Source organism: Eublepharis macularius, chromosome 12, assembly GCF_028583425.1.
Source record: "Eublepharis macularius isolate TG4126 chromosome 12, MPM_Emac_v1.0, whole genome shotgun sequence".
NCBI classification, from domain to species: domain Eukaryota; kingdom Metazoa; phylum Chordata; class Lepidosauria; order Squamata; family Eublepharidae; genus Eublepharis; species Eublepharis macularius.
The window spans coordinates 52,173,943-52,244,896 of NC_072801.1; the positions used below are offsets into that span (position 1 = coordinate 52,173,943).

The following is a 70,954-nucleotide window of genomic DNA, read 5'->3' on the forward strand; positions in this document are numbered from 1 at the left end:
ATCCAGATGCAAGAGGCTTGGACTGACACCTAACCTAGGAGTCCAGTTCATAGCACAAAATAGGTTGTAAGTGGCAGGTGTACTTCCACCAGCACACACAGAACAGTCACAAAGTTCAGCTTAAAATAGAATGAAGACCCTTTCTATATGCCAGGCTGCCTTCTGTATAGCCAAATTCTGTTTGACCAATCAATGGGAGTTGTTAGGACATATGACCACATTCCTCTGAAGCTGGAGTGCATTTACAATCAGAGCAACACCCTCATCATCCAGGGATCTTTGTGCTAATGAGATGGAATGCAAATGCAAAACTCCCTCCTGGTCTTTGGCCTTGAAACTCTCTGATCCCATGATCTGATCTGTACCTGAGTGCTTTAGTTCTATCCTATACCTTATCTCTCTGGGAACTGCAACTTCATAGTGACTATAATTTTCCAGAGATGGGCCTTCTATAGCGTAACCGGGCCCGAAAGTTTTGAAACAAAGTTTTGAAAAGCCAAGAACATGACTAAGAGAGGCCAATTTCTTGACACAATTTAGGTTCTCTGAAGCTCACCAAGGTTACTGTGTCATGCTGGTGTCATCTCAGGTACTAGTCTGAGTAACTGGGTAACAATTTGGAGTGTTCATGAATTGGTATGATTTGGATTGGATCTTGATTAGTAAACTTTCAATGGTACATCTCTATTTTTAATCCAAGATATCATTGCAGACATAACTAGTTATTGTTTTAACCCCAATGGACTCATTACTGTGATACTATCATGGGCTTTCCTTAATTATAGATGCATACAATGTGGGGAGAAGTATATATATATATATATATTTAAAAACCCTTTGTTTATACATTGGTGAACTGCTTTGAAACAAGTAACAGCGTTTGAGCATCCTGCCAAGTAAGGATTTGTGTCAGAGGGTCTGTCTTTTGCCTTTAAATCAAAAGGATTCCATCTGATTTTTTTCCTTAGAACAAAATTGGAGTGATTTTGCTTGATTGTCACTAAATGAAATAATAGCATGATATAGTTGACAGAGGGTTGTATCCATTCAGCTTTTTCACTCACTTTTGTCCAATATCTGTCTTTACTATGGACTCATCACATGTTTTTTGTCCATGAAGGTCTAGTGACCACCGGTGTATCCTTTTTTGTTAATCAAAGGGGACCCTGCCAATAGAAAAGCTGGTTGGATCTAACCCAACACCAACATTTGCTTGCTTCTATGGTTTCGATTTGTTTTTAATGAAAAAGAGGGAGGTACCCTGGTGGTGTTAGTTGGATTCCATTGTTAGGATTGGAACACTTCACGTGTGACTGTGTGTGCTCTATCTGTTCAACTTTTCCTTTTCAATGGGAATTTTTAAGATGGCTAGTTCAGAGAGTATACAATGCAAATGGAACTAAGCCAGCTGGTAGAAAGGTCTTTCTTTCTGCCAACTATGGAGTGGGAAACCTCTAACAGAGTCTGACAGGCCTGGTTTACACATGTACACAAACTAGGCTTTAATATTCAGATGTGGGGGGGGGAGCTCGTCATCTTAATGTTCCCCTCGCAAAAATTGATTGCACCCCGGGAAAGGCATGATCCATGGGTCTCCCCCTTTCATGTCATTTTCTCTTCACAGTGGCAAAAACTGGACTGTCTGCTGGAAGCTACTTTGAGGAATTACAAGCCAGAAAGAAAGCCAGAAGGAGGTCAGACAGAGTTCAGACAGTCCATGCCTATATTGCCAGGGGAATTGATTGAAAGGTGCCAGACTGTCTGGCTTTATGAATGGCTGGTGAATGCCACAAAGAGGGCTTGGAATGAACACATGTTCGCTGGGAACAGGGCCTCACAAACAGCTTGCTCATGAACCGCGGATTGGACTGTTCGTGGCTTTTTTTTGTTCATATTGCTGTTTGTACCCATCTCTACTCTGGACATCAGCTTTCAATATCAAATTCCAAGAATGTATAAATAAAGGAGAATATCAATAAGGAAACCATTCTACTTACTGAAACATTTATTTGAGGGACATGGAGTAGGAACAGAGCCTCCCCCCTTTTTTGTATTTATCAATTACAGTTTTGCAGTATAATCATGATCAGAATTACTCCCTTCAAAATCCATTGTAGACAATGGACTCTGAAAAGTGTAACTCTTCTTAAGATTGCATGGTTAATTCATTTTCAATATCTGTCTTTTTCTTATTCATAGAGATTACTCATTCCATGGAAGAAGCTGGAGAGAATCAGACCAGTCTCAATGAGTTCATCTTAGTGGGATTTTCATACCTTGCTGAGCTGCAGATTTTGCTGTTCTTGCTGTTTCTGGTGACATATCTGGTCACCATAATAGGGAATATGCTCATTATCCTGCTGATCAAATGCAATCCTTCCCTTCAAACTCCTATGTACTTCTTCCTAGTGAACCTCTCATTCTTAGAGATTTGTTACACTACCAGCGTGGTCCCACAGATGCTGATCCATTTGGTAACAGAGCATAAAACCATTTCCAAAGCTGGCTGTGCTGCCCAAATGTATGTCTTCACTATCCTGGGACTGACAGAATGCTTCCTCCTTGCAGCCATGGCATATGACCGCTATGTTGCCATATGCTATCCCTTGCATTATACAGTCATCATGAGCCACCAGGTCTGTTCTCAGTTGGCAGTAGCATCGTGGGTTACTGGCATCTCAGTGGAAGCAGCTCAGACCGCATGGATCTTTAGCTTACCTTTTTGTGGTTCTAACCTCATCCAACATTTCTTCTGTGATATTCCACCTCTGATGAAAATGGCATGCACAGACACCTCTAAAAATGAAAATGCACTTTTGGCAGTTTCAGTACTTTTCATCATGGGTCCATTCTTGCTGATCATACTTTCTTATATCAGAATTATTTACACTATTCTTAAACTTCCTTCTGCAGCTGGAAGGAGGAAGGCTTTCTCCACTTGTTCCTCACACCTCATGGTGGTGACATTATTCTATGGGACAGCCATTTTCACATACTTGAGGCCCAAGTCCAGCCATACTCCAGGGAGTGACAAAATGATTGCTCTGATGTATACTGTGGTTACTCCAGTTCTAAATCCCATAATATATACTTTACGGAATAAGGAAGTCAAGGCAGCTTTTAAGAAGACATTTATAAAAGTCTTATTTGCATAGTTCTCAACAATTTGGACCTTTGAAAAAATGGAGAAAGTACCAGGCAAGGAATGGCTTCTAAGAATACCATTGCTGGGGAGAAGCCCATAGCCATGCTGTGAAGCTCTTGCTCTTAACTCAGTTGTTGTAGAAAAACAGCTTGGTGCTAAGACGCTGAGAGAAAATGCCCATCAAGCGATGTAACTGGACTGGGGGCAATGTTAAGGATCATTGGTTAATAAAATAAAAATATCATTGAGCAAGTTTTCACAAACCACAGCTGAGAAGATAAAGCTCCAAATCAGACTGTAGACAGTGGCTTGTGTAACCCCTATGAGGTAATTGGTTTAGCCCAGTACGGTGGAGTCAGTAGCTAGAGCCAGGCTGCTGAGGAGGAGATTGGTTGCTGGGGAGATTAATAATAATGTATATGCTCTTATCACCTCGAATAAGGTAATCAAATCTTGTATGTGATCAATATGACTTAAAGTGGTTTATGTATATTGTGTTTAGTTGGTGTTGCTGGGATTGTATTATTTTTGCAGGGCTGTAAATCCCCAACAAGAGGACAGAAGCCTGGGCTACAGTTGCTTCGAATTAGTGAAAAAGGACTCATCACTTGGTGGAATCAGACAAGTTGAACTGTTTTACCTTTTCAAAGACATTGTTGGTTTAAAGTTTCTGTATGGTTGCACTTATGAGTTTAGTTAAAAAAATAGTTGTATTTTATTAATTGTTAAAAGGTTTTTAAAAAAATTCTTAACATAAATTTGTGTGAAAGTTTGCTTCCTAAACCTCATAGAACCCATACGAAGAGAAGTTACACTTACAACAATAGATACTCTTCTATCCAAAAATACTTGCATATAACTACCTTTAACTGCTTTTATAAAAATGAGGTGTCTTGGGGAAGGGTTCTGGCCTATCCCAGCCATTTCCTGATGTCTTAGTTTTTCTTTGTGAAGGAGTTTTATTTTAACAGAAGCATACTTATGGGAGTCTGGAGCTGCAGTCTCTCATGGTACAGTACTGAGGAAGGTTTCTTCCTTATCCACTGTTTATGGGAATTAGGCCATCATTTCTGATGCATTCTTTCTGCATTGGTGTCATTTTGCATTACTGTTTTTCTTAGGAAATTTACTTTTTCTGATGAAAAACATACACCTGGGATATAGCATTGGAATGATTAGAGAAAGAACTTACTCAGCTTACCTATACATTGTTCCTGTTCTGTATTCACAGTGAAGATCCTCAGAAGATGGAAGCCTACTAGAAGCAAATTTGGGTCAGCCCCCAAAGATCTTTTGGTCTGATCTCTGGGCCTGCCTTCCATCTCATTACTGGCCTAAAGGAATCCATGGGGTTGTGACTGTGGTTTCCTTTATCTCCTGTGCTTTGGACAGGTTACACACGTCAATGTGTCTGGATCCCCCTGACTAGCTGATTTGCAAGCCATGTGGTTATCTTATCAGCAGGGCAAAGAGAGACTTTGGTTTCCATAGCATCATCTTCTGGAGGTCAAAGATCACCCAGGCTTTACCTGTGCACTTGGAGGTCTCTTGCCCTGTCTCCTCAGTAAAAATTTTAAATGTAGGATCATGGAAATCTGTCTTTTTACTAGTACTGCAAATTATCACAGATCAAAGAGTTAAAAGGGGGGCAGGGAAGAACAAAAACAGTAGATTGATTGAATGCTTGGTTTTACTGGCTTATTTACTGTCAGGACAACTTGAGCCCCATCAAACCAAATAGTGGACAGCCACTAAATCCTTCCTTCAGCCCCACTATTTCTGTGCAGGCTATGGTATAAACCCGTATTTCCCATCTCCTATCCAAACAAAATTGCATTGTATTGTAATGAGTAAAATGCTCATTTAATACACTTCTGTCTCTTCCCACCTCCTTCCCTTTTTTGGTTGCCATTCGTGTCTTGACTTCTGGACTTTAAGCTCTTCAGGACAAGACTCTCTGTTCTTGCACTCTATAAAGAGTCTTGCACATTTATAGTGCTCTATAAAGAAACAAATAAATATACATCAGACTAGATGAGATGTTGGTGATCCATAATCCCACCCAACAGGTCATCGAGTGTGACATAAGGTGTTTGCCTTCCAAGCTGATGGATGATTCTGCTCACCTTAAGTTATTTGGTTATTGGGAGCCAAAGTAGCTATTTGCCTTACAGGACATTCCTACTTTTTAAGCATGAGGTTAAAAGTAGTTGACATGCCCAGGAACAGAGGCATCAGGATTCAAGGGGGAGGCTTCAAAGAGGAGAGCATTCCAGAGGCAGGGTGCCACCATTGAGAAGGTCCTCCTAATGGCTTACTCCCCACCTCAACCTGCGTAATGACTCTCTCTACGTGAAACTTCTTACACGAGGACACTCAAGTGTAGGGAGATGCAATGTTAGCCAGAAAGCATAGTTTAAAAAGACAGTCTGTCAATTTCACCTTTCAACACTAGGGTAGTTTTAAAAGACAGTGCCAGCAGAGATCACTCCTCTGAGGTGAAGATGAAATTAACAAACCTTCTGAAGGGCAATCTCTGCTGGCTCAGACAAAAAGACAGAGAGAGAGAGAGAGAGAGAGAACTTTGCTGGCTGCTAGGCTGTGGCATGCCCTTGGCTTGACATGCACTCCTCCCCAGTGCTGTGGATCAGGCACCATGGCAAGTGGCACTTTTCTCCCCCCCTCCTCCTCCTCCTTCCCCTCCTCTCCCCTCCCTCCCTCTTTTGTACCAAGAAATGCTCTCTCTGTCTCTGTCTCTCTCTCACTCGCTTTCTCTCTCTCTGTCCAGCCCCCCTTTCTTTTAAGCTGCTCCAAAGTTCTGGCCAAGATGCAAAGTTGCAAATGGAGGTTTCTGATGCCCTGCAATGCACCATGGTAAAGCTTCACCTTTGGCGGACGTTGGAGGAGGAAGGGAAGAAGGGAAAGGATGGGGGAGAGAGAAAAGGGGAGAATAGAGAAGGTTAATTTTACCTTCACCTTTGAGAAGTGATCTCTGCCAGCTCTGTCTTTTAGAACTACCCTAGTATAGAAAGGTGAAATATAAACTATGCTTCCCATCGAACATTGTGTCTCCCTACACATTTGAGTGTCCTTGTGTAAGAAATCTCCTGAAGAGAGACTCTACGTTTAACTGATGAGCTGTAAAGTATGGGAGAAGGTAGTTTTTAAGTTACCCTGGTTCCAAACCAATTAAGGGTTTAAGTTTTAGAGCTAACAATTGTTCCCAGCAATAGTCAGGCATTTGGTTGGGTAACAGGCTTGATAACAGATGAATCCTCCCAAAGTCAATGAGGTATGCAATGTATGGCAAATATGGAAACACTATGCACATAACTGTCAATTAAATCAATTCTGTTTAATGGGAAGACTGACTAACTGGTCTGAATGGACATAGTTCCCGTCAGGTGCATTATTTGATGAACAGTGGACCTGACAGGAATAACCTTTTGCTGCTCTTTATGTCTCTTACTGTCTGGGGAAAAGAAACCAGACAGAAGGTACCAGAATAAATATCAGATTTTAAGATTGAATATAATTCTGATCAGATGTGGAATATTTACAATATTTATAAATGTGTATGACTTAGATTCCAGATGTGAAATTGGCATTGTATATAACCTGATCTTGTAAATGAAGCAGGGTCAGTCCAGGTCAGTACTTGGGTGGGAGGGAGACCACTAAGGTGGATTGGGGTTGCTCTGCTGCGGAAGGCAATGACAAACCATCTCTACTCTTCAATTGCTATGAAAACCCCTTGATGGTACTGATACATTGGTTGTGACTTGACAGCACTCACATACATTCGAGTTAGATTCAGTGTTGATTAGAAAACTTTCAAGTGCATATATCCGGCACATCCAGGATGCTGTTTTTCTAGTCCCCAGTGGATTCATTACTGTGATACATTATTCATTACATGGGATACTCTCATGGGCTCTGGTGAAGAATTAAATTGCTTCAAGTGTTGGTGGATATAAATAAAAGCTTCCTTTGTTTGTGATAACGAACAACTCTGAAATAAGAAAGAACATTTTAGACTCCTCCAAAGTAAGGTTTTGTGAAAGAGGGTCTGTCTGTTGCCTTTAAATCAAAACAATTCCATCTGATTTTGGACTGAGAACAAGATCTGAATGATCTTGCTTGATTTGTATTTTCTTATTTAAAAATGTATTGCATATTCAATAGAATTGGGATTTGCTATTTGTTTGCCTGAATCTGTGGCATTTTTTTAATAAGAGAGAAATTTACTATTGTGTTTGAAGTCTGATTCTATTAGAAATGTAAATTTAGGGTTTCTTTTAATATTCTCATTTTCTTCTTCAATTTCAATTCCAAGTTAGCTATCTCAGTGAGTATAAAATATAAATGGCTTAAAGCCAGCAAGCTGAAGGGTCATGTAATTTCCTTCTATTAAATATGGGCTTGGATCAAGACTAAATTTTGCATCAACAGAAGAGAACTTTCCTGCCCCCCAGCCCCCCTCCCCCCAGTGTAGCAAACTCATATCTCAAAATGCTGTTCCTGGAGGACAGGAGACCGTAAGGAACTCTATGAGGGTGTCCTGCAGTGGGAAAGAGGAATCAGTGGAAATTGTCTTTTATTCTGGATCCAATCCATCGAGTAGATGAACTCTGATGGGGTCTGAGACCTGCCTGGTCTGCATAAGCAAGAGAATGAGGTGGTAAACTAGGCTTTAATACTTCAGATTGTAAAAGAAGTGTCACTTTCTTAATGTTACTCCATGTAAAAAACTCCCTGCAAAAATTTCGACCCTAGCCCTTTGCAATCTGTGCTAATTTTCCATTTACAGGAAATGATCAGTGTAAGGCAACTCTGAAACCTGATTTAACCCAAAGAAAAACAAATAAACTTACACAACAGGGCCGTTTTCACACTGCTTACCGTCTCTCAGAATGACCCGGAACATTGCACAAAAACTGCAGAAGATTGCGATGTCGCACAAATCACGTGTGAGAAAACGTGATCTTCCATGCAAATGTTCCGGGTCGTTCCGAGAGAAGGTAAGCAGTGTGAAAACGGCTCAGATTGTTTCTTCATTAAGAATGAGCTCTCTAACCAGTAATATTTTCTTGCAGGAGTAGTGTTGGTGGTTCTGTTTTCTGAATATGCACACTTCTATGGCTGAGCAAGCCTTAGTCAATTTCATTTCAGAGTCTTAATATTGGAGCTGAGCTCGAATACACAGATTTCTCATCCAGTGTACTGAACACTAAATTGGCGAAGGGCTTCAGTGGCTAAGAAAGCTCTCTAGGTTGAACACTTTTACAGTGCAATTCTAAAAAGAATCATGATCTTGAAGTCAATAGCCTTCGGGCTAATCTCTATAAGAGGGTTTTTCATGAGTTGGCACCATATACTCAGCTCAAAAGAGGGGCACATAACCTGTGGGCCCATTTTGTCATGGGAAAATGGTATGGAATGTAAGGCAAGAGCCACCCACCCTCACCCCACACTGTGGTCTCAAACTACAAAGAATTAAATAGAAATAAGTCAGACTCACAGACTACAGAGCTGACTTATTGAAAATCTCTCTCTTTTCTAATTCATACAGGCTACCTATTACATGGAAGAAGTTGGAGAGAATCAGACCAGTCTCAATGAGTTCATCTTAGTGGGATTTTCACACCTCGCTGAGCTGCAGATCTTGCTGTTCTTGCTGTTTCTGGTAATATACCTAGTCACCATAATAGGGAATGTGCTCATTATCCTACTGGTCAAATACAGTCATTCCCTTCAAACTCCTATGTACTTCTTTCTAGTAAACCTCTCATTCTTAGAGATTTGTTACACTACCAGCGTGGTCCCACAGATGCTTATCCATTTGTTAACGGAGCATAAAACCATTTCCAAAGCTGGCTGTGCTGCCCAAATGTATGTCTTCACTATTCTGGGACTGACAGAATGCTGCCTGCTCGCAGCCATGGCATATGACCGCTATGTTGCCATATGTTCTCCATTGCATTATACAGTCATCATGAACCGCCAGGTCTGTTCTCAGTTGGCAGCAGCGTCATGGATCACTGGCATAACAGTGGAAGAGACTCAAACAACATGGATCTTCAGCTTACCATTTTGTGGTTCTAACCACATCCAACACTTTTTCTGTGATATCCCACCCTTGGTGAAATTGGCATGCACAGACACCTTTAAAAATGAAATTGTCATATTGGCAGTGTCAGTACTTTTCATCATGGGGCCATTCTTGTTGATAATCCTTTCCTATATCCAAATTGGCTATACTATCCTTAAGCTTCCCTCAGCAGAAGGAAGAAGGAAGGCTTTCTCCACTTGTTCCTCACACCTTATGGTGGTGACAGTATTCTACGGGACAGCTCTGTTCACATACTTGAGGCCCAAGTCCAGCCATACTCCAGGAAGTGACAAAATGATTGCTCTGATGTATACTGTGGTTACTCCAGTTCTAAATCCCATAATATATACTTTACGGAACAAGGAAGTCAAAGGAGCCTTTAAGAAGACAATGGTACGAATCTTCAGTACACAGAGCTCAAAAATGTGAACCTTTGAAAAACAGAAGGTGGTGAGGCAAGTTTCTTCTTCATCCACCGTTTCTAAGTATTAGTCCATCATTTTGGATGCTTTCTTGCTATATCAAATAATTTCTTGTTATGGCTTTGCTTTTGAAAATATCATTGTCACACCTAGGACATAGTAAAATATGATTAAATAGATAATATATTGCACTTAACTATGTATTGCTCCTTTCCACACCCTCTTTGAAGGATGTATAGGAGCATCAAAAATAAGCACTTATAGCCTTCAAGAAGCATAATCCAGCCAGGTCCAAAATATCTCTTGCTCTGCTCTCTGGGCACCTCTTCCACATCTCCAATATTCTAAAGATATTCAGAGAGTTGAGATGGTTATCTCCCCCCTTTCCAGAACTTTTCCTGTGGTTCACAACTCAAGAATCTACATCCTAACAGTCTAGTTTTTGAGCTGTGTGGCTAGTGCATTTGTAGGGCCATAGGAGTCTTCCTGGTCTCCATAGCCCAACCTTTGGAGGTCAAGAGGTATCTGTGGACTTGGGGCTTCATATTCTGTTGCCTCTGGAAGCTCCACCAACTGTCCACCCTCTGTTCTGTTGGTGTCATATCTTAACTGCTCCCTGTTGTTGGCCAGATGTCTCATCTGCATCATTCATGTTTACAGTTGGGTGATAGGAACATGCAATGCTGTCCAAGGCTTGAGTTAAGACTGTAAAAATATGCTAGTTGAAATTTGTCCATTTACTAGTACTGCAAATGATCACAGTGGAAGGATGAATGAACCAAGAATGGGGAACAAAACAGAGGATTGCTGGGATACATTATTTACTGATTTACTGTCTGCATGTAAAACCAAGGCCATTTTCACACTACTAACCTGCTTCCATAATGTTGCAAAATGTTACACAAAAAACATGGAAGATAGCGTCTTCTCGCGAGAGATTTGCACATCACGTAAAGCTCTCACGAGAAGACGCTATCTTCCGAGTTTTTTGCGTGATGTTTCACAATGTTACGGAAGCAGGTTAGTAGTGTGAAAATGGCCCAAGTCAGTCAAGTCAAATGCTGGACAGCAACCAAATCCTTTCCACGACCTTCCTATTTCTTTGGGGGCTGTGGAACTAGCCCTTAGTCCCCAACTCCTACTGAAACAAAGCCTAATCGTGCTTTACTCTAACAAAATTACAGTGCTATTTAAATTAAGGGGGGAAAGTCAATAAGAAAAAAAACTAGATGTGACACTAGGATATCTATGATGGGATCCTCCCTCCTACACACAGACACAGAAAGAAAGTGAGAGAGAAGCTATTCTGTACAATAACTGAGATCAGAGCTGTTTGGGAATAAAATCCAGAGGAGTTAGCTATGTTAGTCTGTAGTAGCAAAATCGAAAATAGTCCAGTAGCACCTTTAAGACTAACCAACTTTACTGTAGCATAAGCTTTCGAGAATCACAGTGCTCTTCGTCAGATCTGATGAAGAGAACTGTGATTCTCGAAAGCTTATGCTACAGTAAAGTTGGTTAGTCTTAAAGGTGCTGCTGGACTCTTTTCGAGTTTGGGAATAAGGCATTGAATTAATTAAGACCAACCTGCCCATGTTACTATTAACCACTCAAAGGGGGAGAAAGGATTTATTAGCAAAATTGTATATAATGGGAAGAGTTAAACCTCTTCTCTCCCTCTGAATAGTTCTCATGAGAACAGGGCCTCCTCATGGCTTCTATTATTGTTTTAAAAGTACCAGGAGGATCTGGTCACAGCTGTCCTAGAACCTTGACTGTTTTGGCCCTAAAAAATATACAACAGTCCACCAAAAGATCAATGTGCCTGCTCTTTTTCATTCCTTTCTGTCAGGACAAGAACACGAGAGGTTTCAGGCACCAGATAGGCCATTGTATAGGGGTGATGGGTTCTTTTCAGGTTGTTGAGTCATGAGGCCTGGTTTATTGGATCTATTTCATTAAACAAAGGCCATGATCGTCTTCCTGATAAACATGGATATAGTCTGATAGGATTGCCAATATTCAGGTTGGGCCTCGAATTCTCCCAGAATTACAATGGATCTCAAAACTATAGAGATTGGTTTCCCCTGGATAAAATGGCAGGTTCATAGCTCAGATCCTCTGGCATGACATTCCTGCTAAACTTCTTCCCCTCCTCAAACTCTGTGCTAACCAGGATCCATCACCAAATCTCCAGGAATTCCCCAGCCTTGTGTTGGCAACCCTAGACTCTGACAATGCATATGTTAGCAGGTATTCTGGGGGAAATGACAATCTCTGAAACAGCCAAACATAACAGCAGCTTATTATTTACATTTATAAATTCAACATGCATTTGCATCCGTATGGGTGATTGTGCAGCTGGTGCCCCAGCAAAGAATACACAACACACAGCTTAATTGGATGTAATGGACCACAACTTTATTGATTACAGCCATTGGTGCATTGGCAAGGGATATAGCATCAAATGACCCACCACTGATTGGTGGTTCCTTCCTTAGCACACCTGCCGAACTCCGTGGAACGGCAGATGATGTACTACCATCCCAGTGTGGCCAGATGGCCCCTGCTACTAAGGACAAAGCCTACAAAAGCCCTCCCAAGCAAGCACCCTTTGGCTTCAGCCAAGATCCTTTAAGGGGACCCTGAAAAAGGCAGGGTGAGCTGCCCAATCCACACCACTCACTTGAGTGGAACTGGTCCAGTGACTCAAAAACACCTAAAGTTGTGACTAGCCCACCCCCCTTGCCACTGGCAATGTATGGTGGCAACCATGCAGGCTGCAGGAAAGGAGCTCAGCCATTCCTGCACTCCTCCCTCTGTGCCCCAGCCCAGCTCTTTGCTTCCACCACAGCCTTGCCCACCGGTAAGATGGCAAGCTCCTTTTTTTGAATATATCAGGTTATATTCAAAACATGGACTAACTCATGAACCTGAAAGACCCCAAGGGAACTAGGGTCCAATGTCCCTTTATGCTTGATAATTTGAGTTCCTATGACAATCCCAACTATTACATCCCATAAGATAGTTGTAATTTCTCCAGGGACAATAATACTCTTAGAATAATAATCTGTTCGGGGATTATGTGCAAACAGTTCACCAATAGCTAAATTATGACATGAACACACATATAGTTCATATTAAAGTATAAGTTCTGTTGGACAGGCATCGTGTTTCACAACTGTGTCAAACACATGATTTGGGAAATATAAAAGGTTTACCTCATTTTATCCTGTCAGATTTCAGTCATCTTTCCAAAGTAAGACATATTTTCTTTATATTTGAAAGCATCCATCCTTCTTATTACATAGGTCTTTGGTACTCAGCTATGCTCTGTCTGGGGAAATACAGTAAAGTGACTCCTCATCCTCTAGCTATCAGTGTAGAAACCACAACATTAGAAGCGAAATAATAATACAGAGGTTAATCTAAAACTGGCTTTGCATATAGAAAAAAAGACTATTTTTAACTAGCATTGTCTGCCTTATAAGGCTACCAGTTCATATGGTAGAACAAAATTCAAGTCCAGTAATACATTAAAGACCAACAAAATTTTCCAGGGTATAATCTTTCATGAGTTGGCACTCACTTCATCAGACACCATCATATGTTAATAGAAGGTAACCAATAGAACCAAACAGTTATTTCCTGTGGCCTCAAGATCCACGAGCAAGTGACTAGTCACCAATCTCTTACAAACTAGTAATATTCTATATGTAGAAAGGGAGTGATCTGATAAGAGCTTAATGGAGGGAATTCTGTGAAAATAGGAAGAAGAGTATCTGATGGGGGGGGGATAATTGTCAGGAATGGCTGGAAGAGAGGGAGGAAGAAGAAATGGTTCCATGAGAAAGCCTAGAGAGAATCAGCGCAAAATAATGAAACAAAACTTTATGTATTGCCTTCGACAATACATAAAACTTTAGTAGTTTAAAGGTTGTAGGGTTTTTTGCATAGTCTTAATTCAGTATCACAGAGTGGTATGTTTGAGACCTAGGGAGGCAGGGCTACATTTATTGTTCATTTTGTTTTCCTTTTGTTTGGTAAGAGTTTTTGCTCAGCTCTGTGCTTTTTCTTTTTGTAACCAATGACTTCAATTAGCAGGTTTTTTAAAAATGTATTACCGTGGTCCATGAACAACCAATTAAAGAATAATTTGACAATTATACAAAGAGAAAATGCAAAAACTCCTGCCTGCATTTGAATTACTACAATGGACAAGATTCCCAAGGCTTCCACTGTACCGGATGGAATTTTGAATTGGTGGCCAAGAAAAGCCTGGAATTCTTAGTTTGCAGAAGAAACAAAAATAGACACAAATAGAGGGTATGGCTTTCAGAGGGTCACATCTTTATAAGTCTCTGTTGCTGGTGGCTTTATAAGGATATTATTTTTGTTGAGGAGAGGGTAAGACAAAGCTGGAGAGGTGAAATCCTCATTAGGGTGCTGCACAACTTGGGATCTGGACTAACCTAGTAAATACCACTTTCCATATGATAGAATACGGTACCTGTGTGGCCTATTTTAGTAGGTTATACTAACCTACTAAATATATATATTTATATGATTTATATGACTTCCATATGATTTATAGGTCTGGAAGAAAATTCAAGAAATGGGGAAAATAATAAAGCTTCATTATTAGGTGGCAAAGACCACTGTGTTGCAGAAGAGCATTAAGAATAACTGGGGATGGAAATGAAGATGGGCGATTTTGGCATATAAGGAAATGAGGTTATGTGTAGGGTTAGCTACTGCAACATAATACCTGGCATATAGTATAGTTTATAGTAATCATTGAGTCTTCAAGTACAACCATATGGCAGAATTATTACTCAAAAGCCAAAAGTTACATAATGTTAAAATGTCTTAAATATCCACTTTATATTATTCAGATTAGACATCATGACTTTGCCCTACTCTGAGAATCAAACGTCTTTCATGGAGTTCATACTGCTGGGATCTGTCAAGATCAAGCAAGGAAAAAGTTTCCTCTTTGTGCTTTTTCTCACAATGTATATTATCTGCTTCTTAGGGAACTCATTTATAATCACTGTGGTTCTCTTAAATCAGACTCTTCATACTCCTATGTATTTCTTCCTTGGCAACCTCTCTTTCTTAGATGTTTGTTATATTTCTGTGACTGTACCCAAAATGCTTGCAGATCTTTGGACTGGATCTCCAAGCATTTCTCTCCTGGGGTGTGCTGCACAGATGTATTTCCTTGTTAGCTTAGTGGGCACAGAGGGGTTCCTTCTGGCCTCCATGGCTTTGGACCGTTACTTTGCCATATGTCGTCCCCTGGCTTACATTAGTATCATGAATAAATGGATTTGCCTGCAGTTGGCTGTGATATCCTGGACTTGTGGCTTTCTCAATGCTTCTCTGCATACGGCACTCACATTCCGCCTGCCTTTCTGTCAATCAAATAGGATAAACCATTTTTTCTGTGACATCCCTCCATTGTTGAGTATCTCATGTTCTGACACATCAGTCAATCAAGTTGCCCTTCTCACAGTGGGTGTCTTTGTAGGGCTTGGCCCTTTTTTGTTTACTCTAGTCTCCTATGCTTTGATCCTTCATGCCATTTTGAGCAACCGACAGAAAGGGCAGAGTCACAAAGCTATTTCTACTTGTGTATCTCATCTGACAGTTGTGATTTTGTTCTATGGCTCCAGTATATTTACATATGTTCGCCCTACCTCCAGCTACTCACTAGAAAGAGACCAGCTTGTGGGAGTTCTATACAGTATATTAACCCCAACACTCAACCCACTCATCTACAGCTTGCGGAACAAGGAAGTGAAATTGGCAGTGAGGAAACTGATTGGTGATAGGCCATTTCCTTCTGGAATTTAGGTTCCTTCTCAAGAATGGAGCTTAACTGTGAACCCAGACTGTGTCAAGACTATGGTACCTTTCAAGGTCTCTTTCGCCAAAGCTGTTTACCCTACCTCTGCTTCTGAAGGCAGTGTTTAAGGATGAAATGATGCCCTTCTGCATTGAATGAAGCCTTAGTCCAGGTTTTCTAAAACTTGTTTTGATTGGATTTGTTTGTAGTTGTTGTGCTGTATCCTTAAGGTTTGTAAAACTTTCAAAAATTCATTAGTCTTCAGAAGCCAAAGCATATTAAAGAGCCCATATGAAAGCAACCTAAGTAATCTAGCTATGACATTATTTGTGCCAATATGACATGAGGATTCTGAATGACATTTAATTAAAATTACATGAAAAACAAATACTAGGAGTGACTCCTCTGTTTTGCCTTTTGTCTTCCTTTCAGCTCATTTGGGACAATTGTTTTGCACTGTTTTCATTAGACTCAACTTCCCATTAGCCCTCTTACTGGACAAAGGCTGTTTTCATACGACTTACTTGCTTCCAGAACATCGCAAAATGTAGCGCAAAAACCGCGGAAGATAGCATCTTCTTGCAAGAGTTTTGTGCAATGTCGCGCAAAACTCTTGCATGAAGACACTATCTTCCATGGTTTTTGCGCTACGTTTCGCGATGTTCCAGAAGCAAGTAAGTAGTGTAAAAACAGCCAAGGCTGTACCTGCCACACACTTAATTCTCCATTCTCACACCTGCCTTGATCTGTTTCTGTTATTTGTTTAATTGCAGCATCTGATCTTGGGTGAAACCTTTTCATGCATCTGTTTCTTATCTGCTTTAAATCTTCTTCCAGTCATGCTCCTCTACATTTGCTTTCCAGGCACTGGTTTAACTAAGCAAGAAATCTACAGGGTTGCAAATACCATTGATGATATTAGTGTAGTTACAAACTTTAAACTTGGACTTAATGGTCTAATGAGTTCCCCCTTTAGATAGTAATGTAAAGCTCAAATGCAAAGCTACAGCTTGCTTTTGTATTCATGTACACACATACGTACTTTGTGTCAGAGCCCTGAATGTTTGCCCCAAAGTCCAGACCTGATGATTCTACTAACTAGATTTCGGCTACCTCTTCACTCTTACTGCTGAAAAGAGAGGAGCACAGCTGTATTCTTGTTTTTGAACTAAACTGGCAAACATTCGGAAAAGAAAGAGAGGCCCTTTTCACACTACTTACTTGCTTCTGAAACATTGCAAAATGTAGCACAAAAAATGCGGAAAATAGTGTCTTCTCGCGAGAGTTTTGCACGATATCGTGCAAAACTCTCGTGAGAAGATGCTATCTTCCATGTTTCTTGTACTGCATTTCGCGATGTTTCGGAAGCAAGTAAGTAGTGTGAAAAGGGCCAGAGACTCAATCTTGAAAGATGACTTTTGCAAACAACTGAAGTGGATAAAAGTGACAACTTGGTTTTATGGATGGACAAAATCTAATGGAGAAATTCTGCAGATTTTATCAACACTCTTTTGATTTCATTCTTCTAAGCAACAACTTTCAAATACATCTCAGGCTTCCATCTTACATAAAATTATATGGAAACTCAGTTGTACCTCTGGAGGTGATTTACATGTCAATGAACAAATATAATTTCCCCTTGGACCTATAATCCTCTTTAGTTGAGAGGAAGGAATGGAGAAGTACCAGGCATCTAAGAGATATGCACTGTATCTTCTGTTCCCTCCACCAATCATATTCCCTATCACCATTTATGGATGCTTTTAATGTAGGGAAGCTAGTTCTCATTATTACCCCTAGAAATTAAGCTGTTTGGGGAATTTTGCATTGTCTTGCTTCAAAGTAATTAATTTTATGAGGTGTTTACTTTTTTGGTAAACGTTACTTGAATTTATTTTTAGCATCCAATAAATATTTACTGAAGAATTCAATAGCAGAGAACCAGTGGTTATGACAGAAGCAAAAGATAAATTTATAAAATTAATCAGTTATCATAATTAAATGTGTTTGATTCATAAATAGAAGACCATATTGATATTTAATATTTGAATACATCTTCACAATGATAAATGTAAATATAGTGTATTGGATCCGGTGAAAAATTTCCACTTGCTCTAGAGCTCCCCTCTCAAGTCATTTTCCAAAATAGCTATCGGAAGGGGGGGGGGGGTGTCTCTGTTTTTGCTGCTTCATGTGGAGCATTCTTTCCATGTAGAGCAGTAAAAATAGGGAAATACCTTCCTTCCATGCTATTTTGACATGGGAAACAGCCAGGGAGGGGCAGGAGCTCTTCCTTCCCCTCCGGTGGTATTCTGAGGCCTTTGGATTCTGCTTTATTTTTAACAGTTATTCCCTACAGTTGCTATGTGGCTTCAGGGAACCTGCACTTCTAGTTTGACTGTGGTATCTTCTTGAGGTAACTCAGACTTACTGTATCCTCACTACAGTATTTAGGGAGGAAAGCACTCGGTGTTGTCCAAGATCTCGCACAAGTGAGTCTGTGCTAAATCTGTTTATGATTCTATTTGCACATCATTGGATCCAAGACAACATTTTACCAGTCACAAACTGAAAACAAAGTATCAACTTCATCCCATGTAAATAGATGGGAGCCCAGTGGCACCTGGCGTGGGCTTTCGGGGACCACAGTTCTCTTTGTCAGATACATCTGACGGGGAGAGCTTTGGTTATCGAAGGCTTATACTGCATTGGAATTGGATGGTCTAGCTGTTTTACTGCTACAAACTAACACGGCAAACTCCTTTGAAGCCAACTGATCCCCACACCAAAAGGAGATGTTTACATTTACTAGCAAAGGAATGTTTTGGTTGCATCCTCCCTCTCCCCCCCTAATTGCATCTTCTCTCTCCTCCCCTCCTCCCCCCTCCTCTTCTATATTTGACCAGTTTCTGTACCATGCATCTGACGAAGAGAACTTGATTCTCGAAAGCTTATGCTACAATAAAATTGGTTAGTCTTAAAGGTGCTACTTGACTCTTTTTGATTTTGATCCCGTGTAAAGGTTTGCATTTAAATTGTTTAGACTTTATTTCTGCTTGCTTACATGGGTTTCTAAAGTTGTTGCTGTTAATTCAAATGCAGGCCTCTGAGGAAAGAAGGAGGAGGGGTGCTGGAGAGTGAGTAGGGTTAGCAGTCCCCCACTGGCAGTGGGCAATCCCATGATCCCATCCTCCATCCCCCGCCCCCACTTACATGGCCGGCAGGGGGAGCGCACCCCCTGGGTGCACTCCCAGGCTGCATAGCATGCTCCTGGGCCATGCAGTGCACTCCTGTGTGCCACAGCAGCCAGATCTGTGCTCCCATGCTCTGCCGTGGCCTGATCTGGGCCCAATCTGGCCTGATTCAGCATGGATTGAGCCTAAATTGGCCTGGACTGGGCTGCTGCAAAGTGCAGCAGCACTCCCCACTCCACAGCGGCCCAATCCAGGCTGAATTGGCCCAAATTGGACCCAATTCGACTCAGATCAAGCCCAAATTGGCCCAGATCAGTCTTGGATCAGCCTGGATCAGGCCACTGCTGTGTGCAGCAGTGCTTGCACACTCCACAGTGGCCCGATTAATGCCTAATTGTCCTAAACCAGACCCAATTTGGCTCATATCAGGCCCAAATTGGCCCTCTTGGGAGCGTGGGAGTGCTCCCAGGGCAGCCTGCAGCCTGCGCAATGACATCACTTCCTGGAAGTCACTTTATCACCTCCATTTTATCCTCACAACAACCCTGTGAGGTAGATTAGGCTGAGAAAGTCAAACTGCCCCAAGGTCAACCAGCAAGCTACCATGGCAGAGTGGAGATTTAAACCTGGATCTCCCAGATCTTTGGCTGACACTCTAGCCACTATACCATGCTTCCATAACAAATGCTATAGAATGCATTAAATTTAATTCCAAAAGTTAAATTCGGCATATGCACTATGTTATGAATGACTTTTTAGTCCCATATTTTATGAAGTGACTTATTTTATTTTCGAAGGCTTTCACGGCCGGAGAACGATGGTTGTTGTGGGTTTTCCGGGCTGTATTGCCGTGGTCTTGGCATTGTAGTTCCTGCCTGAGACACTGAGAGATCTCTGTCTTTTGGTGCTACACCTCTGAAGATGCCAGCCACAGCTGCTGGCGAAACGTCAGGAACTACAATGCCAAGACCACGGCAATACAGCCCGGAAAACCCACAACAACCATGACTTATTTTATTTAGCTTATTTATAGCCTGCCCTTTTCACTGAAACTCAGGGTGAATTCCAGAATTAAAAAAGAGGGAAGAAATATAACCATAAAGCATAAGACATCTAATGGTCAACACAGTAGGACTAAGAAAGCAAAAATTTGAAAGTGTGAGCAACACTGAGAACAAAAAAACTGTCTTAATCAAGGTATTGTATGAGCTAAGCAGAATGTGTGGTTACATGTTGTAAGATAACACATGATATAAGGAAAAGTCAGATGATAACTACAATAATAGATTATACCAACAATAATTTACTCTTCAGGTTCCTGGGTTAATTCATCTCACTGTTCTGAAATTCTTCTACAGCATCTAGATAAAGGTAGCTTAGGAAAGTGTGGCTCAGAATTTTTTTTAAAAAATAGTATTGTTATTCTTACCCAACTTCTCCCAACAATGAGAACTTTCAGAAGCTAACCCTTACCCAGATTGGTTCCCCTGGAAGAAGAGATCAATGGTGTCTTTATTTATTTTTGGATATACAGGTAGAGTACTAACAGAGACACAGAGGCACTGCCGCCAATTTCGTACCTCATCTCTCAGAGAGATTCTACACCAGCAGAGTGCTTCAGTTTTGTCCTCAGAAATGGGTGTCAGTTTCACTCTCTGTCTCTCACTTTTTCCAATCTCACATTCTGTGTTTTCTCCCACACTCACCTGTGTCCTCCACGTCAGCTAGGAAGGTGGAGGTCATCTCTTCTGCTTGGGACGGCTGGTGGGCCACAGGCAGTAAGTCATATTGAGATGGGATACCCAGAGCTACCAAGAAGCAAGTGTTATCATCTCCTGTGTCATGAAACGTATGTCATGATTCATAGAACATAGGCTGAGGTCAATAAAAGAAAATAATACCAATCCCAAGAAAAGATGAAGTTCCATACAGCCATTTCTTTTAAATGTTCTATTCCATCAAAGCTTTAAATGGCTTCTCTGAGACAACACCTTCTGTTGTCCTACTAAGCAGGTCTTTGTATATACAGTTCCTTAATAAAAAGGTTACCTGGTAGCTCCAAATGAGTTGCCCAGAAGAAATAGTAAAATATAAGTATTGTTACATCTACAGTCAAACCATTTATTGGATTATAAATAAAATAAATAAAGCTTTTAAAATGAATTCCTGTGCACATACCTCATTATATACATGGTTCATAAACAAGACCACTTAGGTTTGCCAGCATTCATCATCAAAACATATTGTGTGATATAAATCTTGCTTCACTTTCAAAAATTGTTTGCTCAAGATTCATATAGATCTTCCGACTATGGATTTTCATAATATACAGAATTATCAACACATGCAGTAGCATGAGAACCTTTTTGTCGGCCTATAATAAATTTGTGGCGCTGTGTATAACCGTTCAGCCCACAACTATACACTCTAAATCCCTACCTACATACAATTCATGTTTCTAAGCAGTCTGTCTTCCTGCACAGAATTTCTGTAACATCATTCTTTTCAAAGCCTTTTTGACATCTTCATTTCTGAAGCTGTAGATGATGGGATTGAGCATGGGGGTCACAACACTGTAAAGCAACGGTGCCCGGACTTACCCGGGTGCCGGTTTGCTGCCCGCGGGGCCGCCGGGGGAGGCTGGAGGTGAGCGGGAGCGCTGCTGCGCGGCTGCCTCCGCGCCAGCCAATCAAATTCAAACGGCTCCCGGCCAATCAGGTCGGGGCGGACTGGAGGGCCGAAGTCTTCCCTCCGGTCCGCCTGGCTGGTACTTACGGGAGGCAGCCGCGCGGGAGCCCCACTTCCTTCCGGCGACGCGAAGCGAGCGGTTGGCCGTGCGGTGCTGCAAGGAGCTGAAATCACGAGGGCAGCACGCAGCATGACCGGCTGGAAGCCTCGCGGCAGGAGGAAGAGTCGGCGGTTCCGGCAGCGGCGACCCAGCGGAGCAAGGAGGAAGGATGCCGCGACACGGGCAACGAGGCACGAGGAGCCCGGGCAGCCTGACGAAGGAGAGCATGGCGCCGGGAGCAAGCGGGAGAAGAGCGGTGGGGTGCTCAGCCCCCGCACGGAGGAGCGGCAAGGCGACTGGGGGGGCCAGGAGGGGCCACGGGGGGGAGCAGCTCCCGCCCCCCAGGTCCCGGCGGCAGCAGCCCCCAGGAAGGCCGCAAGGGGAGGGGGTGCTCAAAAGGTGCGGCTGGGGCCCGAGGGAGCCCCGCGGCAGCAGGACCCACGCCCGGCCCGGCAACCACGTGGCTCAGCCAATCTAGAGCTGGTCACCCCTCCGCGGCCCAGCAGGAGGAGGCCTACGGAGGCGGGGCTGGCTGGTACTAGGCCAGGGAAGCGGGGGGCGCAGACGACCAGGTGCTTGCCTGGGCTCAGTGGGCGCAGGCACAGGACCACAAGCCCGTCTCGGGCCACATCCAGCGGGTGCAGCTCCAGCAGGGGTGGGGGGTCAGGCTCGGGGGAAGAGGGCCCCCTGCACAGCATCACGAAGGCCCTGGAAACCCTGACCTCAAAGGTGGAAAGAATAGAGTCCTCCAGCCTCATGCTTGCCCCAGCCCCTGCTGCCAGGGACAGGCTCACAGCCGGGTCCCCAGAGGTCGTGGAAGAGGCACCAGAAGGGGCAGGGGTGGGGATGGCGATTCCCCATCAAGCTCCAGTGAGGAGACATCCAGGAGCCAGGAGCGTTGGAGAAAGGGCAAGAGGAGGAGACTGGGGCACAAGGCTCGGCGAGCACATCGGAGGAGGGACGAGACAGACAGCGGGGGATCCTCAGGTACGTCCTCTTCTTCAGACAGTGAGTCAGCAGGGGAGGACTATTGGGGGGTGGCCGCACAAGCCCCGGGGTTACCAAAGTGGGCCATCAGGCGCAGGAAGGGGGCGGCCGCGGAGAACAGGAACGGTTGTGAGGTGTGGACTGACAGCCAGCCCCTGCACCCCCTGCGGGCTGTCTCATCCTTCACGGATGACGAGGACCCCCCGGGCATCCATCTTTCTCGTAAGGTCAGGGAACGTATTCTGGATGGCTACTATGTGGACGTCTTTGCCCTCATTAGGCCAGAGGCAGAGGATGGGAAGTCCGCCCCCTCGTCTAAGAGGGACGGGAGGGCCCCAAAAGGGCCGGCCGTGGAGCGGTCATTCAGCAACTGGCTGGAAGGTTACACGGTTTACATGGGGGTGGTTCAGGCAGCCTATCCTGAGAGAGGATGGCACCTGACCAACCACCAGGGCAACGTTCTCAGGGCAAAGGCCTTAGCGGGGGAGGCGGCCGCCATAGAGTACGACGAGGCATTCCGCAAGAGGGCATCTCATAACCCACGAGCCAGATGGGACTTAATTAGCCAGAAGCTTTGGCTATGGCTGGTGGGGCCACACATGAGGAGCCGTGGCGAGCCGCCCCGAGGGTGGAAGGGATCGAGTCGCAGGGACAGAAGCAAGGGGCTTTGCTGGGAATACAACCAAGGCAGGTGCCAGCGGTCCAGGTGCAAATATGACCATAGCTGTGATTCCTGCCTTGGCCCGCACCCTCGCCCCTCATGCCCACGCGGGAACGCACCCAGCCAGCCCTTTCGATCAGGCAGGTCCTCCCAGGACCTTCCTTCCTGCACAGAATTTCTGTAACATCATTCTTTTCAAAGCCTTTTTGACATCTTCATTTCTGAAGCTGTAGATGATGGGATTGAGCATGGGGGTCACAACACTGTAAATAAAAGACACCACCTTGTTCATTTCCATTGACTGCTTGGCTGCAGGATTGACATACATGAAGATTACTGTTCCGTAGTAGAGTGAGACCACAGTCAGATGGGCAGAGCAGGTGGAGAATGCCTTCTGTCGACTTGTAGCTGAGGACATCCTTAGGAGAGTGGCCAGAATGCAAGCATAAGAAAGCATGGTCAGCAGGAAAGTGCCTAACACTATGAAAGTTGAGCTTATGAAGATGATGGTTCTGATAATGTAGGTGTTGTTGCAAGCGAGGCCAAGCAGTGGTGGAACATCACAGAAAAAGTGGTTGATGATGTTGCCGCAGAAATGCAATCTGCTAACCAGGATGGTAGATGGGAAAGGATTTAGGAAACCAGTAAGCCACGAACCAATGGCTAAGAAGACACAGACTCTGTTGCACATGAGTATTGGGTATCTCAGTGGATTGCAAATGGCCAGATAACGGTCATAAGCCATGACTGCAAGAAAGAAGCACTCTGTGGAACCCAGGAAGAATAAGAAATAGGACTGCATTAGGCATGCTGTAAGAGAGATGTGTCTAGCTTTCCCAATAGATATTGCTAGGAGTTTAGGGAGAGTGACTGAGGTGTATCCAATCTCTAGGATAGCAAGATTGCTCAAGAAGAAGTACATAGGTGTATGGAGGCTTGGTTCTGCCTTTAGTGTGAATAGCAGGATGATGTTTCCCAGAAGAGTAAGTAGATAAATGTGGAGGAAGATGATGAAATACAAAATCTGAATCTTCTTGTTACCTGGGAAACCAACAATGATGAATTTTGTTACTTCTGTGTGATTTATTCTCATGTTATCCTCCATCCAGAACTCCAACTGAAATAACTGGAAAGCTGGAAGTTCATTGGCAGTATTGACAGTGGTGATTCCTGTGAAAGTTAAACTGAATTATATCAAATATATACTAAAAATGAGTGAACATTTTACCAGTTTACCTAAAGCAAGATGAGGAGCTAAATTTGGTTGACACAACTGAAATGTCCAGTAAAAATAGCAAACTTTTCAGGGTGGTGTATCACATCTGTATTTGAGACCCAGAGAAAGCTTAGAGATTGTTTGGTCAAGCTGAATCACATAACCATGACTAAAAAATTGAAGTTTCACATAAAATGCCAAATTTGCAAGAACTGGAAATGTTATCCAAAATGTATAATGGAAACATTTTGAGGGATCTAAAATGAGTATGGATGAGCAAAATGCTCTTAATTTGCTCAGACCTTTTTGGAAGCTTTCCTGGTGAGAAAGTTTTTTTTAAGGTTTCCGTGTGCTTGTAAGGAACCTCACAAAGATTAATATAAATTGCAATCATTTCCCACACGAACACAATGGGTTGGATTTCTCCAACTTTTCTGCTGGTAGAAAGGGAAGGGGCTACACACAAAAGTATACACAGGGGTTCATGGGATGGACAAAAGCTGTGTGTGACAGGGTCTGTAGTAGGGATCATAACTGGGTGAGACTGAGTAAAAAAAAATAGCTGGATCCAATCCTCATCCTCCTCTCTCCCCCAACCACTTTCTGCTCCTTGTTTACAATGGCATCGGCTAATCCTCCCACCTTGTCATTCTCTATGAGTACATATCAGGACATGTCAGAAGCAGAAGAAGGCAGGAAAAATAGAGAGTACACTTTGCATTGGAAGAGCCACTTATATCATGGCAAGGTACCTCCAAGCTAAAGGAAGGTGCCATTGTTGGTGGAACAGATCCACAGCATCCAGCCCAGTGTCTAAATATTCAAAATATGACCCTCATATACAAAATCTGAGGAGCACGTATGTAATTTATGTGTACATATTTGAACGTGGAAACTATTATCTGTTATTGCTAAATTTTCCCTAATTTTTTTAAAGCAAGTATCTACATTTATGTTACATTGCAGCACAAATGCTAGGTGAGGGAAGGAAGAGCCATCAAGTCACAACTGACTTGCAGCAACCCATACGGTTTTCAAGACAAGAGACAAACAGAGGTGATTTGCCATTGCCCACCTGTCCATAGCGACCCTGAGCTTCCTAGGTGGTGTTCCATCTAAGCACTATCCATGACCGATCCTGCTTAGTTTCCAAGGGCTTACAAGATCAGGCTAGCCTGGGTCATGAAGGAAAGCTAATATACTTTGTCAAATAATTTACAGACAGAAATCAGGGGGGGGGGGGGGTTGAATCCATAGGAATAAGAGAAGTTACCTATTTAGTATACATCATCTTCATGGAGATACTACACTGTCACTCATCCTGAGTTCTAACTTAACAAAAACAACTTCCAGCTCCCTTTTCCCCCCTGAAAAGGTAAGCAGTGGAAACTGATGATAAATTCACACTGCCTCCGACTCCTGTAGATGCTCTGTGCAAAGTCAGAATGGCACAGCACTGTTGAGGCATAGACCTTTTACCAGTACTCAGTCCATAAGCAAAACTCTCATTCTTTTGCAACCAGCCATGAACAGACCTTGAGATGCTAGACCAGTGATTCTCAGTGGCTTAAAAGCCACATGTGGATCTTTGCAATGCCATATGTGAGACTTCCAAGCATTGTACTCCAGAGTCCAGAGTGGCACATGCCCCATGTTTCAGAGACATGGACAAAGCCCTAGCCTGATAGGGTTTGTGATTGGCAGGTGGTTCCCACCTTGAAACTGCCGTCATTGGAGGAACAAGTGAGCTGTGAGCCTCTCTGAGGTGCAGGTATCATGCCAAGGATGGAAGTAAATGTGCCTGTTGTGGTTGATGGTAATTGCAAAAGTGGTTCTCTGCGAGAAGCAAACTGAGTATCATTGTGCTAGACACAAAAAGGGCCACTTTTATAAGGAAGACATAGATATCTTTGGAAAGGTGCCAAATGCCATTTGATAACAATTGCTGATAGATATCATACCTTGGGGGGGAATACTTTGATCAAGCCTAGAATCAAAGTAAGAGTAACGTGTGTTTCTCTATTACTTCTTGACAAATCTCTGTGGTGTGTGGCTGCAGATGGTAGATTGCTGCAACCAACACACACACAGAACAAGTCCTAAGCAAGACCCCTCACATACAAGCCTTGAGGAGGGAAACAGAAACTAGCTCTTGAGGGCTCATTTAAAATTATACACACACACACACACACACACATATATATATATCACGCCTTGAACTGTCTGAAGGACTGATTGTAAGCTATTTGATGACAATTACTGATAGAATTCATACCTTCTTTGGGTTTCTTCACTAAGCAACTCTAGAATCAAAATAAAACATTATCTTTTTTGTGTCCGGTATTCCGTGATCTTCCTATTGAATCAGTGATTCTAAAATGAGTCTGATGTTTTCTGCATTTGATTTGCTGTTTGTTTGTTTTTTTAAGAATTTACCAAACTATTTCAGTGGTTCCTTTGGTCTCTTGGGAGCTAATCAATTCATCATTTCAGGGAATACGGAGGGAATAAAGATCAGTTAATTAAGAAGATACAACAGCCTAGTTCAAAGGCATAATTTCTGGCCTCTGAGAATTCTACTGTCATAAAAAAGTAGTGTTTTGTGGAACTTTTAGGGTTGATATATATATTTTTTAAACAATATAAATAATAAGAGTGAAAGTAGGATTGCCGACAAGCAGAAGAGGGATAGGGAGAGATGGTGGAATGAGATTTGCCTGAAAATTAGAGAGTTGCATTGACATCACACCAGTGATATGACAACGCTTCTGGGTATTTGCTGAAAGTGACATTGCAATATCAGCACAACACCTTGATAGACACCTCCTTTAGTGGGCTGGCAGACAATGGAGAAGAAAGTTTGACCTCAGTGGCAGACCTGATCTTCTTAAGTGATAATGATCTTGAAAAATCAACCCAGAGCTAGACACATATTAGGCAGGATGAAATCTGAAGCCTTAGATGGAGAATTAACACAGAGACAAGGATCCCTAGAGATGGGGAGGTTGGCTGAATGACCTTTTAATTATCATCGTAAAATGGAAGTTAATTTTAAAAAGCTTAGATGGGACACATTAATTGCCGCCTGAATTATCACACAGAAACTTAGTGTACAGATCATCACACAGATATTTATCACTGGAGAACAATGAAGGGTCAGTCAGGCCACCAGGGACATCTCTTAACTATAGCTCAGAGTTAAACATGCAATACTCCCTAATTTGCTGCCATTTTGGTCCTCTAGCTCCTCCCACCCCACTTCACTTTGCCTCTTAGGCTTGCCAGGGCACAGTGGGAAACCTCCAAGAACATTTAGGGGGTAGGGACCATAGAGTTTGTGCAAATCCTGCAGCATCTCATGTTGTCACTTCCAGTTTTTTTTTTTTCAAATCTTTGAGTGTCCCATGTCATCAACTCCCTTTTTCCTCCCCATTTCCTCCCACTGGAAGACAACAAATCAGCACTCTATTACCTCTACCTTGCTTTATCCTGCCCCCAGTTTCATTCAGCCCAGCTTTTACAGTATCCTAGCTGCATCCAGTAAATTGAAAAACTAACAGCCCAGCAAAACCACCTCTCTCTAGTTCCTCCCCATTCTTCAGTCTTTCTTCTAGTCTGTATTAACAGGCAAGAATGTCAGTAGTACATACTGCTGCCTGGCTGCTGCTGCTGCTGCTTATAACAGATGATGACCCTGTAGGCTTGTGAGGAGGGAAAACATTCTTCTTAAGATGCATGAACTGGGAAGCTGGGCACAGTTCTTCCTAAGGTTGTTTAGGGTACCAGTGCATGATGTACACATTATCCTCATATGTCTTGAAAAAAGCTCAGAAAGACTCCTTAGGCAATACAGGTTTTTAACTTTTTTCCCAAATTCACATATTTGTCTAATACATTTTTATTTAGTACAAAGAAATAGGGAAAAATGCAAGCATGGATTTTGGCAGTTCACTTCTGAACATGGAATCTGTATATGATGAATATAGATAGTGGTTTGAATACCTGTGGAGGTTTCAATACCTGTGGAGCCTTTCTTTGGTGCAAAGAGCTTACTCTTCTGGAAAAGACATGTTCCTCTGGTGGAAGGCTCTGCTGCTAGTGCAATGGAATATTTTCATTTATTCCATAGCATTTTATCAGTAAAGATGAAAAAAATAGAGTGCAATATTTTTCATCCAAATTGTAATTTTTGGAATACATGACTTTATTAATACAACAACACCTTGTTTATCATGGGTTTGAATGGGTATTGTTTCTTCCAACCTGGACCCCTACTCCAGGTTGGAAAATTCCTGGATATTTGCAGGTGGAGACTAGGGAGTGCAGGGTTTGGGAAGGGGGGGGCTCTGGGGGGCATACTGGCATAGACTCTGCTTCTAAAGTAGCCATGTTCTCCGGGGGAACTGATTTATTGTAGATTTATATTGAATTTAGATTATCTGGGATCCCTGGTTTGACACTTAAGAACTTTGACTTCCAGGACACAATTTCCTTAGCATCATTCTTCTCAAAGCCCTTTTGACATCTTCATTTCTCAAGCTGTAGACAATTGGATTGAGCATGGGGGTCACCACACTGTAGATAAAAGAGACCATCTTGTTAATTTCTGTTGACTGCTGGGCAGCAGGAGTCACATACATGAAGATCACTGTTCCATACATGAGCAAGACTACGATTAGATGGGCGGAACAGGTAGAGAATGCCTTCTGTCGACCCGTAGCTGAGGACATCCTTAGGAGAGTGGCCAGGATGCAAGCATAAGAAAGCATGGTCAACAGGAACGTGCCAAACCCAATGCAAGTTGAGTTAATAAATATGGTCATTCTAAGAACAGACGTATTGCCACAGGAGAGGCTGAGCAGAGGTGGGATATCACAGAAGAAATGATTGATAATGTTGGCACAGAAATGCAGCCTGCTAAACATGATGACAGGTGGGCAAGGATTTAGGAAACCAGTAATCCAGGCTCCTAAAGCTAAGAAGACACAGACTCTGTTGCACATGAGTGTTGAGTATCGCAGAGGATTGCAGATAGCCAGATAACGGTCATATGCCATGACTGCAAGTAAGAAGCACTCTGTGGAACCCAGGAAGAAGAAGAAATATGTCTGCACTAGGCATGCTGTGAAAGAAATAGACTTTGCTCTTCCTAAGGAGATTGCCAGGAGTTTGGGGACAGTGACTGAGGTGTATCCAATTTCCAGGACAGCAAGGTTGCTCAGGAAGAAGTACATAGGTGTATGGAGACTTGGCTCTGCCTTTAGTATGAATAGCAGGGTGATGTTACCCAAAAGGGTAAGTAGATAGATGAGGAGGAAGATGATGAAATACAAAACCTGCACATTCTTGTTACCTGGGAATCCAATTATTATGAACATTGATACTCCTGTGTAATTTAATGTCATGTTGCCCTCCATCTTGAACTCGAAAGAAGGAAAAATCTTGAATTTCATTGACTATGAAGACTTCAGTGGTAATCCTGTGTATAGTTACATTGAACTCTATAAAATACATAGAATTTATTTAAAACATTTGTATGTCTCCTTTCCATCCAAACAGAGTCCTCTAGATGGTCAACAACATCAGACATTAAACATTTAAACATGTATAAATAACTTTTAAAATTTATAGTAAACATTTTTGAAAGTGAATACTTTTTAATTCTTTGCATAAAATGATATATTGAGTTAGATGTTGTTGGCTGAGCTGCTTGCAAGGAACCAAACCACCCCCAAAATTGTTTTCTTCTCATAATGAGGAAGGACGGATATGAATAGTAGAATAACTGAGCATCCCTATGCCACAAAATTGGGAGGAGTGGGTTTCCTTTGTGCCTTGTTTCTGCTGCTTGTCTTGTCTTCTTCACTTTTGAATCCTGGTTTAGCTAGGACATTTTCAGTGCAATCCAAACAGAGTTATCCTCTTCTAAATCCACTGCAATCAATGGGCTTAAAAAGGTATAACTCTGTTTAGGTAGGTATAATTATGCCTCAACTGCACTGTTGGAGCATAGTCTGTTTACCAGCACTAAGAGCATAAGCAAAACTTTCAGCCTTTTGGAACTAGCCTTGAACAGATGGGAGATGATAGATTACCAGAAAGAGCATTTTCATAAGAACAGCAATGGGAGAATCAGTCAGACCAGCAAGGAGGCTGCAGTTGGACGTGAGATACTCTATGACTCCTACTAGGGCTTCTACATCATGCTCGTTTATTGGAGAGTGATGTTTTTTAGCTACAAATCCAACTGATGTCATTTAAGAGCTTCTAATCCAAGTGCTGGCTACAGGCTACCTGCTGCCATTTTGGTCCTCTAACTTTTACCTTTACTTCACTTTGGTTATCCCTTGCTTTATCATATCCCCAGACTGATCCAGCTCAGCTTGGAGGAGGAGGAGGAAGAAAACCCTCCTGAAGATGAATGAAACCAGGCATAAGTCTTCCTAAAGGAGCTTGGAAAACACATCTTTTGTCCATATTATCCCAATGTTTCCTGAGAAATAGTCTTTCAGACAGTTCACAGTTTCCAATTCACAGATCTAGCAAACAAGCATGCATGCATTTTGCCAGTTCATGGAATGAGCAGGCAACATACATGGAGAGTAGAATGGATGGAAAAAATTTACTAATGCTGAAACATAGAAGCTGGTTTATTAACAAAAGGGATTGTTGGTTTGTTTTCTGGCATACATAAATATGGCTAATTAAAAATGAAAACTTCAGTCCACCTCTAAAGCAATCTGTGTCTGCATGCACATGGTGATGTTGTAAAATAAAAAAAACCCTCCTTTTTGGCAGAGGTGTGTATGTGACAGCTACAGATTACAGGCACTAGGTACATACCAGGTAAGTAAAGTTGTGCTGATTTCTTATCAGCTTGATTGAATGAAAATTACTCCTGGCCATGAGGACATCATGGATTTCTAAGTACAGAAAGGAATCCCAAACAATTTGGAGGCCAAGGAAAGCAGAATACTCTCAGCCACCATGGATGGTGTCCTCCTAACACCCCACTTAGCTGCGTATGGAGTTTTCCTTTGTCCGAAGGAGCCTTTCTCTGGAATAGTTTCAGGTGGGTAGCCATGTTGGTCTGTAATAGAAGAGCAAGATTCAGGTCTAGGAGCACCTTAAAGACCAACTAGATTTCCAGGGTATGAGCTTTAAAGAGTCAGAGCTCCCTTCCTGTCTCCAGAATAAGATCTCCATCCAGTGAAAGAGTCCGTTTCTCTATAGGAAGGCTCTTTAGGTTGAAGGAAGATTCCATACTTAACTGAGTGGAGTGCCAGAATATTCTAAGCAATGAACACTTTACCAGCTTCATAGATAACTGCACTGAATATATGGCTGCAACCATTTGATTCAACTCTGTATCATGCTCCCACATGACACTCTAAAATGCAAATGGTCATCGGCTTCATAGTCTGACAAGTCAAATGACTGAAGACCTTTTTTGATCACTGACACAAACCTTCCCATACAGGCCTTGAGGGGGGTAAACAGAAACTAGCTGTTGAGGGATTCCTTAAAGTCACATGTACATCACAACTTGAACGGTCTGAGGGACTCTTTCTAAGCTATTTGATGACAATTGCTGATAGAATCATACCTTCTTCAGGTTACTTCACTAAGCAACTCTAGAATCAAAATGAGACAGTAGGGTTTTTTTTGTTTCGTGTTTTCCTTGATGTTCTTGATGAATTTCTGAAGTGTGTGGCCACAGTTTCTAAAATGAGGCTGATGCTCCCTGCATTTGTTTTGCTGCTTTTAAAAAAGAGTTTACTAAGCTATTTCAGTCGTTCTTTCAGTCTCCTGAGAGCTAATCAAATTAGCATTTCAGGAAATAGAAAAAAATTGATTCGGTGGTTAAGACACTACATCCTAGTGACTAAATATATGAACTGTGAGTTTCAAAGTCCCAGTGACCTCTACCATGCACTCAGTTGGTGTCCATAAGCATTCCAAAATATCTCTTTCACACCATCAAATGTAATATGGTGATTTTGAATGCATTAAAAAAGCATGATCTTGTTCATATCTACAGAGAAATGTTCTAATGAGATCTATATTTACCTTAGCATTGCAGACCTTTGATTTCCTTCAAAAATGAAAGTAGAACGAAGAATAATTCAGGAATTGCTGAATTCCAAATATTAGGTCTCAGAGAGATGAGCCTTTGGTCTTAAATTTACAGAAATAAAAGTATAATTTCAAATAATTCTGGAGGAACCCCAATTCCAAGTACAGGATCTGAGAGAGATGAGCTTGATAACAGAGATTCTATTTGTTTTGGTCTTCTGAGGGCCAAGCTACAAGTGACGAATTACACTTGAACGGCAAGTGTATTTCTCCCTGTTCACTTGCCCTCCACTCAATCTACTTGCTGCTGAAGCGTCATTCATCACTTGTAGCTTGGCCCTGAGTGTTATAACTTCTAGGCAGTGCCAACTCCTAGATTTTGAAAGCCATTCAGTAAGGTACCACTTTACCTGAAAGATGTTGACAATATAAGCTGGATGTCTGCTAGGTTTTCTGTGCAAAGTCAGGGTGGTAGGGCTGCTAGGGCCATGGGCTTTTGTTCTGTATTGCATCTGGAAAATGCCAGGAGTCTCTGCCCCCTTGGAGCCAACCTGAAAGGAGGTAAGAAGTTACATGAAAACAGGAAACATTTGTATAGGGGTACATCAAAAGCTTGATGGATGGCTTATACTAGTGGACAGCTATTGCTCAGGTAGATAGCATACCTTCTTTGAACTGGTTGACTTAACAACTCTGGAATCATTATTTTAAAGGCATTTTGTCATTTCCTATTTTCTTTCACACTAGGCTACATTCAGGTTTTAACTCATTAATGAAATTCTATAAATTTTAAAAGCTTGAAAATAAAAGACACAAAGCCAACCTAATATATTCATTTAGAATAAGTTCAATGTCCTCTGCCCTTTCTTTCCATCAGATAGAATGTCTTTTATGAACTTTACTGAAATATTCCATTGATTCCTGGAGTGTCCTGAGAGCTAATCGATTCTGTTTGAGGGAATAGAAAAAAAAATGTTCCAATAATTGAGCTAGTACGGTGTAGTGACTAAAAAAATGAGTTGTAGATATAGAAGTCCTTGGCTTACATCTTGCCTCGTTCATGAATTCAATGGGTGACTTAAACTGCTATTCCTAAGCTTCTGCTCCCCAGCTGAAATGTGGGAAGTATATAAGTTGAATCCAGACAGCTTTTTCTTTCACCCCATTCTCCTCCTTGCAATAGCCCCTTCTCACATTGCTTTTGTTCATACAGTTCCCATGACCCTCAGTATAGCCTATTTGGTGGACCTCCCCTTTTCACAAGAAGAAAGGTCCATTCCACATGGCACACTTTAAGATGGTAATACTGACTGAGCAGTCACACTGATCAGTACTGAAACGACTTGAGGTCCCATCATTCTGCACTGCACAACCATGAAGTGATTTGATATCTGCTAACGAGTTGAGATGTATCTGTTTGGTGCTGCATTTTGTGGTAGCTAGAGCTGACCTCACTTTAAAAAAATTGCATGTGTTGTAACGTTGCAGTGTTCAAGCCTGTCCCCCTCCCCCACCCCCCATATTTGCTGATTGGGCTGTCCTGTGCCCACTGGAGAGGGAATTGATGGCAGTGTTCTCGGGGATAACATGCACTTTTGTGCTTGTTCCACTCTCATGTATTTTTTTTAAGCCCAGCCAGGAAGGGTTAAAATGCTGCTGCTTCATTCCATCCCGGCAACTTGAACTTCCCTGATGCTTGTTTCACAAACGGCTGTGCAAAACACTTGGTGTTTTTTCCCCCCTGAAATACACTGGGAGGGAAAGAAAAGCAGCCATTTAACCCCTTTCCTGGCTTTTGAAGCCAGGAGGAAAGGGCAGTAATATTACAACACAGCAATGTTACAACTCATTCCTGGCTTTGAAAAAAAAAATAAAGACGGTGTGTGCATACCTGGGAGGAAGGAAGCAAATGGAGAAGGAGTCTTATGACCCTTACCCCACTTTACTGATAAAAATGGTGGGAAAGGAGTTCAGAGAGCTGAGGAGGGTGGGAGTGGTTACTGGTAGATAGACCAATCAGATCCCAGGGAAAGTAGGGAGGGAAATAAGAAGCAGAAGGGAAGTACAGAGTTCTGCACGTACATAACACGCTCCAGCAGGGACTCGGCAGTGGCTTCAAAATAAAATTGTGGTATATCTGCAGGGGAAAATACGGGAAAATATGGACAAAAATTGTTTCTGCATCCCATGACTCCTTTGCATGTGCAGAACTCCTGAAAACATGGGAAGTAGAATAGAGTATGAAATGCTATAAAATATCTGTGTGGAAAACTCCGAAAAGCTGGCTGGACCCAATAAGGATTACTGAGAAAGTACTTAGTGTCTGTAAAACATTTTCATATACTCCATGGGAACTTCATAACAACCTATTGAAATAGGCCAGTTTTAAACATAGTATCTTCATATTACTGATTTTTTTTCTCATATTACAGATGAGGGCTGCGGGTGGGCTAAGACTCAGAAAGATTGGCTTGTCTTAGACTACCTAGAGGCTGACATGAGATTTGAACTGGTATCCTCCAAAACCACAGCTCTGTCATGTTTGTAGCCACTATGCTGTATCAGGGATCCAGTAGGATAAGACCTCGGAATACACACAAGTTCTGCATTCATGCTGTCTAGATAGGGTTGCCAATCTCCAGGTGAGACCTGGAGTTCTGGCAGAATTTCAACTGATCTCCAAACTACAGAGATCAGTTTTCCTGGAGGAAATGGAACCTTCAGGGGTCAGAGTCTATGATATCACATTCTTATTGAGTTATCTCCCTTCCCAAACTCTGTTGTCCTCAGATACTGCCCTCCAATCCGCAGGAATTTCCCAAGCTAGAGTTTTCAACCCTATGTCAGATGAATAGTGACGTACAACATGATCAGGATCAAAACTAGTTGACAGTAAGTCCTCATTTTATTTACCTGCTTTGAGTCCCTTTGTTGGCAGAAATTCAGGCTTAGAAATATTTTAAATATATAAATATTGAATTCAGTGGGATTTATTCCCAGGCCAGGGTCCATAACCCTGAACATGTGAAGCTGAGGCTATTGATCCATCAGGGTCTGTCTGTTCTGACTAGCAATGGCTTTCCAGGTTCTCAGGTGGATGTCTTTCACACCACCTGAAACCTGAATCTTTTCAATGGAGATAATGAGGTGGGAGTGGGATTTGTCTTGCTTTTCTAGCTTTGACTCTCAAAAGTGTATTCCCTGAAAATTTTATTAGTTTCTGAGGTCCCACTAGACTCAAATCTTGCTGTTCTAGCCAGTGGCGCAAAAAAGGAAATAATGGATAAATAATGCCAGGTTACTTTGCATCCACATCCTTTGTTGCTTGGCAGACCTATCAATTGGCAGGAGTCTCCTTACGATGTATGTCAGGGGAGAGGCACAGCTGCTGTCACAGTTAGGGTTGCCAACCTCAAGGTGAGGTCTGGAGTGCTGGAATCACAAGACTACAGAGATCGTTCCACTGGAGGAAATGGCAACTTCAGAAGGACTCTATAGCATTACACCCACAATTAACGCTCATCCCCTCCCCAAATTATGGTTTTCCCAGGCAACACCCCCAAATCTCCAGGAATTTCTCAAGCCATAATTGGCAATACTAATAACTGTTCTGTGAAAGAGGCAAAAATATGCACTGAGATTTTTGGTAATTCATACCATTTCAGGGTTGGCGCTCCTCCACTTGCATGTTAGAAGTAGGTGTTCTTCCTATAGGAAGCTGAGTGTTTAGCTTTATCTATTGGGAACATTCAAACTTCTCTTTCTCCACCTGAAGCTTGAAGTGATACAGTATAACAAAACATTAAAAAAGAGATCTGCAGAACTGGATCAAATTCATTCACTCCGGCATCCTGTTCCCACAGTGACCTGAGAGAGAAGATACACAGGGTTTTTTTTAAGGCAAACTTTCAGATTCTTCATATCTTAATACTGATTTTGCAGAAGCTGATTAAATAACTAAATACCTGATATTCGTTTCTTCCTCAAACCTGAATTGTCTTGGGATAAGAAAAAAGCAGCCTCTATGCAATATATTCCTGAGGAAACTTGCAATCCTCTGTGAACTTACGGCAGAGCAAACCCTGTAAAAATAAGGCTACAATCCCGAAGACACTATTGTGGGAGTAAGCCCCATTGAATAACATGGGACTTAGTTCTGAGTAGGTCTGCTTAAGATTTCGGTATTAAGCAAATAGCATAATGATTATAGATCCAGTCTGCCTAAGAATAAATCAGTAGATTTGGAAAGAAATTTTTATTAAAAACCGTTAACTTTTTAAAAGCATACCTTCTGCCCATTTCATTGGAGATGATTTTTCAGTTAATGATTTTTCATTGATTAATCTTACTGATTCATCAATTAAACATTGCAACCGTACTCTGTATATTACATTTTAACGTATTCTGCTAGATTCTTGAGGACAACTCTGGTTAAGAATGTAAGACGTTTAAATTTCATGTTTCCTCTAGGGAACTCAGGATAATATACATAATCCTTCTTTATCCTCACTATAAGCTTGTGAGGTAGATTCTGAGAGAGTTCTGAAAAAGTTCCTTGGATCAAACACAGTATTTTTCAATAGTAGTGTTCTCTAAAAATACGGCCCTCACGGCCCAGCAGCATCCACTGATAAGGCCAGGGGCTGCTCTTTGCCTCCCTGGAAGGAGGAGGAGACAGAGCATTTCCATGGTATCTGGGTCTCAGGCCGGGGGGGGGGGGTGGAGAAAGGAGCTTTATGAGGCAAATCTGCCCAGCCAGCTGGCAGTTGCTCTGCGTCCTTGGCCCACCCACCTCACCCTGTAGAAGTGCAGGATTAGCCAGATGCTGTTGAAAGAGCCAGGTAGGACCCCCCCTTTTCCCTAATTGGCATGGGAAGAGGTGGTTTTTTGCCTACCTTGTACTGCTTGCAGAAGTTTGAGGTAATTGGTAAGGTGGAGCCACCTTAGGATGGTCACTGGCAGGATACAGTTTGGGAATAGGGAGCGGGCCAGTGAATACCCTTGGCCACTTATGGGGAAGAGGGGTCTGCCAGGAGCGGATGGTACTGCTTTGACAGCTGCCATACTGCATGGGCAGACTGCCTTGGGGAACCCCATGTGCAAGTCCTTCCCTCACTTGCTGTACAGCTGAGGCTTAGGAGCTTGAGCTGGGGGGATCCATTTTGCTGGCTGGCTGGGTCTTAGCCATCCATAGGATGGCTCACACTTGGGGCTTCGGGGCTCGCCCAGACAGGTCAAGGCAGAGGTCCAGAGGCTTGACCTGTACCACTAGTTGGCCCTTGCTGTATTAATGGTTGAAGTTATGTTTAATAAAGTGGCCCTTTAGTTCCAATCTTTGTGTCTGTCTCATTATTCCAACTAGGGAGGCAAATGATTACCCAATGGGAGAATGTGAGGACACGAGGGACCTCCTTGACTGTCCTCACACTGACTTCACAACATAATTTCTGGTGTGAATTAGCAGTGATGTCATTGTGTTGGCATGACTCTAGGATATGGCCATTTGCCTGAGATTATGGATACTTTTGTTAATGGAATGAGACCAGACCAGATTCTTTGTAGTGCATTTACAGGATTTATTTATTATTTGGTTGCCTCTGAGAAAGCCTATGTGGTGAAACATTCTTTTGCTAGCTGTGTGTTGGGCAGAGTGACTTGCCACAGCGACCTCCAGGACTTAACAGGACTCAACAGACTGACATCTGGAAACCTTCTTCTTTTTACCTCTTTTTCCTGGTGCTGTATTCGGCTGGCTTTGATTATATTGTCTACATTCATCTGGACATACTTCATTGCAAAATTATCTTCATTGAGACAGTTCTTTAACTGACTGAATGAGCTACTTGGAAGTGTAATTGATTCTGGTTCCTGGTGTTACTTATTACGATGTATATGATTGACTGATTGATATTTGATAGTGTTTATACCCTTTGGATGTTGTTGATTTCTATTATTACACTAGAGTAAATGGGTTATTGTTTTTGAATATTGTTTTATTACTTAGTGATATTGGTGGGGGAATTCTTTGTTGCTTTCTATTCACCAAAACCTCTATGGTTTAACATCAGTGTTGGAACAATGCTTATTTGTCTTCCTTCATTTTTTCCACCCACCCTGATGAGTGGTGATGTGGAAAAAGAGTCCAGGGTTGTCTCTCACTGTAGTCAAAGTCTAGGCTGCCCTAGGAGAGTGTACCATGTTCAGATGTGTAGTTATGTTTGCAATGGGTCAAAAGTTGTCTTCATACAACAAAAATATGGTTGGGGCCCTAAAGACAAAAAAAAGGTTGAATTTAATCGCATAAATTTAGGGCCTTGCAGAACAACTCTAAACTGCCTTTGATGCTGGAGTTCTATCAAAACCCAAGTTGCTCCAGAGTTAATTACCCAATAGGGAAATAAGAGCTGCCCAATTTACTTTGCCCTTAAACTCAATTAAGTTCTACATTAGATGTACATTTCATGGGAACTCAGGTTTCTTAAACATCTTCCACAATGAATCCTGTCTTCCTTTGGCAGGAGGACTGCATGATAGTACAGGTTAGTTGGGAAATAGAAATGGGATTCAACTGAGAAGGCTTCAGTCCTGTGATTATTTAAAATTGTATACTGCTTCATTTCTAGTTTTTTTTATTTGTCCAGGCAAGTCATGATTTTCTCACACTTTCAAAGAGCAGCAGTTTATTCTAACAGAAGGTTTAATAGTTAAGTGTTTGGCTTTTTTCCAGCCTCCTGCCTGGCTAGCTCAGGGAAGACTAAATCTCCATGGCTATGCTGCTGATGCAAAATTGAAGAACTTTTTTGCTGATGTTCCATCCTACTAAGTTAATCTGCTTTTTTTACTGGTGCAAAAGCACTTAAGTATTCATAGGTATTCAGATTTCAGTAATATATGTCCACGGTTGAGTTTATAGCTAGTGCATACCAAAGAGCTCCCATGCAACATTTGTTATTTTAAAAGTCTTTTTCATTATATTTATTAGGACTGCAATAGATTTACAGATAGGTGGCAACCCTAGAAAGAGGTGGTGTAGAAACATTTTAAATAAAATAAATGCATTTTCTCTCACACACATTTTTTGTTGTGAAAGGAAGGTTTAGGGACATAATGTGGGTTAAGAGCAAAGAAATTATTTCAAGTATTTTGGCGACTAGGACACAGCAAGACAGCATCGGCTCCATTATCTTGGCATGAGCATTTGTTGCCCATTTATCTGAAAAAGCTGCTGAAAAATGGGGCAGCAGTCTCATACACATTTGTGTGGATAGCAGATTGAAACTAGCCAGCTTATCTGCTGATAAAAAAGGAAGGAGGGGTCCCCTTTGACCAGCAAAAAGGCTATGCTGAAGATCATGAGACTTGCATGGACAAAAGCCAGGTGGGACAGCATCTGTCATAAGGCAGAAAACTGGCAAAAACTTATGTCCTCTCTTTCTGGATGATGCTGAATATGTGGAAATTGTTTCTAAGTCTAGTTTTTTTAGAGCTATCTTACTCTTCTGTCTATTACAATATTTATTCCTTTTATGTTCAGCACCCCCTCCCTTTTACATTCTCAGTTGCAAAACAAGCTAAAATATGCTTAGGGATCAGGAACCTCGTGTTCCATCTTTAACAGTGAATAGATATGTGATTATTGGTTGGATAAAATTTAAATATTTCTGTCTTTGTATTTCCATCATGTGTCAGCAGACATATATATGCTAACATATAAAACAGGCATTTATGCTACTACATTCTTTCAGTAGTTAAATATATGTGAGAAAAAGTACAGATATTTTAATTTGATTTAAAGATTCCAAGTAAGCATGTATGATAAGCTATTCCAGCTTCAAATTGCCAATCACTATGGAATTATATGGGATGTCCAGTGCCTAAATTGTGGCTACATTTGGTATGCATATTCTCACTTCATTGTGCTTTCTTGTTTGAACAAATTGGATGAAGACATATGTTACATTTGAACATGACAGTATGTTTTCACATTCAGTATCTTGGCTTTGTATAAATACCTTCATACAGAACACTAGTTCAAGTATCAGGATTGGATTTCCCTCATGCGACAGGCTGTCTTATTTTAAAATGGCATATATACATTTAGATGTATACACATTCATCATCCATATCATAAATGAAAAAAGCCAACAACAAACAAATATTTAAAACCACGTTGCTCTGTAGGTTTGGGGACAGGGTCAGAGATGTGCTGTTGCTGACATAGATTTTAGCAACAGATATCATCCACCGCTGCCTTTTCCTAGCTAAAATTGAATCCCACTGAAAACTTGCATTTTTTTTCAAAGTCTTCCCCAGATCAGAATATGTTCCACTTCAGTTCTCTCTCTCTCTCTCTCTCTCTCTCTCTCTCTCTGTGGTTTAGGATTGTCTACATGATGGGACTACACAACCAAACAAGTACAAAAGAATTTGTATTCCAGGGATTCTCCAGAGAGCGAGGCACCAACCTGTGCCTCTTTGCAGTGTTCTTCTCCATGTACCTTGTCACTCTGGCGGGCAACACACTCATCATCATGGTCATCCGTATAGATCCACGGCTCAGCACACCCATGTATTTCTTCCTGAGCAATCTCTCCTTCTTGGACATCTGCTATACGACAAGTGTGGTGCCTCAATTGCTGATTCACTTCCTGACCAGTCACAAAACCATCTCTTTCAACCGTTGTATGGCTCAGCTCTACATCTCTTTGTCCCTGGGTGGCATTGAGTTTATTCTGTTAGCAGCCATGGCCTATGACAGATATGTGGCAGTCTGCCACCCTCTGCATTATATGACTATAATGAGCAAGAGGGTGTGTATCCAAATAGCCATGATATGCTGGATGGGTGGTTTTTTCAATGCCTTGGTGCAGACCGTGTTCACCATGCGCCTTCATTTCTGCCATTTCAGCACCATCAACCACTTTGCCTGTGAACTTCTTGCTGTTATCAAGGTTGCCTGTTCGGACACTTTTGTCAATGAGATTGTGATTGTGGTGGCAGGGGTCATTGTACTACTTATCCCATGCATTGTAGTGATGCTCTCCTATGTGTATATCATCAGGACCATTCTGCACATCCACACCTCAGAAGGCCGGCATCGAGCATTCTCCACGTGCACCTCTCACCTGACTGTGGTCACTCTCTGCTATGGCACAGCAATCTTTGCTTACATGAGTCCTAAAGCCAACACTTCACCAAACCAGGACAAGATGGTTTCTATTTTTTATGCTGTAGTTACTCCCATGCTCAACCCTATCATATACAGCCTAAGGAACAAGGAAGTAAAAGGTGCTCTGGCAAAAGTAATGGGGAAAAGTATCCTCTAGATATAGCAGAAGGCCATCATATAGCATGATGTCACAATGCATAAGGTTTGAAGTCTGATATTTAGGAGACTAAATGGTTGTTTCAACCATCTAAGGGCATCCCCTGAATGTTGACAACTGAATGGTGAACTATTAAAAACCCTGCGTTTAGTAATTATATTATGTCTATATGTGCCAGGGCAGACTCAGGTAACTGATTTTACAATTATGAATTGATTGATCTGTATGTGTGAACTTGTTCACAGTTTCAAAGGCTGGTTTAAGAGCACCACGGGGTCATACCAAAGGTTTGTCTAAGAGCACCTTAGGGTCATCCCAAAAGTCCATTGTATCCCTCAATTGACAACCATGTGCCCTTCCTGAAGATCAAGCTACAGGTTGACAGAGCAAGCAGATGCAGAGTCCCTAGATTAGTAATAAAGTTTGTGCATCTCTCTACAGTCATCAGAATGTCAAATGTGAATTTAGAAAGTTTTAGCAATTAGCTTTAATTTAAAATATGAAGAAGGGAAAAGATACTTAAGCAGACTTGGGCGCTAGCAAAACCAAATTCAAGAGAGGGGAAAAATCCCATGAAACCAGAACTGTAAGGTAGAAATCTCTCACTCCCTCCTACCTCCAGCCATACAAATTATCACACATATTTTACATTCTACCTTTGTCATGAATATGAACTGTTGTAAGCCATGTTGGGAACTAGTCTTTACAAAAAGGACATAAAATAAATAAGCATGATATCATGATAACAAAAAAGGTCATTAAACAAGGACAGTTTGATGGTGTTATGTTCCCCAAAAGGTTTAAGTTATATATTTAAAGAAGTTTTTTTCCCCCTTAAGTGGCATTTCTGGTTAAAACTGAAACAGATGCAAAATTTTGTCACCAATGCCCAGGGTTATGGGCTCCATGATCAATGAATAAGTATGATCTAAAACATGACAATGAAGGAATTTGACAAGCAGATGAGATTCTATTGCCCTCTGAATATTGAAAAAACAACAACTGAATACCCAAAGAGTAGGTGAATCAGGAGGACCTAAGTTCAGAATCCCACTATAAAGCCCTTTTACACTTCCTAGGTAGGTTAAAATTCCTTTAAAAATTCAGAGAGTTGTAAGGAGAAATGTGCTTGAAGTCTAGTCCTAGGAATTGAGAAATAGCTTGTAGTGACTTTTCTGTTTTTAACCTAACTTTGGGGCATTTAATTCAGTTTCTCTTAACGCTATCTCTTAACGCTTGACCACAAGAGGGCTCTGATCACAATCCAACTCCATTTATTTCCACTAACACAGAGCTTCTGGTGTTCTCTGCTTACACCTCAAGAACACCTTCTCTTTGGGGTATGAATTCCACTGCTAGCCCAAACTGTAGTGGTTTGCCCTGAGTGTGACTTATTATATTGCTGCTTCCCAAAGGTTTTTGCTGTCTCTCAAGTAGGGTTGCCTGGTCCCCTGCCCCCCCCCCTCGAGATGGGAGGTGGGAGGCCTGGCACTTACCTTAGGTGATCTCATTGCGGGAAGTGATGATTTCATGCAGTCCATGTGCTGCCACTGACAGCGCTTCTGAATCAGACCACTGTGAGCACAGGAGTGTTGCTGGGGCAGTGTGATGGGACCTGGAGTGCTCCTGCATAATCGTGCCCAATTCAAGCTGATTCAGGCCTAATTTGGCCTGAATTGGGCCCAATTCTTGCCAAATTGGGCTGCTGCAGTGCGTGAGAGCACTGCTGCACTTCGCAACAGCTCGATTCCGGAAGTGATGCTGCTGTATCAGTGTCAGGGCACACGCCAGCATGGTGATTAATTTACCAAGCCTAATGGTGAGAACCTGTCAGCTAAGAAGCTAAATCAGAGAAGCTTAGGCAGCAAGTTCTAATGTGTTTTTAGACATTTTAGACAGATAGCTATAGCTAGCAAGTCAGGTTTATTTGTTTTCCTTTGCCTATTGCCTAAGAGTGCATCATGCTTGCCAAATACTCACTGTAACTTGTATTCAATAAACAGAAAGATATTTTATTTAGCCTGTGTCTGGAGTCACTTGTTGCATGTCAGTACAACCTGGGAATGAAACCTGAGAATGAAAAGTCTCACAATTAAAATAAACAGGTACCTTCCTGCAACCTAGAGAGTCTGGCGTGGCTGTGGTCAGTGCCCAGAGTAGGAGTTTTTGGGGGGTGCCTGCATTGTATACCCCCCTCCCACTAGTAGTCTATGGGACCTGGCAACCCTAAGAGCGGAACTACAAGTGACAAAAGGCACAGATTGGACACTTGTCAGCTTCCCTCAAGTTTTGATGGGAAATGTAGGCATCCTAGTCATGCAGCTTGGGTCTCTGACTGCTGTCCAATGGACTTTTCAACTGTCACTTGTCCAACATTCCGCCAAGCTGCTTACATTTCCCAAATATCTAGTGAAGCTAAGACCAGCATAACATGACCTCCTTCGCACCATTAAAAGATAGACTATTGAGTTTTATGCCAAATGAACTTTTAAGAATGTTATCAGGGCACCTAATATAAAGAGTGTAACAGAAATTCAAAAGAGAAATTCCATGGGCATGGGTCATCAACACTATTAGGCTATTATGTGGAATGGTCCAACCATTACTCACATTTTGGTCCTTGGCTCAATACACCTCTATTGCATTAACTTCCTTTCTAACAAAAGACTCATTACCTCAGCATTTTTAAATAGTAAGATTTTCTCCTCACATGATTTGATTTTGGACAGTTATGAACTTCAATTTCTTCATATTGTGTTGAAATAGTTACCATGCAGCCTACTGCATCATTTCCCCTTTTGCCTTATTTGGGAGCATTTTCAGGGCACAAGAACTTCCTTCACCACATTTCCAGTCAATCAAGAATCTCTGCTCTGAATTTACATGCTTTTATTTTCAGCTCTCTGGCCATAGTCAGGCCCTCGGTATATTACAATCTCCACATGTCTCCTGGCCCTCCCCTCCCCCAAAATCTATAGAATGGATCCAGCCAGCTTTTTCACTCTATCTTGCCCATTTCTTCTTCCTTGCTATAACCTTATTCATAATAATTTTTCCACATGCAGGTCCCATGATCTCCAACATAGCCATTTTTGGTCATCAAGGGAGAAGCCTCCTTCCTTATTCACTAGCAGAAAAGCTGTCTGAATCCAAATCTATACTTGGATTTGTTTTCTTTCCATCTTCTCAGATCCTGGCATGAACTCCTGTGGCCAATCTGTATAGCTGGGAATCACCCTGCTCTTCCTTTCTGATTTCCCATTAGCCTCACATTGAAAAAAAGTATATAAGCATTGGGAATATTTGCACTTAATTGAAGGCAATATAGCTTTGGTTGCTATTTTGTGTGCTTAATATTATCCTGACATCTTGAGTTTGTTATTAGTGTCCTCCATAAAAGATTTCACTGTTTTCATTATATTCAGATCTCAGTGCTTTTTCAAGCTTGCCTTTGTCAAAAATGATCCCTTGGTTATTAGCATGTGCTGTCTCCCTTAAAGTCAGGTATAAAACTGAAACCGGTAGTTCCTTTTAGCAAAAGAGTAAGAGAAGGCAGAAGAAAATTTTCTTTCTAATGCTTAAACTTCTCTAGAGAATTTGGACCAACCATATGTCTAGTTTGAATGTCTATTTGCAACACAGCAACACCATAGCATATGAAATAGGAAGTTTAGGGATGCACACCATTTTTATCTCTATATCATGATATCAACAGAGCAAAACCACAAAACACAAAATATAATGGCACTCAAATGGTAAGAGAATGTGTTGATTCTTATATTTGTCATCATTTGACTTCTGTGAAACAAAAGATTCTACATCCAAATGCAGAGCTAAATATGATGAAACATCAGATTCACACAAGGATTCAAGCACCTGACATTGCATATAGTTTAACTGGAACTAATTATTGTTATGAACAAGTGAATGGTTGTCTTTGGTTTGCATACCATCCATGTATAATATGTGGCAATCTGTAAGGTTCTGCCATGTGTGGCAATCTTTAAGGTTCTGCCAAGTAACTCTCAAAGACTTCACTGCATGAGTCCAGGAACTGCATGAGTTAAAGCATTTTATTTAATAAGCTACTCGTTCATTCACTATGACCTTCTTTGCCAGGAATGGTATTTCTCTACAAGCACCTAACGTTTATAGGATTCTAAGTCCAGCCCCAGCCCCAGCCCCCTTCAGAGAACAGTCAGCTAAGTTTGTTAGAGGAACAGCAGAACACAGCAGAGAAAATGTTTCATCTTCAAGGCCATGAGGCCTTCCCAGGCAAAAGAGAAACCGCAAGCTATCGCATTCCAGGCAAGCAGCTTCTAACATGAGAGTCACACAGAGTACACAGAGTCTTGCAGAGTATGACAGAAGGTATCCTGACACCATGTACTAAAAAAAGGAGAGAGACTTACATTTGTAGATAGCATAAGTATACTTTCTGTGACCACAACATATCCTCTCAGGTGCAAATGTGTCACACAAATATGTAAATTACTACACCTGACACCTGAATCTTCTGTCCAGCAACTTCTAAGGTAGAAAATCTCACGTACAAACTATGGGCATGGCATGCAAATATCCTTCACAGTGTGAAATTCATTTGGTGGGGGAGCATAATATTTTCATTTAAGACAGGGGGGCACATTTCTTTGCTAAGGAGTTAGTATATTCAAATTTTTGTCAAAGAAACCAATCCTTTAAAAAAACCCATTCTTAAAGTGTGAGAAAACTTGTGCTTTCCACTTTAAAAGGAACCAATAATGCTTAAAAGCCAGACACCCATTTGAAACTCTCAGGGAAAAAGAGCATGTTTTCCAAACTTTCTCCACTGCAACCTCTGATGGACAGACCATTCTTGAATACAGGTGGGCGTTTGTATACCACAAATTGTATATTCAGCAGACATTTCAGTCCCCAAGTTTTTCAGATTAACAAGTCATACTACATCCAAAGCTTCACATATGAATAAATTTTTAAACTGACATTTAACATTTTAACATAACAATAGGCACAGTAAACTTTGTTTTTCAAAATCACCTAATTCTCCTCCTTTCTACAGCAACCATCCTAAATAGCTTTTGTCCATGGATGTTCCATGACCCCCAGAAAAGCCTTTTAGGTGCTCAAAGGGGACCCTTAATCCCTTTTTAACAGCAGAAAAACTGATCGGTTCTAATTGAATATATGCATAAGTAAGTGATGCACAATGTAGTACATGGGAGGAAGTTGGCACCATTTGTTACCTTAGTCGACTTTATTTCATTTTAGACACAAGCTATGTGAATATCCAGTTCCAAAAATCAAGAAATAAATGTATCAGAACATTCACCTTTTACTAATCATGTTTTTCCAGGCATTCTTCACATCTTTGTTGCGCAAAGTATAGATAATAGGATTTAACAGTGGGGTCAAGACGCTGTATATCACTGGAATGAGCCTGGCGTAATTTGAGGTATGACTGCTGTCAGAACTCGAGTAGGTGAAGATGGCACTGCCATAATACAAAAGGACAACAGTGATGTGAGAGGAGCAAGTGGAGAATGCCTTTTGTCTTCCTTCCGATGACTGTATCTTCAAGACAGTTGAAATGATGTAAGTATGTGATAGAAGGATACACACTAATGGAGTCCAAGCTATGAATAAGCCTATGGATAACAACAGAATTTGATTGACGGATGTGTCTCCACATGATAACTTCAGCAGTGGTGGGATATCACAATAGAAAGCATCAATATGGTTGTCTCCACAGAAAGGTAGCTGGAAGGCAAATATGGTATGCACCACAGAGTTGAGGAAACCACCAGCCCAGCAGGCTGTGGCTAACTGGAGACAAATATCTTTGCCAATAATCAGTGTGTAGCGCAAAGGGTTGCATATGGCAACATAACGGTCAAAGGCCATGACTGCCAGAAGGAGGCATTCCGTGCCCACAAAGGAGAAGAAAAAATATACCTGAAATACAAAGCCCATGTAGGGGATAGTGTTCTTTTCTGAGAGGAGGTGAGCCAACATCTGAGGGATTGTGGTAGAGGTGTAGCAGATGTCAAGAAAGGAGAGATTTCCAAGGAAGAAATACATGGGGGTTCTGAGCTTCTGGTCCAGAATCGCCATGGTGATGATGAAGGCATTCCAGAGCATGGTGAATAGATAAGTGATGGAGAAGCCTGTGAAGAGCAGGAGACGCACTTTCTTGAGACTTTCAAATCCCAGTATAATGAATTCAGTCAAATCAGTTTTATTTTGTACCTCCATAACTTGACCCAAACAGGATGTGATTTGCTATGGGGAATAGTGAAATGAATGTCAATAAATACAAGTATTATAGTAATGGAATTTGCAATATAAAACTTATAGGGCAACCAATGAATATTTCTGATGTAATAGGTAAATGGCCTTGCAAAGAGACAAATGGATGGTCCAAAAATGTTTTCAGAGTAATTTCTGCTTTTTTTGAGTGTAAAATCTCCCTCTGATGTTAGAAAGCTTCGTGCATAGGATTGCTCCAAACATTATCTACTATACCTACTGATGAGATAATTTAAATCTGATCTTTGTTCTTAAATAGTGTACATTTGATTATCATTTCTTGCAGAAATTAATACTGTGGCCCTTGATTTATGTTTACCACAGCCCGTAATATTTTGCTTTACCTGTTACTGGGATCTGACTCTTCATTGTTGTTACTTATTGTATGCTGGGTGCTGATTACAGCATTTATTTCTTTATATCTACATGTATTGTTTGGGGAGCTTCTCCCCAAGAGAATTTCTACTATTAATGAACAAATAGCTCAGTGTCTCAAAAACGTGTGTAGCTACTCAATATTAGGAGGACTGTATTTGACATTCTCATCCCTGTTGGTTTGATCCACAAACCATTTTTTTGTACAGCTATGGGCATGGAGCCCCTGCTTGCTTGGCTTACCAACCCTATACCTCACTGTGCTTGCAATATTTAACAGTAGTTTTGCTAGTGAATGAGAAGTTCTGTTTTCTGACAAAACAGCTGCAACAATACCAGATGATGTAACAGCAAGAAGTGTAGCCAAAATTAAATTTATAACCAACATCATTTCATTTCTTTCTCCCCAGAGAGGAGACGAAGCAGCTTCTACCATTCTCCTTTCCTCCATTTTATTTTCATGTCAACAGTCACACACCCCTCATCACACTGGAAAGGGCAGTTTATGGATATAAAAATTCATTAACCCCTTCCTCATGTGCCATAAGTGCAAGAAGCTGTCTGGCTTCAGGCTGAGCAGTTTCCAGCTATGCTGGAGCATGGGGAAGTACTAGGTTTGTGAGTCATATGGAGGAATGATTGACAGCCCTTCACACCCTGGAGAAGAGCAGAGATAATATGGCTTCCCAAGGACAACTCCCTGCCTGATCCTGTTAACGGCCTCTCGCACCTTTCTTCATCCATTTACCTAATCAAGGCTATTTAGGATGTTTGATTGCCTTCCCATCCAAAACCCTCCAGGTCATCAAGCAATATTTTCACTTATAGATTCTCCCAGATAATCAAATCAAACCTTTCTCCAACTCATTGTCTTCCTCCGCTGACAGCCATCAAGTCATTGTCTTTGGGAGCAAGATGTTAGTTTTGTCCCAGGATACATTTTGCTTTGTAACTGGGGTGAAAAAAGAGGGAAAAAAACAAGCGTTTTGCACAGCCCTTTGGAAACAAAGTGGCAGGGAAGCTGGGAGAGGATGAAGCAGCAGCTTCCCTGCCACTTTGTTTCCAAAGGACTGTGCAAAACGCTTAGTTTCCCCCCTCTTTTTCAAAGCCTGAAACATCCCTGGGAGGGAGGGAAAAGGAGCCATTTAATCCTTTCCTGGTTTTTAAAGCCAGGAGGAATGTGCAGTAACATGACAATGTTGCAATGTTACAATGTTACAACGTTACAAGCTTTCTTGCCTTTGAAAAAAAAAGAGAGAGAGACTGCATACCCCAAAGGAGGAAGGGAAAGACCAGCCACTTAACCCTTTCCTGGCTTTTAAAGCCAGCAGGGAATAAGCAAACTCCAGCAAACATGGGAAGCAGAACAAATAAGTTCCAGTGCCAAAAAGGACCTCAGCTGATGGGAGGGGGATGCCCCTCCTTTCAGCAGAAAAAAGTGGTAGGCCCTTTGAAAGCAGCAACCCTTTTCTTGCAGGCAAGAAAAGTGTTGTTACTTTCAAACACCTCCTATCAGCTGAAAAGTGGCCGGGTGAACACCTCTACTGCAGAAAGCCCATCTTCAGTTGCCTAGGAAATTGATTGATGGTGCCAGGCTGTCTGCAGTGATGAAACAAAAAATGAACTGTTCTAAAGTTCATTGTGGTTTGTCAAAAATGGGCTCTGATGAACCACCAGTGCGCGAACCACAAACTGGCCCAGTTTGTGATTAACTTTAGTTCATATTTCGGTTTGTGCCCATCTCTAATCCTTACTACTACTTCCATGGACCTTCTTCTCTCCCAGGATGGGCAAATATCACTCTACCCTGAATATCTCTTACTCTTCCTCACTGATTTCCTAGTTAGCTTTCGAAAAGAGTCCAGTAGTACCTTTAAGACTAACCAACTTTACTGTAGCATAAGCTTTCGAGAAGCACAGTTCTCTTCGTCAGAACTGTGATTCTTGAAAGCTTATGCTACCGTAAAGTTGGTTAGTCTTAAAGGTGCTACTGAACTTTTTTCAATTTTACTACTACAGACTAACATGGCTAACTCTGCTGGATCTATGACCTAGTTAGCTTTGTGTTTGTTTGTTGTATTTTGTGAGCAATTGTTCTTTTACTGCTCCTTTAATAAAAACTTTTCCTGTTAAACCCCTGCCTGTTTATTAGCGAGTCCTCTAAAGGAACGATCCTATTTTGCATTGGTGGAGATCCTGCAGTTACCCCCTCTCTCTGCTTCTCCTTGTATGCTAATTCCCCTAGCTCACAAGAAGACCCCTCATTTAGGCGAACACATCAACCATGTAAACTGAGTCTGGGTGAGTATGTGTGACTGGCTCAAAATGATCCAGCTCCCTTCCATGGCAGAGTGGGGATTTAAACCTGCATGTCTCTGATCCTAGTCTGACATTCTAACCACTACACCTCACTGGCTGTGTTAGCTCAGGAAAGTTATTAAACCCTCCTTCATTTTGTCAAAGAGGGGATATTTTTCACCCTCCCAGTCTGTGCTGCCTGCATTTGCCTGGCTTCTTGTAAGTAAACCTTTGCTTTCATTACAAATAGTAGAGTGATATTGTGCCAAGATGTTCTGATTCCCTTCATTTTTGGCACTGCAGCTCCTACAATCATCACAAAAGTGGGGGGGGGATTTAAGACTCTGAGCTTTATTTTTGAATGAGTTATGCCTGGTGCAAACATTCACTTCCATTAGAAATAACAAAAGGATGGCAGTTTGTTGCAATAGCATTGGCAAGGATGTTGATTCCCTTTAGTTTTGGCACTGCAGCTCCCATGAACATCCTGAAGCAGGTGTCCAATTTAGAAATTCCTATTTCTATTTTCTGATGAGCAATGCCTCCCTGAGTGTGTGTCTAAATTAAATAGGCATAAATCCAGTTGGTAGAAAAAATATTCACATGAATGGGGAAGGGGGAAGAAAACTCAGTTTGATCATCTTGTAGTTGTTTTAAGAAGGTACATTTGAAATGGATGAAATAAATTATTTCTCAGACTGATTTATCCTTCCTCTAAGAAACTCAAGGTGGCATACATGACTGTAACGCTTCTGCCCCCCATTTTACATTCACAACCACCCTGCGAGGCAAGGTAGGCTGAGAGAGAGTGATTGGCCAAAATGTCGCCCCTGGGAGGTGTGTTCTTATATTCTAACCACTGCAGAACTTTGGCTTCTCACATTAAAATGCACATTAAAACTATGGGATGGCTCTTACTAGGTTTTCTCTGATAAACAAAGAAGGAATGTCCCCTTTTGACCACAGTAAAGCCTTTGCTGTGGTTTGTAGAATCACATGGTAAGATGAGAAAAATTGTATGATAAGAAACAAAAGAGATGGTAGGCTCAAACCCATCATTCTAAACAATCAAATTATTCCCAGTAAACCTTGCCAGGCTTTCTTTACATCCTTGTTGCGTAAAGTATATATAATAGGGTTTAGCAATGGGGTCAGAATGCTATACATGAGAGGGATGAGCTTAGTATTAACTGATGACTCAGTGGGAATGGGTCTTAAATAGGTGAAAATGCAACTGCCATAATAAAGAAGGACCACAGTGAGATGAGAGGAGCAGGTTGAGAAAGCCTTTTGCCTTCCTTGTGAGGAACGGATCTTTAGAACAGTTGAAACAATGTAAACATAAGACAGAATTATACAGAACATTGGTGTCCATGCTATGAATAAGCCAATGAATAGCAAGAGCATTTGATTGAGGGTAATGTCCCCACATGACAGCTTCAGCAAAGGTGGAATGTCACAGTAGAAAGCATCGATGTGGTTGTCCCCACAAAAGGGCAGTCGGAAGGCAAAGACAGTGTGCACTGCAGAATTGAGGAATCCACCAGCCCAGCAGACTATGACCAGTTGGAGGCAAGTATTCCTGCTGACAATCAAAGAATAGCGCAGAGGTTTGCATATGGCAACATAGCGGTCAAAAGCCATCACTGCCAAAAGGAGGCATTCAATACCTACGAAGGAGAAGAAAAAATACAGCTGGAGCGCACAGCCCATATAGGAGATGCTACTTTTCCATGAAAGAAGGTGAGCCAACATTTGGGGGATTGTAGTGGTTGTATAGCAGATGTCAAGAAAGGAGAGATTGCCAAGGAAGAAATACATGGGGGTTCTGAGCTTCTGGTCCACCATGGCTAAGATAATGATTAAAGTATTCCATACCACAGTGAATCCATAGGTGATCAAGAACCCACTGAAGAGAAAGAAATGTTCCTTCTGAAGATTTCTAAAGCCAAGGATGATGAATTCGGTCAACCCACTTTGGTTTTGCGCTTCCATATTTGGCCTGAAAACAAAATGTAATTTTTGTAAGCCAAAAAAGAAGTTAATCAGTAGTGTTTCTTGCCAAACTATAGTGAAAAGCATATTGTGCTTGTGAACATTCCAATAAATGGGATGAATCCTCAGGACTGCATCCTGAAGAGTATTCACATCATGGAGCTTTCCCACTTGACCCATTCCCACTGGGCTGTGTTGGGCCATATTGTGGGATACCTGCAGGGGACCTAAAAGAGAAGCGGGGAGTCAATGGGAGTCAGAATCGTCTTGGAGAGAGAAAGAATATAAAATGTAATATATTCCTTTTCTGTGTATCATTTTGGGGGAAAAAATTAACTTATCGTGACTCCATTGTGTGTGTGTTATGTCCCATCAAGTCACCTCAAACCTAAGGCAACCCTATGAAGGAAAGACCTCCAAAAAGTCCTATCATTAACAGACTTGCTCAGATCCTGCAAACTGGAGGATGTGACTTATGGAGTCAAGCCATCTAGTTTTAGGTCTTCCTCTTTTTCCTACTGCCCTGCAATGTTCCTAGTTTTATTGACTTTTCCAGAGAATCTTGTCTTCTCATGATGTGACCAAATATGGTGACTTTATAATAGATATTAATTGCTTCTATTATGTATGTAATTCTCATCATACTCAGCATGTTTCTGCAGCCTCATGTGCACACAACACATGCATGTGCTGCAGCAGAAACAGGAAAACACTCCCCCACCCCACCCCAGCACTGATTGCATTGTGAAAAACTCTTGGAGAAAGGCAAGAGCTCATCTTCCCCTTGTGGCAGCTTTCCGAGCCCATTTGGGCTTTCCTTTTTTTTAAATAAGCCATTCCCCAAAGCTGTGTGTGTCTGTGTGGAGCCCGGGTTGGCTCTATGTCAAACTCATGAAGAAAGTAACATTTAAAGTGACCTTCAGATACAAGCTTTGGACAGCCCTCAGTGGGCTTGGGCTGCCTGATGCATATTCGTGGTTATTCAAAGACATTCGATCCGTGTATTATGTGTTTGCTGCAGGAAGCAGTGACATTCCTGAAGCTAGTGTGGAGTCAGCTCTCTGAGTCATTTTGTTTTTTTAATTTTTTAATGGAAGACACAAACGTCACATAGAATAGATAAAAATATGACAATAATGGTAGCAAGTCTACACATTACCCTCTATAAAAGGTTTCTAAATATCTAAAAATGTCCATATGCAATTGCCATCTATATGCCACACAGTCAAATGTTGATAAAGTTATGAGGGCCTCAATCCATTGAATTTTGGGAGGTGGGTATTTTCTCTCTCCAATGCTGTAATATAAATCTTTGAGCTACAGTAAAGGCACAGATATTTATATTTATTTTCAATGTATTGTTAACTTCAGGTACATAAAATACAATTGAGTGCATAAGGAAATTTATAATATATGGACAAAGCTACTGTTAAAGTAATAAAATATAATTGGAAACAATTATTCAAAAAACATTTCCTGCCTCACATCTGGCATACCAAGCACACACGTACAAACCCTGGCCATTACTTGTGTTATATCACTAGGAAGAAGATTATTAAATGTAATTTTCTCACATACACAACCTATATTATTGTATGTTATTGATGTGCCCCACCTTCCCTTACCTCTGAGATGCATTCCTTGCTCCATGTTGATACTAATTATTTCTGACCTGTGAAAGGGCTATGGCTTTTGATTTTCATATATATGTCAATATAACTTTTGGAAGTTCTTCCTCCAGAACAATCCCTCTGTTTTCCTAGATAGTACTATTAGAAACATACTAAAAATTTCAGGTAGCCATTATAACTTAGAGCACCATCTGAAGCAAGTCAACTCAGAATCCAAATCAGGTCTATTCAAAGGGGTTTACTACCAGGCAAGTGTTCTTAGGATTGTACTGTAAATCTACCTACCACATCAGAAAGGCATTCTAAATTGCATTAACTCACCTGTATTTAACAAAATAGTATATTGTTATGTGAGAACTGTGGATCATTTGGGTTAGTAAGAACAAGCTGTCTTTCCATAAGGGAGAAAAAACCCAATGCTTGTTCCAATATGAACTATAAATGTATAGAAACACACACATGCTCACACACACAAAAAACCTAGCTATATAAGGAAGCATGTATGCACACAAACGAATGCTGGAGGAGAGTTTTTTCTCCTGATATAATTGCTCAAGCTGGGCACATATAACCTTGTCAAAACATTGGTGATGATTACCAGTTCAAGAGCAAAGGGATAGATTAAGGGCCAAGCTACAAGTTGAATGGCAAGTGGATCGCGTGGAGGGCAAGTGAACAGGGGGAAATACATTAGCTGTTCAAGTGTCACTTGTCACTTGTAGCTTGGCCCTTAGATACATAGTTTCCAAGCAGCCTCGCGTACTTGGACTCAGTCTTCCTCTGTTTGCATCACAGAATCATGTTTCCTATCTCTGGTTCAACATCATGTTTCCCCTCCTATCAAGGAATCACAAATCTTCTACTTACATTAACAGTATAATCCTAAGAAAAGTTACATGAAAGTCCCCTGAAGGCAATGGGTTTAGAAGGGAATAACTGTTTAAGATTGCACAGACAGAATCCCATTAATGCAGTAAGTGTGGGCCTATGTCAGGAAATACTCACTGAAAGAGTTCATTCATATAAACTTTTACTTTTCTGATTCCCAATACAGGATCGTATTTAGATTTATAAGAATTTAGGAAGAAACTCTCTGGCTCAGACCAAAGTTCTAACATTGTCCAGGGTCTTGTTTTCATCAATGGCCAGTTATACACATCAGAGAAACTTAGAGGCAAGCACTTCATTCTTTTAATAACATCTCAATAGAATTACTTAGATCTTTTTTGCTGCTCAACTGCAGTCATTGTGGCAGATGTGGCCCTTATTGCTGAAAGACACGACCAGGTCCTTTACACTGTATCCTCATTCTATGTGTCAGCTCGCCATGTTTTGTAGACACATTCTTGACAATTCAAAGCACTATACTCCATCAATAATTTTGTGTGTCTCCTTCATCTATATATGGTTGGATCCAGATAGCTTTTTCACTTAATCTCACCCAATTTTCCTTCTTCTTACACTCCCCATCCCATACGGCTTTCAGAAATGAGTATGAGTGTAGTGGTGGTGGCATGTTAAAGACTGAAATGAAGCTTTGGGCCCTGAGGGGCTGGAACAACACATGTTTTCTTTATTGGCATTAGCCATTTTAACAAATCCATCCCAAGAAAATGTCACATGGAGTACATTCAGATTGCTGACAGACACAGGCTGACATGTCATTAAGTGTTACAGAATAGGATATCTATTGGCTATCTAGAAGGTAATTTCCGTGTATGCAAGAGTCTTTCAAAGTAAACAGAATTTTTCATGAGATTTGGAATAAGATCCCTTTGGGAGACAAATGTTTTTGGAGAAGATGGCTGGATGGGAATAGGTCTGAGAAGATACAAACGCTATAACTTTGCAACCTCATTCTCCACTTTCACCTATACTTTGGTGGGGGGAGCTTATTTGCTTATTAAAGATGAGCAAATTTCACAATGTGCTCTCACATTGAAGGGGTGTTCTCTCTTCCCCAAAACAATAAACAGACTTTGTTCATCTTGCAATTCCTTCCCCAATAAACAGAGATAGAATGGAAAAAATAAGGAGTCTCCTGATTTTCTGTTAAACTGAAAGATACTTGCTGTCTCTTCTGGCACAGTGCTGTGAGTCACCAAAAATGTAGGAAGTAGGATAGAAGTTAAGCAGAATGTATTAGGGCACCTGATTCCTGTAGTGCCAGGAGAGCTGTCCTGCCTATTCCCATCAAGGGTCAAAAGCCTTCTAAAAAAACGTAGATGTCTCACCAGTACAAGATTTAAATAGAAGACTGAAGACACATATAAGTCCTCAACACTTTGTGTACTACAGATGACTGTTCATTCTTTTACATATATATATATTTAAAGATATTAAGAGACAAACAATCTAGTAGCCATAACAAAAACATGGTCCATACAAGCAGAACATAATGCTCAGTTCAGAAGGTAAAATATATCCATTATAAAATCAAATAAAAATGTATATAGGATTTAGAAAAGTACAAAGCAGAAAACACATTCAAATGTAGAATGATACAGATAGAAAATAGAAACATTTTACTTTGCCTGGTTCCAGTGATATCTTCAAGCAGGGTTCAAGTTTACCTGGAAATAGTTCTGTGTTCTCAGATCACAGTGTAACTCGGATGATTTCTGCAACTGAAGGTGTAGGCAGATGTTCAGGCATCATGGCTGCTTTCCTTAAAATATATATAGTTTAGATAGATAGATGGATAGATAGATATAGTTTAACTAGTGAAAAAATGAGTTAAGATAGACAACCACATGGGATATGGCAACCAGAAGGTTACACAAATCAAACACCCATCCATTTATCAGGTTGATGAGCACAACTTGTTCCCATGAGGGATGATTAGCCACAAAAGAAAGTTTCTTTCCAGAAAAGCATAATGAACCATTAATTAAAGAGGGGAAGGAATTCTAGAGTACCAGAAAAAGAAAATTAAACATTTCTACATACCAAACAAAGAAAAGAGGAAATGGTGTTTTTTCTGTCTTAGCCTTAAGATGCAGTTTTAAGTTTAAAGCAACAATTAAGGAATGTGTTTAAAACTAAAGAAAAATGTGTATAGCTAAAGTACACTGTTCATCACAAAGAGTGTCATCCAATTTCCCAGCAATTCACCATACTGAATGAGGACACAGAAAGAGCTACTTGATTGCTAAATCATTGGATGATTCTCCCTATCGTCCTTACCTGTGATGCAACTTTGCTTCATCTGTAGCTGTACTGCCCCACAAGAAGGAGAGTGGAGGTACATTTTTCACCACACAACCCAGCAAATTCATTCAGAATATCAGGTGAACAATATTTTTGCTGAACTCTAAGCCATAACTTAGTGGCCTCGTTTGTGGATTGTGAACCTGGCTCCCCTTCCATCTATACTTTTTTTTGGGGGGGGGGAAGCTTATTTGCTCATCCATGTTTTGTGTGAGGAGCTTATTTGTACTCCACTTATTGTGTGTGCTTTATTTTTGTGGGGAGTATATTTGCACTCTGCTCAGCAAAGTTCTAAGTCTTCCTCTAGCCAGCTGAAGCAGCTCTTCAACTGGTAAAATAACCCCTTAAAGTAGTAAGGCTATGAACTTTGTTTAGTGGAATAGTAAGATACAAGCCAGTACATAAGTTATATTGAAAACATGAATGTTTTGAAAAAAACAAAAACTAGAAATGGAAAATGACATCACAAATGAAGACTCACAGATTCAATTTACACAAAGACAAAGCAAAACTGAAACGTAAAACCAGCAAGCTTGTATCTTTCCCTGAATTGATTTAGTTTAGGGACAGAACAATATACAAATAGCACTAAAAGTTTCCTCTCCAGATACAAGAGCACTACAAAAATACTTATGGCACATTTAAAGCATGTGTGCAAACAATTGTTCAAAACTTATACTGAATTTATACATGCCAGAGGCAGGCCCTGAGACCTCAGTCCCATTATCTCTCTTCCAGAGGTTCAGTGTACCCTGTCTGAGTTGGAGTACGAAGACGAAGTTGCTGTGGAGAGCAGAGCCATAAAATGATCAAATTAGACAATCCTAATTACTGTTGCAAGGAACTGGATATCGACTTGCTGCTTTTGAACAGTGTTTATGTTATGGCCTGAAGAAAGATTTAAATATCTGAAACGAGTGAAAAAAAGAGGCCGACGTGGCTCATTGCCATGGATATATTTATGGCTCTGCCTTGCCTTTGATCATTTTATGGCTCTGCTTTCCACAGCAACTTCGTCTTCATACTCCTGACGATTTTCTAACTCAGAACACTGCAGCTTGCTCATCAATGCCTGCAGTTTCCAAAGCGGGACGTGCCTTGTCACACCCCCCGACATTGGATTTTCTCCAGTCCTCACTACCGGATCTGCATTGAGACTTTATTTTCTCAACTAAGCATGCCTTATAAGGAACGTGGGTCTTGTTGTTTAATTGTATTTATTGACTAAATTGGTGGAATAATACACTTTGGTGAGAATTTTTGACCCACACTGTTTTGAATTCTTTGTGGCTTACTTCCTTGAGCAGGGTTGCTCCTTATTCAGTTTAGCTCATACTTGGTATGACAAATGTCATCCCATGCAGCGCTAAGCTCCCTGAGCACCGCAGGGGAAATAGGCTCCCTGCGATCAGTAGGCACAGAGTCCTTCCAGGCCCACCCCTCTAACATCTTCCTGACCCAGAAATTGCCTGTGGCCTCAGGCAACCCCCGGGACTTACTCATGAAAGCCAAGGCTGCCAAGTGCCCTCTTATGGATTTAACTGCCAGGCCCCAGCTTTTTTGCCACACACAAAATTGCAAAACATGCTCCAAAGGGATGGGCCAAGCTTCCTGCAGACTAGCTTCCCGTCTGAATGCCATCAATTGTCCTACCGCACATTGGTAAGCCCGCCAAGTACTGTGTGCAATGGCTAGCTGTATAGCCCGATTCACTTTGGCTTCCCAAGCAACCACAATTCCTGGGGTATCCTTGCTGGTAGCCGATAGGCCTCCGGGGCGAGCTGCCAAAAACGCTTCATCTGTTGGCAAGACAAAGCATCTGCCACACCATTGTTAATCCCAGGAATGTGTTTGGCTCTTACCAAAATGTTCCACCGGAGACACAGGAGCGTAAAAGCCCTAACCAGCCTCATCACCCAAGAAGACCTACAAGTCAAGGAGTTGACCACACAAACCACCACCTGATTGTCGCACCAAAAGTGAACAGAGTGGTTGGCCAGCTCCCTGCCCCACAGGTGTACTGCCACCAAAATGGGAAAAAAATCCAAAAAGGTAAGGTCCCTAACAATGTCAGAGGCCAGCCACTCTGGCGGCCACTGTTCCACACACCAGTACCTCCTGAAATAAACTCTGAACCCCGTGGAGCTTGATGCATCAGATGTGACGTGTAGCTCAGCCTCGAGCAGCAGCACATCTCTCCAAAAGGTAACCCCATTAAAGTCCCTGAGGAATTCGGTCCAAACATGCCCCTACTCACATGGAATCGGTGATGGGGTGCACGCAGAGGCACCATGGCATCACAAAGATGTCGTAAGAAGGCCATGTCGGGCGCCACTGCCTTGCATGCGAAGTTTAAGTGACCGACCAGCTTCTGAACTTCCAGAAGTGGCACCTTCCTTTTATCCCTAAACTCTTGAAGCTGGAGCTTGAGGTCCTCAACCTTATCTGCAGGAAGTCTCAATGACTGCTGAATGGTATCGAGCTCGATACTCAAAAATATCAGTACTGAAAGAGGACCCTCTGTTTTCTCATGAGCCAAGGGCACCCCTAGCTCCTCTGCCAGCCCCATAAAGATGGAAAAAAGTCTGGCGCATTGTCCAGAACCCACTGGCCCCACAAAAATGAAGTCATCTAAATAGTGCACTGTTTTGCAACAACCAGACCAGCGCTGCACTTCCCATTCTAAAAAGGAGCTGAAGCGCTCAAAGGCAGCACAAGAAACAGAACAGGCCATAGGAAGCACCCAATCCATGTAGTACTTCTCATCAAAGAAAAATCCAAGAAGCTCAAAATTCTCAGGGTGCACGGGGAGAAGGCGCAAGGCAGACTTAATGTCACATTTTGCCATCTCAGCCCCCACCCTGCACCTACACACCACCATGACCGCCTGGTCAAAGGAGGTGTACCTAACCGAGCACAAATGCTCAGGTATGGCATTGTTCACTAAGCTACCCTTGGGGTATGACAGGTGATGAATCAGACAGTACTCACCCACTGCTTTCTTGGAAACCACCCCTAAAGGAGATACCTGGTTGGGCACCAGAGGGGACACAAATGGCCCCAAGACCCTACCCTCTGCAGACTCTTGGCAATCTTGTTCCACATAATGTCATCCTTACCTATAACTGAACTCAAATTATTGGACATAAATGGAGCCCTAAACCCTTGAAATGGGATACAAAACCCAACTCGGAACCCATCCAACAGAAAGCTAGCAACTTGCTTCCTCAGGTACGCCCTCAACAGTCACTCAAGGACCTTCAGCCTTACCGAGCTGGGAGCCTTTTCCAGCAGCTTGCTGTCCACCTGCTCCACCACCTCCTGACTTCTTGCCTCCCCATCCTTGTTTAACCTTATGACAGGCACTGTAGGGGTGCGATCCAGCACAAGAGGGGAACTTGTGCTTAAATCTGCAAGGCTTACAGACACACACTCCTTTATAAGCAAACTCCCAGCAAAGCAGTCGAGGTTGAACCTGCTGCCCTGCCAGGGAGTGGGTACTGGTGGCTTGAGCAGAGTGCTGCACTAAATGGCCACTGTCTGATCGGTCCCCCAAATTGGGTTTAGCTGGGGACATCACCTGCAGCCATAGCTGCTGGTGAATGTGATCCCAAGGCAGGCTTGGGTTCATGGCTGCCCACATACGACCAACCATACATCTAGTTCAACTGTTTATTCACAACTCAGCAATATCATAGCACATGAAATAAGAAGCTTGGGTGTGCAAAGCATTTTAGTCTCTATATCAACACAACAAAAACATAAAACACATAATGGCACTTGAATGATAAGAGAATCTGTTCATTCTTACATTTGTCATCTTTTGACTTCTATGAAGCGACAGATCCCATGTCCACATGCAGAGCCAAACATGATGAACCATCACACTTACAAAGTTAAATACACATATGGCATCAGATTGTTATGAACTGAACGGTTGTGTTTAGTTTGCATACCATCAATGTACTGAAAAAAGGAGAGTGACTCACTTTTGTAGATAGCATTGCTATACTTTTTGTAACCACAACGTATTGTCTCAGGTGCAAATGTGTCACAGAAATATGTAAATTACAATTTGCCTGAGTCTTCTGTCCAGCAATTTTTAAGGTCGAAAATCTCACATAGACACTATGGGCAGGGCACGCGAATGTCCTCCACAGTGCGAAGTTCATTTGGTGGGAGAGCATAGCATTTTCATTTGAGACAGGGGGACACCTTTCCTTAATAAGGAGTTAGTAGATTTAAATTTTTGTCAAACAAGCCAATCATTAAAAAAGACAACTTAAAGTGTGAGAACGCTTGTGCTTTCCTCCTTAAAAGCAACCAATAATGCTTAAAACCCACACACCAATTTGGAAAAGATCATGTTTTCCAAACCTTCTCCACTGCAACTTCTGATGGACAGACCATTCTTGAATAGAGATGGGAGAGTTTCTACACTACAAATTGTATATTCAGTGGACATTTCAGTCCCCCAGTTGTTCACATAAACAAGTTACACTATGTCCTAAGCTTCATATATGAATAATTTTTAAAACAGACATGAAAAATTTTATGCTAACAGTGAGTTAGACACAGTAAGCTTTGTTCCTGAAACTCACCTAATTCTTCTCCTTTCTATAACTCACATCCTAAATGACTTTTGTCCAAGCCATTCCCATGACCCCCAGAACAGCTTTTTGGGTAGTTTTATTCCCTTTTTAACAGCAGAAAAACTTATTGGTTCCAATTCAATATATGTACAAGTAAGCGATTCACAATGTAGTACATGGGAGGAAGTTGGCATCATTTGTTACATCTCAGTCAACTTTATTTCTTTTTAAACACAAGCTATGTGTATATCCAGTTCCAAAAATCAAGAAATAAATATCACATGTCACAACATTAATCTTTTTCTCATCATGTTTTTCCAGGCATTCTTCATATCTTTGTTGCGCAAGGTATAGATGATAGGATTTAACAGTGGGGTCAAGACGCTGTATATCACTGGAATGAGCCTGGCATTATTTGAGATATGACTACTATTAGAACTCAAGTAGGTGAAGATAGAACTGCCATAATACAAAAGGACAACAGTGATGTGAGAGGAGCAAGTGGAGAATGCTTTTTGTCTTCCTTCCGATGACTGTATCTTCAAGACAGTTGAAATGATGTAAGTATATGATAGAAGGATACACACTAATGGAGTCCAAGCTATGAATAAGCCTATGGATAACAACAGAATTTGATTGACGGATGTGTCTCCACATGATAACTTCAGCAGTGGTGGGATATCACAATAGAAAGCATCAATATGGTTGTCTCCACAGAAAGGTAGCTGGAAGGCAAATGTGGTATGCACCACAGAGTTCAGGAAACCACCAGCCCAGCAAGCTGTTGCTAACTGGAGACAAATATCTTTGCCAATAATCAGTGTGTAGCGCAAAGGGTTGCATATGGCAACATAACGGTCAAAGGCCATGACTGCCAGAAGGAGGCATTCCGTGCCCACAAAGGAGAAGAAAAAATATACCTGAAATACACAGCCCATGTAGGGGATAGTGTTCTTTTCTGAGAGGAGGTGAGCCAACATCTGAGGGATTGTGGTAGAGGTGTAGCAGATGTCAAGAAAGGAGAGATTGCCAAGGAAGAAATACATGGGGGTTCTGAGCTTCTGGTCCACAATCGCCATGGTGATGATGAAGGCATTCCAGAGCATGGTGAATAGATAAGTGATGGAGAAGCCTGTGAAGAGCAGGAGACGCACTTTCTTGAGACTTTCAAATCCCAGTATGATGAATTCAGTCAAGTCAGTTTCATTTTGTGCCTCCATATCTTGACCAAAACAGCATGTGATTTGCTATAGGGAATAGTGAAATGAATGGCAATAAATACAAGTATTAAAGTACTTGAGTTTACAATATAAAAGGCATGGGACAACCCATGAATATTTCTGATGTAATAGTTGGATGGTGTTGCTGAGAGACAAATGAAAGATGGTCCAAAAATGTTTTCAGGTTAGTTTGTCATCTTTCATCTCTGTGAAATCTCTCTCTGACTTAAGAAGCCTCTCTGATACTAGGAAACTTATGCAAGTGGATGATTGCTAAAGCAACTGTGTGGTCTAGTTCCCTGTTCTAGGGGGACTGCATAATTTTATCTAAAGTAAAATTGCAAGGCACACAAAACATCTGATGAACTTCAAGGAAACCTTCAGGAACTGGTGCATCTAATGCTAGGTGGTTGGCTGGCAACTCAAGAAAGGGCCTTTGTCTTGGCGCTAAAACTTTGGAACTTCCTTCCCAGGAAGATTTGTCAGTCTCCCTCCATAATTGTCATCTGCCTGTGGGTGAAGACTTTTTTGCTTAGTTTGGCATACCCCCAATAAACTTTTATTGGCCCTCCTTCCTGGTTGTGTTGCATTTATATGTCAATATGTTTTTATTTAAACACTGTCTTAAATGCTTTAATGCTAAGTTCACCCACTGCAAAATATGAAACCAAATCTGGAACAAGGAACATACCTTCAAGAAATTTCAGGGGAAGAATGTTTTGATAACACTAGCAGAACTTAGTAAGGGAGGGAAGGTGGCATGGTATAGCCAGATTTCATCCTGTCTCAAAAGCTAAGCATGGTCTGTACTTGGCTGGTGGACCACCAAGGAAGTTTTGGCAGAGGAAGGCAATGGCAATCCATCTATGCTTCTCACTTGTCTTAAATGCATGTTACTGGGGTCACTATAGTCAGTTTTGATTTGATGGCACATACATGCATACATGCGTAGCAGCAGCAAGACACCTCTGGAGGAGAGAGACAGGTCTGCACAGTTTAACCCAGTTACTGGTTTTCCAAGAAGAAATCAGAAATAATTACAGGAGGTGTCCGTGGCTGCTCCTGAACACCTGTTTCTGTGTCAGTAGAAACTCTCTTAATAATCAGTAAATTAAATTAGTTGTGCATATAAAAAGTACCATGTAATTTCATCAGCAAGTGAGGCTCAGCGAATCTGAGATGGTGTTAATCTTCATTCAGAATAATACAGTAAAGACACACAAAAACATTCAGATCCAAATTATCAATCTGAGTAAACAGCGTGATGTTCTTGTTCTGTGCCCCTGAACGTAATCTACAGAGCCACCCTTAACATCTGCTTTTGTCAAATTTAGCTTTTTTCAGTCCTGGAGGACTTGTTGCTTTGAAATGCATCAATTGTTGCTTATGTATGCGTATCTGTGAACAGAAGTCCTTCGAGGATATTCATCCCTAAGAATTTCTCCTTATTTTCTAAACTAAGAGCAGTAAATAAGATACAACAGAAACTGGCACACTTCAGAGGAGTGGAATTATAAGATTTAATGATTAATATAGATAATCCTAAATATTCTGCTTCTTGTACCAAGGTGGAGGAACAGAGAAAAGTAACATGATTCACATTCAGCTCCAGCTATAATTAATATTAATAATAACAGTGCTGTTTTCTAATTATCCAATAAATATAGTTATTATAGAATTTGCTTTTTTATTATTAAAGAATCTTATATTCGGCTTTTCCAGATGATGTCTGTCCAAAGTAGCTTATGCAAATCTAAACCCATAATACTAATACTACCGTTATATTCTTCTATATTGATTTTCAGGGTACTTAGAAGGGTATTATGCTCCATAGGATTGCCATGAATATTATCCATCACACGTACTGATGAGATAATATAAATCTGATTGTTGTTTTTTATAGCATGCATTTGATGATCATTTCTTGCAGAATCTAATATTGTCACCAGTTGAATAATTTTTACCACTGCCCATGTGTATTTCTTTACCTGTGACTGGAATATGGCTCTTCATTGTTGTTTCTTATTGTATGCTGGGTACTGATTACAGCATTTCTTTCTTTATACTTACAAGTATTGTTTGGGGAGCTTCTCCCCAAGAGAATTTCTCCTATTCATGAACAAATAGCTCCATGTCTTAAACGCTTGTGTAGCTACTCAATATCAGAAGCAATGAATTTGACATTCTCATCCTTGTTGTTTTGATCCACAATCCCTCTTTCTTCGTGCAATGGAGCCCCTGCTTGCTTGGCCTATGAACCCTATACATCACTGTGCTTGCAATAATGGTAGTTTTGCTAGTGAATGAGAAGGTTCTGTCTTCTGATAAAACAGTTGCAACAATATTGGATGATGCAACAGCAAGAGTGATAATCTTTGCTTGTGAAATGTGTCCAAAATTAGTTTTATAATCAAAATAATTCCATGTCTTTCTCCCCAGAGAGGAAACAAAGCATCTTCCATCATTCTCCTTTCCTCCATTTTATCCTCACAAAAACCATGTGAACTAAGTCTGGGTGTATATGTATGGTTAGCTCAAAATCAGCCAGCCTGGGACTTGAACCTGTACGTTTTTGCTCCTAGCCTGACATTCTAATCGGTATACCTCACTGGCTGTGATAGCTCAGTTTTGTAACAGAGGGGACATTTTCTACCTCTCAGTCTGTGCTGCCTGCACTTGCCTGGCTTCTTGTGAGTAAACCTTTGTTTCCATTTTTGATGGAATCCCCCCTCACTCCCCCACTGTGAGGCGGATTTTCCCAGCAAAATTCGATTCCCATGCATTGACTGAGAAGCCTCAAGTAGTGTGTTAATATTTGAAATTTTGAAAGTCTGTTTGTCCCATCCAGGCTTGAAAATATAATTTTGGCTTTTTAGCCAATTCCAGGAACTTGGTGGGGGAAAGCAGGAGCCCTCTTCCTTTTTGTTGGAAATGGCACTGGAGACTGTATAATGTTCAAAAAGAAATAACTTTATTTAACAGGCAGAGATTGAATAAGTATAGTCAGTGGATTGACGTGCTGAGGTAAAATTTTGTTGGTAATACAGAACATACTTTGAGAAACAGACAAAAATGTGTCCTTTAGCTTAGTTTCTTATAATATTGGTTCTTAATAGTGTGAGATGTTTTACTTAGTATTTTAGTTATAGCAACAATGTTTCTTCACAAAGTTTCCTATGCCAGATTAGGTTTCCTGAAGTTAGTTTAAAACTGTTTTCCTTTCATAACAGACACGGGGTCCTCCTCAGAGCCAAACCTCTTCTTTAAAAACTGGGCAGGAATTAATCTTCCCCCTCTCAGAAAATATAATCCTTTCTCCTTTGGCTTGAAAGGGAGTCTCAACCACTACCCAATCAGTGTTGCCAAAACACACTCCCAGTTTTCTTTTAGTCTATGTAAAATGGGCTTCAGTTTATATTAACCATTATAGCTTGAATTTTTAAACAGAATTCTTCCTCAGAAAAGTAATTCTACATTTGAGGTGAAAGATTCCTCTTTCCTCACTCCGGATGGGAACCTGTCTGACCTTTCCTGTCAGACTCACTTACAAACTCTCTGAACAATCCTGTTAGAAACCAACTGACTGCTTCCAGACAGGTTCTAACTGACCAATCAGAGAGGAGGGAGCAGCCTGCCACTCAAGCTTTCAGTTCCAGGCAATAGTTAACACTTTCTCTCCCAAGGTAGGTACGGTAAAGGTAGTTCCCTGTGCAAGCACCGAGTCATTACTGACCAATGGGGGGCATTGCATCATGACATTTTCTTGGCAGACTTTTTACAGGGTAGTTTGTCTTCTCCAGTCATTTACACTTTACCCTCAGGAAACTGGGTACTCATTTTACCCACCCCCACCTTAACCCAGCTGGTACTAGCAGTGGAGCAGGTGTCAATGCCCACCCCCCACCTTAACCCAGCTGGGATCAGGAGCAGAGTAGGTGGTAATGCCTGCCCCTGCCTTAACCCAGGTGTTATTAGGAGCAGAGCAGGTGGAAATGCCTACCCCTGTCATAACTCAGCTGGTATTAGGAGCAGAGCAGGTGGCAATACATACACCCTCCTTATCACAACTGGCAATAGAAGCTGAGCAGGTTACAATGCCCACCCCTGCCTTAACACAGTGGGTATTAGGAACAAAGGAGGTGGCAATGCCCACCTGCCTTCACCCAACTGGGATCAGGAGTGGAGCAGGTGGCTATGCCCACTCTCTGGCCTAACCTAGCTGTTATTAGGAGCAGAGCAGATGGCAGTGCCCACCCCTCTTCACCCAGCTGGGATCAGGAGCAGAGTGCATGGCAATGCCCACCCCCTTCACCCAGCTGTGATCAGGAGTGGAGCAGGTGGCAATGCCCACCTCATGCCTTCACCTTGGTGGGATCAGGTACAGATCAGAAGGCAATTCTCTTCTTCCCTTTGCCCAGCCGGGACAAGAAATGGAGCAGGTGGCACTGTCCACTCCCTTCTGTCAGGTCCAGTGTATATGTAAACTGTACTGACTCCATTTTCTAATGCTTTTAGTGTTTAAGTGCTTTTCCCCACAGGCCTCACCGCTTCCCAGGCGGATTTCTCACCGGAGGAGATTGTTTTGTCTAACACCGTTCCACCAGGCATTGGCCTTGAGAGAGAGCAACTTCCCAAGACTGAATGATGTTGTTTTGAGAACTGTGGGGGAAGGCTGGTCCAGCTGGGAACTGTTACTCTGTACCTTATGCTTTGCCCTTCATTGGTAACAATGATCGTGTACCATCCTGAGTCTCCTATTCAGGACAGTGGACTATAATGGACCTTTTCTGCAGTAAAGTTTCCTTATTCAAACAATGGACTCCTGTCTGTTTGTGAGGGGGAACCTGTAGGAAGAGCCTTATTTAGCCACAGTCTGACACCTTCAACCTACTGGAATAAGGCACTGAGCAGGAAGCAATGCCCACCCCATCTTCACCCTGTCGGTATCAGGCACCAAGCAGGCAGCAATTTCTACCCCCCTTCAACCTGCAGGAATCAGGAGCAGAGAAGGTGGCAATGCCTGCACCCCCTTCACCCACTTGGGATCAGGAACGGAGCACGTAGCAAAGCCCATCACCTGCCTTCACCTGTCAGGACCAAGCAAGGAGCAGGAGGTAGTGCTTGCTCCTCCCTTCACCCAGCAGGGAACAAGTGGCAATGCCCACCTCCCTTCACCCAGATGGGATCAGGCTTGGAGCAGGCAGCAATGCCTGTCCCCCCTTCACCCAGCCGTAATCAGGTGCAGAGCAGAAGGAAATGCCCATTTTCCCTTTACCCAGCTGGGATCAGGAGTGGAGAAGGTGGCAATGCCTGCTCCCCTTTACCAAGTCTGTATCAGACGTGCAGCAGGTAACAATGCCCACTACCCCTTCATGTTGCTGAGATCAGTTGTAGAGAGGGTGGCAATGCCTATCCCCCTCCTTCAGTGGTTGGGATCAGTAACGGAGGAGGAGTGAATGCTTGCCTGCCCACCCACCCCCTTTCTAGAGCCTGTTGTATTTCCCCCCCCACAACAGGCTTTGTTTCTAGTACTAAATAAAGTGACAGTCTACATTCAAAGGAAGAAACTGTTTACACATTTTTCGTTTCTCTTATTTTCTCCATACTTAGCTTCCAAGATCTGATATGATCAGGCTAGCCTGGAAAAGGTACTTATACTTTCAAGTATTTATTTGGGATGTCATCTCTGGGCTAATCCTTCTCCATGCATGTATTCAGTTGCCTTTGTGTAATTGTAGCTCTCCCAGTAAAAAAACACACCATAACAGGATTTCAGAAAAATGTTGTGTTCTTAACAACAACAACAACAACAACAACAACAACAACAACAACAACAACAACAACATTCGATTTATACACTGCCCTTCAGGATGACTTAACACCTACTCAGAGTGGTTTACAAAGTATGCCATTATTATCCCCACAACAAAACACCCTGTGAGGTGGGTGGGGCTGAGAGAGCTCCAGAGAACTGTGATTAGACCAAGGTCACCCAGCTGACTTCAAGTGGAGGACTGGGGAATCAAACCCAGCTCTCCAGATTAGAGTCCCATGCTCTTAATCACTACACTATTATAATAATGACTATAAACAGCAGCCTGTTTGAAGATGCAGTATGGTAGAACAGGAAAAGGGATGTAGAAGGGAAGAAATTTTGCTTGATTCTAGTCTAGTTTACTGAGTGATGCAACAAGTTGTTATGCAAGTTCCACAATAAACATTGCTTTGAAGGTAAATTGTATTCAGTTTCATGATACAACAGACAACCAATGGAAGGAATCAATGGCTACATCTAAAACAATAAAATTTCAGAAAAAGAAATTCCACTCCCTATAACAGTGCTGTGATCTCACATGACAGCCAAGAAGCAGATAATCTTCTTAACAGCTTTGATGTTTACTTCCCTCTTGTGGCTGCTCAATGTATACCATGCAATACATTTTTTAAATAACTTGATAATACAAGTTGTGTTGTTTAACTCTGGGGCTCCAAGGTTAGAGGTTGTTGAGCTGCAAGACCCAGACCAAAAGAGCAGATGTAGCATGGCCTCAGCCTGGATACTGTGGCAGATGATGAACAGGGGCAGCTGCAAACAAAGGTTAAACTGTGAAACAGTGCCATGGGGATTTGGCTGGCTGCTGGTTGCAGCTGCTATTGGAGGAGATGGACTTCCATCAGCATATAGGATTAGCAGAGAGGAGGTGTCCTCCAACCATGGGATTAGATCCAGGAGTTACTGCCTTGAAAGAGGCAGCAAGGTGAAGCTTCCAGATGAGGGATGGCAGTGAAGAAACTCCCAGGTGACCTGGAGGGAAAGAAAGGGAAGGGAGTAATTGGAACTCCTTGTCACAAGGTACTGAGAGAAGGCTCTTTTGTATGTAGACCACGAGCTCTAAATAAAAGGTTTGACTCTGCATTTGGTCATTAGATTTGCCAGGTCCCCTTACCTTCCCGGTGGGAGGGGGAGTAACCTGACATTTACCTTGGTTGATATTCTTGTGTGCATGCTTCCAGAAGTGACATCATCTCACTTGGCAGCAGGAGTATGTCCACCACATGGTGTGATGATGTCACTTAAGGAAGTGATGCCATTGTGGCCAGCGGGAGAGAACCCGCTGTGCACTGGACTAGGAGGTTTTTGCCTCCCAGGCCTGTTCCCAGGCCTTTCTCCCTGTGGCCAGGTGAGTGGCATCAGGGGGCATCCCCTACCCCCTGAGAAGTTTGTTATGCACCCCTTTGCTGCCGGGTTCCCAGGTCCTAGTGAACCTACATATATGTTGCTTATTTGATGGTTTCACTCCGTTCTTTTATAAACACATATACTCCTCTTTTTAAACAGTGGTAAAAATGATGCACAATGGAGCAACCCCCCCCCCTTTCCCCTAATTTGAAACATGTAATCATGGGCCCTGCCATGGCAGAGACTAAGAGGGAAAGAGGCCTAGGGGTTGTAGTAGATAGCTCAATGAAAATATTGACTTAGTGTGGAGCAGCAAAGAAAAAGTCATACTTCATTCTCTGGATTATTAAGGTGTTAAAAATAAAGGGG

General features: G+C 41.8%; 9 protein-coding genes across 12 annotated transcripts; 4 read left to right on the forward strand and 5 right to left on the reverse strand.

Annotated features, from left to right (window-relative positions):
• The first annotated feature begins 2,201 nt into the window (after positions 1-2,201).
• On the forward strand, positions 2,202-3,155 carry LOC129340069 (olfactory receptor 10A7-like). Its single transcript, XM_054994631.1, has one exon. The coding sequence runs from the start codon at positions 2,214-2,216 to the stop codon at positions 3,153-3,155; it is 942 nt and encodes a 313-aa protein (XP_054850606.1). The 5' UTR covers positions 2,202-2,213.
• Positions 3,156-6,292: 3,137 nt separating this feature from the next.
• LOC129340068 (olfactory receptor 10A4-like) lies at positions 6,293-9,686 on the forward strand. 4 transcript variants are annotated; one of them, XM_054994628.1, is made up of 2 exons: positions 6,293-6,302; positions 8,746-9,686. In XM_054994628.1, exons 1-2 carry the CDS (start codon positions 6,293-6,295, stop codon positions 9,684-9,686), a joined length of 951 nt encoding a protein of 316 aa, XP_054850603.1. The 4 variants fall into 4 exon arrangements, with proteins under 4 accessions (XP_054850603.1, XP_054850604.1, XP_054850605.1 ...); XM_054994629.1 differs by lacking the exon at positions 6,293-6,302 and adding an exon at positions 6,776-6,785; XM_054994630.1 differs by lacking the exon at positions 6,293-6,302 and adding an exon at positions 7,075-7,084.
• A 4,898-nt stretch (positions 9,687-14,584) lies between these two features.
• Positions 14,585-26,887, forward strand: LOC129339313 (olfactory receptor 5V1-like). Its single transcript, XM_054993898.1, has 3 exons — positions 14,585-15,509; positions 25,037-25,124; positions 26,806-26,887. The coding sequence occupies exons 1-3, from the start codon at positions 14,585-14,587 to the stop codon at positions 26,885-26,887; spliced, it is 1,095 nt and encodes a 364-aa protein (XP_054849873.1).
• Positions 23,297-24,253, reverse strand: LOC129338446 (olfactory receptor 6F1-like). Its single transcript, XM_054992689.1, has one exon. The coding sequence runs from the start codon at positions 24,251-24,253 to the stop codon at positions 23,297-23,299; it is 957 nt and encodes a 318-aa protein (XP_054848664.1).
• A 1,949-nt stretch (positions 26,888-28,836) lies between the features above and the next one.
• LOC129339315 (olfactory receptor 11L1-like) lies at positions 28,837-29,781 on the reverse strand. The gene has a single exon (XM_054993899.1). It carries the CDS (start codon positions 29,779-29,781, stop codon positions 28,837-28,839), a length of 945 nt encoding a protein of 314 aa, XP_054849874.1.
• Positions 29,782-40,845: 11,064 nt separating this feature from the next.
• Positions 40,846-41,778, forward strand: LOC129339316 (olfactory receptor-like protein OLF3). Its single transcript, XM_054993900.1, has one exon. It carries the CDS (start codon positions 40,846-40,848, stop codon positions 41,776-41,778), a length of 933 nt encoding a protein of 310 aa, XP_054849875.1.
• Positions 41,779-47,103: 5,325 nt separating this feature from the next.
• On the reverse strand, positions 47,104-48,030 carry LOC129339317 (olfactory receptor 5V1-like). Its single transcript, XM_054993901.1, has one exon. It carries the CDS (start codon positions 48,028-48,030, stop codon positions 47,104-47,106), a length of 927 nt encoding a protein of 308 aa, XP_054849876.1.
• A 3,795-nt stretch (positions 48,031-51,825) lies between these two features.
• LOC129339318 (olfactory receptor 5V1-like) lies at positions 51,826-52,752 on the reverse strand. Its single transcript, XM_054993903.1, has one exon. The coding sequence runs from the start codon at positions 52,750-52,752 to the stop codon at positions 51,826-51,828; it is 927 nt and encodes a 308-aa protein (XP_054849878.1).
• Positions 52,753-62,469: 9,717 nt separating this feature from the next.
• On the reverse strand, positions 62,470-63,405 carry LOC129339319 (olfactory receptor 5V1-like). Its single transcript, XM_054993904.1, has one exon. The coding sequence runs from the start codon at positions 63,403-63,405 to the stop codon at positions 62,470-62,472; it is 936 nt and encodes a 311-aa protein (XP_054849879.1).
• Positions 63,406-70,954: the final 7,549 nt, after the last annotated feature.

Bases quoted from the DNA above. Each gene is read 5' to 3' on its own strand.
- LOC129339318 (XM_054993903.1), bottom strand. From the start codon at position 52,752: ATGGAAGCGCAAAACCAAAGTGGGTTGACCGAATTCATCATCCTTGGC.
- LOC129338446 (XM_054992689.1), bottom strand. From the start codon at position 24,253: ATGAGAATAAATCACACAGAAGTAACAAAATTCATCATTGTTGGTTTC.
- LOC129339316 (XM_054993900.1), top strand. From the start codon at position 40,846: ATGGGACTACACAACCAAACAAGTACAAAAGAATTTGTATTCCAGGGA.
- LOC129340068 (XM_054994627.1), top strand. From the start codon at position 8,730: ATGGAAGAAGTTGGAGAGAATCAGACCAGTCTCAATGAGTTCATCTTA.
- LOC129339315 (XM_054993899.1), bottom strand. From the start codon at position 29,781: ATGACATTAAATTACACAGGAGTATCAATGTTCATAATAATTGGATTC.
- LOC129339319 (XM_054993904.1), bottom strand. From the start codon at position 63,405: ATGGAGGCACAAAATGAAACTGACTTGACTGAATTCATCATACTGGGA.
- LOC129339313 (XM_054993898.1), top strand. From the start codon at position 14,585: ATGACTTTGCCCTACTCTGAGAATCAAACGTCTTTCATGGAGTTCATA. The intron at 15,510-25,036 runs GTGATAGGCCAT...ATTCTCTATGAG, and splicing joins GGCAGTGAGGAAACTGATTG to TACATATCAGGACATGTCAG. The intron at 25,125-26,805 runs GTACCTCCAAGC...TGTTTTTTTAAG, and splicing joins GCCACTTATATCATGGCAAG to AATTTACCAAACTATTTCAG.
- LOC129340069 (XM_054994631.1), top strand. From the start codon at position 2,214: ATGGAAGAAGCTGGAGAGAATCAGACCAGTCTCAATGAGTTCATCTTA.
- LOC129339317 (XM_054993901.1), bottom strand. From the start codon at position 48,030: ATGGAGGTACAAAATAAAACTGATTTGACTGAATTCATTATACTGGGA.